The sequence below is a fragment of the Varanus komodoensis genome, unplaced genomic scaffold (genome assembly GCF_004798865.1).
Source record: "Varanus komodoensis strain SLA01 unplaced genomic scaffold, ASM479886v1 scaffold144, whole genome shotgun sequence".
Taxonomy (NCBI): domain Eukaryota; kingdom Metazoa; phylum Chordata; class Lepidosauria; order Squamata; family Varanidae; genus Varanus; species Varanus komodoensis.
Genome location: NW_025335418.1, coordinates 94194 through 145292, shown reverse-complemented (window position 1 = coordinate 145292; position 51099 = coordinate 94194). Strand labels below are relative to the sequence as shown.

Here is a 51099-nt window from a genome sequence, read left to right as displayed (position 1 = left end):
CAGTTTCTCTGAGATATGCCAGCTAAGCAAGGGTTATATAATGCATGGGACAAAAGAACAGCACCAAGAAACAGAAAAGCTCAATGATAGCCTTATGGGATTTGAGCTGGGAGTGTTGGAACAAGGAAGGGATCTGGAGGTACTGGTGGACAATTCAGTGCAGTGGTCAGGCCAGGGACCAGGCTTCTTTCCAAACCAGTGCTTCTGGAGGTGGCTGCCCCTCGTACGTCAGAGTCCCTCACATGGAAGAGCAAAGAAATCAAAGGCATGGATGGAGCTAGCAGGACAGGGAAAGAGAAAAGTATTTCACAAAACTTTGTCCTAACAAGAGACATTATGCTCTGGGAAGTCCTGGGCCTTCCGGACAATGAAGGAAAGAGATGGAGTTCCAAAAACTAAAAAAAATCATTCCTATTTAGACTGCACTGTACAAATTATGAAAATTCCTCTTGGTCTTCCGAGGGACCAAGAGCTCTAAATGTGTCCTAATCACTGCCCACCTCTTTATTCCTTCGGCCCCATCAACCTTTGGTATGGGCTCCTCCCCCAAAAGACTTCCCCCATGTCCAGAGAGTTTCTCTTCACCTGTTCTGAATGGCTTCTCCATCTTGGATAACATGAAGGTGCTTCCCTGTGACTCCTTGGCCCATTCAAGAGTTTGGGTTCCTCAGGTCTTTTAGATGCGTTTTTCCGCAACCTGACTTGAAATGGGAGAATGACTAGGAAGTTGCAAAAGTGATGTCACTTCTTCCATATAATTACCCAATTATAGTGACTTGCTCTTTCTTCAAAACTTCAGGGGATTTCCACAAACCTCAGCCAGAGCCACCTGACCTCACCATCAGAGTCAGGAACAAGACGAGGTGACATCTAGTCTGTACATGCCTCTTTTGAGCAGACCGCTTGGGAGAGGATGCAGAGGAAGTGAGGAGGGCTGTGTGGACATGGTTGACTTCCCTTCACATGTGAAACTGTGGCAGGATGAGATCCCTCTGTCTTGAGAAGCCCCAGAAGTCTCAACGGGGGCTCTGTCCTCTTCTCTGCATTCACTGAATGTCTGAGAGGAACAAGGCAGGTCCATCCAGACATGCCTGTGAAGGTTCTGCTCTTGCTGCTGCTGCTGCCTCAGGCTGCCTCAGGGATGCTGAAGGCCAAATGCCCCTTGAGCTTGGAAGAGGATGCAGGATTTTCCCCAAATCATTACAGTCCAGGAGACTTCCTCATTAGTGCAGTCACCTCTGCTGCCTATTCTATGCCTGTACTATGCACCTTCAATGAGCTTCCCTCTGAGAGACTTCACTGGTAAGTGTTACGAGCGTGTTGAATCGGCCATGTCTTCTCTCGCCAAAGTTGCAATGAGTTGTAATCATCGCAGATGAACTGTGTCACCTGCTACCTCTCATTTGCTGGGCCATTTTTTACTTGGGAGGGAGCCTTTGGGTGTGCTTCAGCACTGAATGGCAGATGATTCCCTTGAACTGAAAAATGTGCATCTATGTTATGCAGTACATAAGAAAAACATGCTGGATCAGATCAATGGTCTATCGAATCCAACACTCTGTTCACAAAGCGAACAGATGCCTCAAGCAGGATGGGCACAGGAGTAGCACTTGCCGAGCTCCAGTGCAGCTGGTGTATTCAGCCAAGGCACCTCTGCAAAAGCAAGGAACACATGGCCAGAAAGGCTGGTAGCCATTGATGACCTCCTCCCTCAGGCATGTGTCCAGCACCCAAACTGGCGGCCATCAGCTCCTCCCAGGGCAGCCGACTCCATCCTTTCACTCCACACTGCCTGAAAAAGGACTTCCTTCTCTCCATCCAAACCTCCCACCAAGAAGCTCCTTGTGCAGAAAAGATGTTCCCTTCTCTTATCCACCTTGTGAACAGAGGGAGGCAGTGGCTAACGCTTCAGTGCAACCCTCCCAACCTTCCTCCAAGGCGAATTTCTAGGTTGCCTGCATTACTCTAGAAAGCAAATCCTCTGTGGAATGCTTGCAAGAGCCATCGAAGCTGAGTCTGGGTAAGATGAGCTGAGAGGGGCAGTTACCAGAAGGGATGCCAGGGCAGAGATGCCACAGTGCTGTTCTCTGGTGATCCAGAGAGCACAATCAGGGCCACAAAGCACACAAGCCAGTACAGAAGAGCTTGGCGTTCCATTCAGCAGCATGCGTTAGAGAAAGCAGCATCAGAGAGTGGAGCCGGATTACTGGCAAGGTGCTGGGTTCCCTATCCTTGGAGGTATTCCAGAAATGGATCTGAGTGTCTCATGTTTCTTCACTGAGCATGGGGCAGGCGGTTCTTCAGTCCCTTTCCAGCCAGGCACAATGACTCAGAGGCAGAGACAACACATCAGACCACAACGTCTGCAAGGAAGAGATGGGCTGAGCACAGGAATCCTAGCCACACGGAACTTGCCCCGTCTTCTCCTTGGAAGCACCTGAATGTAATGAGAGAAAGGAAATAACTGTTAACACCAGTGCTTTTTTCACCATAGAATGCACCAGAACAAGTTGCAGCACCTTTTCTTGAGTGATTTTCCAAGTTTTAAAAGTAACTTTTGAAAATTTGATGTTTGGTTCATGTAGATTTTAATCGCCCTTTCGAGCATAGCAGGTCGGCAGCAAAATGCTTAAAATGGTGCATGCGGGCTGCTTGTGTGTCGAATCCAATGCTCGGCTGCTCGGCTTGTGGTGCTGAGTGCTTACTCTGGGCAGCAACTGTTATGTTTCGTTACACAACTGATGTGTGTGGGTGTGTGTACAGTGATTAACTACATTCAGAAGGTAAAAGAGTTCATGAATTTAGGCACCATTTTTCTTCCAAAAAAAGCACTGGTAACACTGAACTATTGATGAATCCCACCCTTCTCCAAGAATCCTGGAAATTTTTCCTCTAAACAAAATCACCAAAAAACATTTTCAGAAGGGATGGAAGAAAAGAGCAGCAGGGCTTGCGGAGCCTTACCTACTGCCATTATGTTTCAAGTGTATGAAAGCAGCTTTTAGATGGCCAAAAAACTGCTTCAGAGCACCATCTTTGCTTTTCTGGGCAAAAGGTGCCTCCCACTCCACCACCAAAATGCAGAGAGCATAATGAAGACAATGCCTGTTGTTGGGATCAGTACAGCATGAACAGAGTTGTAGAAACTGAACAAAGAGAAATTTGCTTCCCCAAAACGTGCATAAAGTGAAGGAACCCACAATTCAATATTCTCCTGTCAATGTTTCATTTATCACATTTTCAGGAAAGAGTTCACAAACTACTGGGCGTGCCTTTCCTTCTTGCTCACCATCCAGGAAATAAACCAGGATCCAGGGCTTTTGCCCAACCTCACCCTGGGCTACAACATCCACGAGAACTCGTTTGATGCAAGACTGACTTCGGATGTTCTTCTGGACCTGCTCTCTCCTGGGCAGGGAAATGTTCCCAATTACAACTGCGGAAAGCAGAATCACCCACTGGTCATTCTGGAAGGAGCTGGATCTGACTTCTCAATGCAGATTTCCACCATCATGGGCATCTACAAAGTCCCACAGGTAACCATGGAGAAGGTTACAGTTTGAACCTTACTCTATTTGGGGTCATCCTTAGAGGAAAAACCATAAAGGTGAGCTTTCTCCACTGAAGAACAAATAGGAGGGCTGCAATATATAATGGATTGGTTAAGAAAAGCTCCTGACCAGAAGTGGGGGCAACACTGGTCTGGGGAAAGTAAGATCCTTCTGCCATGTGGGAACAATACAATAGCTGGGAAAGCCAGGGGACCGCTGAGCGATAACAGCTATGGGGTAAAATATTCTTTTGCACTTCTTGGTCACTCCTAAGAATCATGTGTGACCTATTCTGAATTCTGTTTCTCCGCCACATCACATATCATCTGGAAAAGGAAATTAAGTGATGAAGTTGCAGGGAATGATTCATATTTTGTGGAATATTCATTATTCAGTATTTTCATACAGGCAAAGAATCATAGAGCTGGAAGGGGTCAGAGGGCCATCAGGTCCAACACCTGCTCAGTGCAGGACTCCCACTGAAACCATCCCTCTCGGATGGCTGTCCAGGTGCATCTTGCATGCCCTCAGAGGAGGAGAGCCAAACACCTCCCCAGGTTGTGCATTCCTTTGTCGTTCCACTATAACAGTCAGGAAATTTCCTCTGCTGTCTATCCTGCACCTGGCTGCCTGTTGCTTGAAGCCATTTTTCCATGTTCCACACTCTGGGATGATTGAGAAGTGATCCTGGCCCTCCTCTTTGTGACAGTCTTTTGAGCCCTTGGAGAATGTTCTCCTCTTCTCCAGGCTGCACATGCCCAGTTCCTTCAGTCTCTCCTCACATGGGTTTCTTTCCAGTTCCCAGATGCTCCATGTTTCCCTCCTCTGGCTCCTTTTCAGCTTGTCTGCATCCCTAACAGGACACCAGACTCTGGATGAGCTTCTGTCTATGTAGCCTGGAAATGCATTCCACCATGATATTCTACGCTTGTATTCTTGACATATTCCAGAATTCTCAATGAAGAATTTTAATTTTGTTCTGAAAAATGCCAAACTAACCATCTCTTCCTCCTTTGCCAGGTCACTTTTGCTTTTGCTTCTCAGGTTCTGAATGATAAAACTCAGTTCCCGTTTTTCTACCGGATGGTCCCAGAGGAAGGAGTCCAATACCCAGCGATTGTCAAGGTGCTGCTGCATTTCAGATGGACGATGGTTGGCCTCGTTGCTCCAGACAGCAACCATGGAGAATGGTTCTTGAGGACCTTGCCGCCTGAGCTCATGCGGAATGGCATTTGTGTCGCTTGGTCACAAAGCCTCGCAGGAATAAACGGGGAAAATCTGAAATGGAAATTTGTTTCCTTCACCGATTGTGCAAACATAAATGCATTTGTGTATTTTGCAGAGACTAAGTCCTTCATGACTGGAATCCATGTTATACATCTAGCATTTAAGTTGATAAAGAAGCCGGTTTCAGGAATCGTCTGGATCATAACAGCTTTGTGGGATGTCTTCAAGTCCTTGAGGTTCAGCTCACTGTCTTTTGAACACATCCATGGATTGTTTTCCTTCCTTCTGCAGACAACTAAGAGGGTTAATTATGATGAAGTTCCATCCATTGACTCGACTATGAAACGTCAGGGTTTCCGGCCATTTCACTGCTCGTATTTAAAGCACGCTCTGTCTGTGAAGGGTCGGACGAGATGCCGACAGAAGGAGAACATGCAGGCTCTGCCTCAGAAGACCACTGAGGGTATCCTGGCTCAGGACAGCTACTTCATGTACCACAGTATCCAGGCTGTGGCGCATGCTCTGGATGCGGCGCATTCGTCCGGCACACAGAGGAGGGCTGCATTGGGTAGAGGCAGGCTGGACCTTCAGCCATGGCAGGTATTTCCTTTCCCCTTTCAAATGTCCCTGCTGGACAGAAGTATCACAATTGCAGGCAATTGACAAGTGCAGCAGTGAGGGCTGGTCTTAGCTTTTCACAAGCCAACTACTCTGTTTGGTGCCTTTCTGTTGCCCTCTACATCCCAGCCTTTGAGGACCAAGCTCAACTCACTGTAGTCCATCACTGGTGCATCCCTACCTGCCCTCTCTGCAGTGTCCCTTCCTCCTGATCCTTCCCTGAATCAAGGCACCAAGCTCAAGACTGGTTGTTGAAATACAGGTTATCGTGTTGTCTGAATGTAGCCACACAACCAAAGCAAAGTTTGTGAGTCAGGAACAATGTGTTGATGTCAACTGCCAACATGCTCTGGGTGCTCTCCATAAATTAGCAGCTCGATTTCTTAGCATGGGTGAGTTCAGACAATGTCATCCCCATTTCAGCAACAGCCCTTCAGTAAGAACACACCCACAACTGATCCTTATCCTGAGAGTGTGTGATTCTCGCCAAACCAGGCATGCAAGTCACTGGAGTCCCTCCTGGGAGATGTTGTACGCAGGGTGAAACATCCCTTAATACCAGTGTCTTGAAATTTCTCAAGTGCTTGTGCCTATATCTGGAGGAGAATCTTTCAACTTCAGTGGAGAAAATACTTGTTCCAGGAGCACGTTTTTCTGGGAACTTACAGAATTTGTGGCTTTGGGCAGAAAAGTCTAATTCTCTCACAGTTATTTTTCTTATCACCTTTTTAATTCATACATTTAACTATTAATTGAAAAAAAATATTCATTTCTTCTTTCTAGAGCATCCAGTTCCCATACATTGCCAGCAACAAGGAATTGTTGCTGTCATAGTAATATTTCATGTGTGCACTAAATGGAATATTTCCATTTAGTCTTTTCCTTGTCTTTTCCCTCTCGTAAGTCAGTCCAAGTCACGCAGCCCCATTTTATCCTCGCAGTCACATCCCTGTGAGATAGATGGGTTCAGAGTGAGTGAAAGGAGCAGAAGTCACCCCGTGAGCCTCATGGCCAAGTGGGGAACGCGAGCTCCACTCTCCCATGACTCACCACGTGAAGCGACGTTGATAACATGCACATTTCATGATCCGCTGTCCTGGAGAGCAGGTCCATCTTTGCCCAGATTCTGCGGGTTGGTCTTGCCATCATGCAGCTGCTCAGCTCACTCTACTGTAGAACAATTAACACTGAAAAGTGTCAAGCAGCCCAAATTGTGGACAGCAAAACACCAGGACCCACAAGATCAGTGCATGCAAACTTAGAAGTTGCTGCTGCAAGCCACCAAATCCCTGGGTGCCAAGAAGCCACCCTTTCAACCTCCTTTAGAGGTGGTACATGAAGGAATATCTGAGATGCCAAGAGCTGTCTTGCCCCAGGGATGGCAGTCCCAAGCCATGAGCAGCAGCAGCAGTTGTTCTAGATGGGAGGCACGTGGTCAAGACACGGGGTTCTGTGTGCCGCCTGCAGCTTCTCGTCTGGCCCCCTGGTTTTGAAAAGTTGCAGCTTCCAACCCATTTTCAAAGGCAGTCACTAATGAATGTTCAACCAGGTGCCAAGGGATAATGAAAGGCTTCCTTGCTTCCCACTCTTCTGTTTGCTTTCCCATTGCAGTTCCACCCTTTCCTGAGGAACCCCCAATTTTACAACACCTCCCTCATCAATGGAGTATATTTGGATGAGAATGGAAACTTGTCAGCCAACTTCGACCTCCTCAACTGGGTGAAGTTTCCCAATGAGTCCATCATCACTGTGAAGTTTGGGAGTTGCAAGAGACAGGGGTCTGCAGACTTCAGGCTGACCATCGACCACAATGCCCTCGAGTGGCCAAACAGGAGGAACAAGGTGGGGAAAGCAACGCCTTCCTTTCTGCAGTGTGGTTATCACCTTCACATAATCTCTAAGAAGTGGAAGTGGCACTAAGTCAGCCTTCTTGGACGTGGTTCTCCAGGAGGGCTGGACAGCACCCTTGGACTTCATGGCTGGGAAGGGTCCACACGATGGCCTGAGGGCAACCAATGTGAAAACTTGTAAAAGGACCAGACAAATTCTCAGAGCAGGAAGCTATCAAAGGGTACTAGACCGTATAGTTTGTGAGGAAGTTCTGCTGAACCCATCCCTCTCCCGCCTGAGGATTTCAGTTCATGGCTAGTGTTGCCTTTGAAAGCTGGCCTAGCTGACCTGAAATGAAGCCCATGAGCATGCGCTGAACCCCAGCTGTGTGCTTTGCAACTTCTTCCAAATCACATGCAGTACATACATGGACTGTGAGTCGTGTGCAAGGAAGAAGGGTTCCTCTGGTGCCACAACAGTGTGAGGCAGAATTTCTGGCAAGTGTTGGGTGGAAACGCAGCACACTCGCTGAGCCGTAGGAAGCTGATGGGTTCCCACCACTAAACCCATGTGCCCCACATTCCCACCACCAAAATCATGTGTCCCAGATCGATGACATCAGATTTGACACTCGATGGGCTGCCCACCCTAACTGCTTCCAGGTTAAATTCAGCACAAAGGAAGCAGTGGAGAAAGAAAAGAAGCAGAGAGACAGACTAGGGAAAAAAGCAAGCGAGAAACACAACTCACATTTCACCCTCATAATCCTCTTGAGTGCAGGTCAACGCTATGTGGCATTTCCATTGGTGAATTTATTTTCCAGACGGTTTACAAAAAACAACCAAAGCAATCATATACAGCAAACAACACACAACACACTGCATCCAATAAACGATGGCACAATCAAGGATAAAACCAATTAACTGTTAAAGTATTGGGAAAGTAAAAAGGTCTTTGCATGACTCCGAAAAGAATAAAGGGATGGCGCCAGGTGAATCTCCCTGGGGAGCATGGTGCATAGTTGGGGTGCCCCCACTGAAAAGGCCCTTCTCCAAGGAGCTATCCTCCAACTTTCCTTCAAAGAGGGCTCCAAGAGAAGGACCTCTGAATTACTCTGGCAGATTTCCTTTGCGTACCTTCAGTCCCCATGTTCCCCATTGACCAAGATCCCATTGAGTGGCCCTGATGGTAAAATCAGGTGAAGAAAACCACTCCTTTCCTGTCACTGAATTCACTACCCGTCTCTTCACTATCATTAGATGGAAGAGGCGTAGTGAATAAGAGCAATGCACCAGATTTGAGGGAATATCAACCTGCTAAAGCTTCATAGGATGAGGTTCACTTACAGGCACCATGGAAATCCTGGAGGCCCTCTCCTCTCTTTCATGCCAGCTTGTCTCCCTGGTCTGCAGCTTCAACAGCCCTAACCATCCCCCTTGATGCTCCTTCTCTCTATACTCAGCCTCTCCCCCAGTCCAGGTGCGTGGAGAGCTGTCATCCAGGATTCTTCAAGGTGCCCCAGGAAGGAAAGCCCATTTGTTGCTATGACTGTGCTTCCTGTGCGGAAGGGACCATCTCCATTCAGGAAGGTCAGTGAGTGTGGAGGAGTAGGCAGTCCTGGGAAAGAGAAACAAGAACTCACTCAGACATGTTCTGGGGAAGGATTCTTTTTAATGCTTCGGTAAATGTGTTGCCTTCCTTGGAATATCCATAATTTTACTAGTAGGTCACAATCTATAACCTTGGAAGACAGACAGCTGTTTGTGAGGGGACAGACACTTGGCCAGATCCAGTGGGCCTTTCTTCTATTTATTTGGAAGCAAGGATGAGCATCTAACACTGCTTTAACACTCTCTGAAAATGATGGTCTTCATCTTGGTACTCCTGAGGCCTTGGAGGAGGGCTTGAGAAAGGGGCTGCAGAGGTTGCAGAAGGAATAATTCCATGACCAAATGCAGGATGGGAACGAGTGGGGGTATCAAACCAGTTTCTCCTGCAAACTAGCTTTTGAAACCACATGCGCAAGATTCAGGGGACAAAATTTGCAGATCCTTGGTCAGATCCAAGTCATATCTTTCCCAGGCTTGGTATTATAATTGGTCACGTACAGGTGCTCCAAATGTCCAAACGTTAGTCCTCCAAAGGCATTTGGGATTCAGAAGGGAACATGTTTACAGGGTTCATGGCAGTTAGCATCCTTCCATCCCCTGGCATGACTGTCAAATTTAAGGTCTCTGCTGTGTGGTGAAGCTCCTCTTACTCTGACGCTGGCTGAACACAGACTGAGGAACAGCTGGAAGCATCCTGGATGTGGGTGAGGAGAGGGAGATCCATCTGGGGGAATCAGCATGGGAAGTCTGGCTCAAACATCAGACAGGCAAAGTGCACTGTTCCCATATCAGTAATCCAGGTTGGGGGAAAGCAGAGAGGGAGCACATTAGTGTTCCAATCAGCAGTTTTTTTCTTCCTCTCTGTCTGTGGAATCATGGCCTATGCTTTCTCCTCTGCATCTATGGAGCACTCTACAAATTCTTACTGGCTGTGAATCATTGACTTGCTATTTCCCTTAGAAAGAAGGAGCTACAGTACTTGGCAACTTTCTAAGAATGCAAATGCGCCAAGTTCTCCTCCCCTGTCCAACATTTCACTTAGTGACATAATTAAAAGGAAAATGTGGGCTGTTGGTCTGGAAGAATGCCCAAGCCCAGCAGGCCTGACTATGCACAGTGCTTGATGCTTATTTCCTTGCAATCACACTGGCTCCGTGTATGTGATGGGATGATTGCCAAGGAAGTAGGAGAGACATCATTCTTGTTTCTTTCAGATGCAGCCCATTGCACCAAGTGTCTGGAAGATCTGCATCCAAACAAGGGTCAGAATCGATGCATCCCAAAGCCCATAACATTCCTCACCTATGAAGAACCATTGGCAATTGTCCTTGCATCCATTGCCCTGTTTTTGTCATTCATCACAAGCTGTGTGTTGGTGCTCTTCACCAAATTCCTAGAAACTCCCATTGTCAAAGCCAACAACCAGGACCTCTCCTACATTCTCCTTGTCTCCCTCCTGTTTTCATTCATGTCCTCTTTCCTGTTTATTGGCCGGCCAAGCGAGGTGACTTGCTTTCTCCAGCAAACGGTCTTTGGCATCATCTTCTCAGTTGCTGTCTCAGCTTTGCTGGCCAAAACAATCATGGTGGTGCTGGCCTTCCTGGCCACCAAGCCAGGAAACAGGGTCAGGGCATGGCTGGGGAAGAGCCTGGCCAACTCCATTGTCACCTCCTGTTCTGGTGTCCAGGTTCTCCTCTGCACCGCATGGCTGGCCACCTCTCCCCCATTCCCTGATGCAGACAAGCACACCCAGCCTGGGCAGATCGTCTTGCAGTGCAACGAAGGCTCTGTGGCCATGTTCTACACTACCCTTGGCTACATGGGCTTCCTGGCAGCCATCTGTTTCACGGTGGCCTTCCTGGCCAGGAAGCTGCCTGGGTCCTTCAATGAGGCCAAGCTAATCACCTTCAGCATGCTGGTCTTCTGCAGCGTCTGGGTCTCTTTTGTGCCCACCTACCTGAGCACAAGGGGCAAGTACATGGTGGCTGTGCAGATCTTCTCTATCATGGCCTCCAGTGCTGGGCTGCTGGCCTGCATCTTCCTCCCCAAATGCTACATTATTCTTCTAAGGCCTGATCTGAACACAAAGGAGCATCTCATGGTGAAAACTACAGACTAATTCCATGTTGAACTGTACCTAAGACAAGAATATTCTTTTCTTACTCATTAGTCTGTGTAAACTCAACACATTCTATCTCTTGAATTACAGTCCAGAGGACTTTTCCCCACCTGCTTCTTCCTCATTCTGAGTTGGTGATCCAGAGTATTGTTGGGAAACTTTGGATAAATCCTGTCTGAAAAGCATTACTTCGGGTGCATTGTGGGATCAAATCCTGTGTTTCTCCTCAAAACCAAGCTGTCACTGTTTAAAATGGCATTCAGCCGCTTATTTCTCTCACCTTTAGCTGTAAGATACAGAACACAGGCCATTTAGTCCAAATTTACGCTGTATATCTTCACAATGGTTAAATAATCATTTTTGGAATTCATAACTTCCTAGCCCAGAGGGCTTCATGTGCCCTGGTCACTCAGACTGTCTGGAGTCTATAAAAACATGAGTTGATGCATAGTTTCCCAGTAGCTTGAATTTACATGTTTAAGCAGACCTGGAGATGGGTTCAAGTTACTGAACTAAAGGGTCAATACACTGCAATTAGAAATATTGTAATCTCATTGTTACTGTGTGATTGACTGACATTCCTTTATCTATTCTGTATGTGATGACCTCAAAATCTTATTGTAATCTCTGCCTTCTGTCATCAATTGCCCTGTACCTGTGTACGTATAAATGCCCTGTAATGGTATTGAAGCTTTGCAGCACAGTTTACCTCTGCCTGCCTGGTAATGCATTCATTATCGTGAGTATGGACCCATGGGGAACCTGGGTAATTCAACACAACCTCAGATGGTGTGGACGCTTGATCTTTCCCACAACCCGAGTTTTATTTCCTCTTCTCAATTTGAGAGTCCGGGATTCTGACAAATTGGCGATGAAGGTGGGATCGTGGGTATTTGGCCCTTTATCCCGGGCAGGAGAGACGGTTCATTTGGCAGAAAATTCTCTCCACTAAGAGAGCACAGATACTCGCCATCTCTTCCATTTGGCAGGTGGGTCAATGTAATCAGAACTGGTTTTGAACCTCATTGCATGTTGGCTTTGATTGTGGACACCCATGAAGCATGGGGGTTTCAGAATCTCGGCTTCCTACCCCATGGACACCACTGCAGCAAAATGCAGGGTGGTGTGGATGGCCATGGGCGGCACCTGCAGGGTTGTTGTGGAAGGAAGAGCTTGCTATTTTGATTTAAAACAGCATGGTCAAACCTAACTCAGAGATTCCAATCTAAATTGGCCCCAGACGGCTCATTTGATTGGAATTGGCTACACCTCTTGAAAAAGCATTTGGTAGAAATACATCCTTAGGAGATGGAATCAGGGTTGTTTGGTCCAAGCTGGTGGAGGAGAAAAAAAAGCTAGCTAATGTGGTATTGGTGCACCAGGAAAGATCTACACGTGTGAGTATATGTTTGCCCTGGAGTTTGTGTAGAGTTTTATGTTCACTGTTTATGAAAGTATTGTGTTCATTGTTGCTGTCTGTGTTATCTGTCTTGTCTGTTTGTATTTTAAAGTGTTCCCCTTTCTGGGAGGTAAGCATAGCCCAGAGTGGGTTTGGGGGTTCTTCAGGAAATAGACGTTCCCCACGGAGCCGCACCAATCTGTCCTCTTCAGGTCACAGTTGAAAGCAAGGGCGTGGATGGGTGTTTTTGCCCCTCAGATGAGAATGTGTGAACCTGGCTTTGATTGAGGAAGGTTCATGAGATCATTTGCCTAAGCCCAAGCATGGCTGAGTCAGGCTGGGAAAAAGGTGGTGATCAGGGAATGTGTGTGTGAGATTTTCCCTTGCCCATTCATTCTATATGAGCTAGAACTGGGAAGTAAGGAGCTGTGTGTCCTTTGAATGGGGCTTACAAACACAGGTCCTACCCAGTTGTCTGGACATCCTCAATAAGCTTATCTTGTGTGAAAGTACTGTAAGAAAGAGGGGTTATATAGAAACATATTTATGCAGGTCCTTTCCTTGTCAGAAACTGGGAACACTGTTTCAATGTCTTGCAAGTATTCCAGCCTCTTCCATCTGCCTTACAGCCCTCCTAGGTAGGAAGATTTTCGTGTTAGATTAAATAATGGCATTTGAAATTCCAGGAGGGGATGCTGATGGGCTGATGAAAGATGAAAAAACAAAAAAAGTATACACTGTTGAGAATACTCAGTAGGAATCCTGAAAAGGATTCCTAGAGAGATAAAGAAAAGGGTTTTATATTGCGGACATTGTGCTGGTAAATCTTGGAAATTTGAATTGTTGTGTTTAGCAATTGTTCAACGGGGCAGAGTGTAAAATCAGGGAAAGACAGATTACAGTTAACCATTGATAAATATTTCTGCCCAAATTGGCTGGTTTTTCTCCCCCTCTTGAACTTGCAACTGTTTGGAATGTGAACTTTGAAAAAGGAAAAATGTTTTTTTTCTGGATGTTGTGTGTATGCCATGTGAGAATGAGAGTTACAGGAATTCCTTCATTCAAGGGGTGCATGGTGCTTGGTGTGAGAGAATTTTAAGAGTTTTTGGTAAATGGTGCTTTGGTACTTTTTCTACTGGAAAAAAATGGAAAGAAATGTGTAACTTTTGGAGTAAAGACAAGAATAAGAAATGAAAAAAAGGAGGAATGGTCTACCTTGCTAAGAGCACTCCCATTATTGAAAGAGACAGTAACTGCAGCCTCTTCTCTGGGTTTGGTCTGGCCAACTGAATTCAGGGGGAATTTCTGCAGGAAAATTAGGATTTCTTGACTCTGTGGGCTTGGCTATTCCACAGGGCCAAGAGAAGGGGGGATGCTCTGGCAGGAAGATACCACCACAATGTGAGTGCTGCAGAAGCAGCACATACAAAGCCTCTGAGCATGTGCAGAGTTCAAAGTACTTTGGGAAGCAGCTCCGCTTGCAGCCACAGATTGGAGGAGGGCTTGCACTAGTTCTCAAAAGAAGTCTTGATCCAGAAAACTCTCAAAAGAAATCTTGGTGTCTTAAAAAGAAGAAGAAGAAGAAGAAGAAGAAGAAGAAGAAGAAGAAGAAGAAAATGTTGTGTAACTGAGGCAAGGCATTTGAGGTTCTTTGAGTGTTCAAAGCTTGTATTGCCTCATGAAAAATTCTGCCTGGGAAAGTTTGGGTTAAAACAAAGACCCTTAAGCACTCTCAATGAGGAACTAGGGGATTTTTTTTTAAAGGAAGGGAATCCTTCCAAAAAGCAATGTTGTGAGCAATGATTTGGGTCAGCCATTGTCAGAATCCCGGAATCTCAATTTGAGAAGAGGAAATAAAACTCGGGGTCGTAGGAAAGATCAATCGTTATGAACCTCCGCATCTTTATTGTCTATCCCAGGTTCCCACAGTTGACTCACAATAATGCAATTACTGGGCTAGCAGAGATGAACTCACTGCAAAGCTTTAATTCATCTAACAGCAGTTTTTATACTCTCTGTCACGTACACCAATACAGAGTCATTAAGGACAGAATACATGTATTACAATAAAGTTCGGTGATCAGCATGTGGAGAAAAGATACAGGAATGTCAGTCAACCATACAGACAGTAAGATTACACTATCTCCCAAGCCGATTTTGACGTATCAGTGGAGTAATTTCCAGAGGCGTGGATCCATCTCCGGGTCGACCCAGAGCTTTCTTTGGAAGCTCAGGTGACATCACTGGCGAGGAGCGCTTTCCTTCAGCTTCGGCAGATTCATCAGCTGTGCCCCTACCTGGAATACGACTGCCTAGTGACAGTGACACACGTGCTGGTGACTTCCTGCCTTGACGTCTGTAACGCGCTCTACATGGGGCTACCCTTGAAGACGGTCCGGGTACTTCAATTGGTTCAAAATAGAGCTGCCAGGCTGCTGACGGGGACTGGGCATTATATTCGCATGACTCCAGTCTTCCGTCAGCTTCACTGGCTTCCCATTGAAGTCCGGGCCCAATTCAAGGTGTTGGTTATGACCTATAAAGCCCTAATCAGCTTGGGTCCTGGTTACCTGAAAGAGCGCTTACATCCATATACACCCACATGCCCCTTGAGATCTGCGGGACAGGCCCTTCTCCAGGAACCCTCCATGAAAGAAATTAGGAGGGTAGGTACTTGGAGGAGGGCTTTCTCTGCGGTGGCGCCCAATCTATGGAATATGCTCCCCAGGGAAGTCCGCCTGGCGCCGTCGTTATTTGTTTTTCGGTGCCAGGCGAAGACCTTTTTATTTAAGCATCATTTTAATTTTTAACATTATTTGCTTATTTTATCTGGCCAGGACAACTTATTTCATATTGTTATTTCTAGTATTTTAATTTTATGTTGCGAGCCGCCATGAGGCTTCGGCGAATGGGGAGGCATAGAATTGTTTTAATAAATAAATAAATAAATAAAATACTTAGATATATATTTTTGGGCTATCCTAAGTTCTTGTATTGCATTCAGGAAGTCTGAGACCCTGAGTAAAGTATAACAAATAGCTACTTCTTGTCAAGCGGTAAATTTCAAAAGAGATTAGCTAGCTACAATGTGAATGAATTTGACTAAATGAGGACCTCCAATTCTTTCTGTCTGCTTTTACCCCATAGCCAGGGGCGAGGGAAAGAAACATCCATAGTTTGACATTTTCAAATGGATCCCTGAGTTACACTTTGTTTTTCTTTTTGTTTTGTTTTTTTATCCTGAGGTTTAAACAAGGCTTATACGGGCCTCTCTTCCAACACCATCAAGAGTTTTCCCTCTCCAATAACTTCCATTTTCCTATGCAACATGGATCTGGGTCTTAAAAAGTTCTGAATTCCGAGTATACCATTTTGTTGTTGCTATGTTGCAACTTAATGAATGGGAGGGAATGGATGAAACTCTGGGGCTGTGTATGTGTTTGGGCACACGCATGCAGTGGGAAGAATTTCTTTTCAAATCTATGAGGCTGCTTTTCCCTTTTGAGTTCAACAAAAAGGTTGTTTCCTTTTTCCTTTTGCAATGTTCCCAAATATTTCTGATCAGTCCCAGATATTCACAAGCTAAAGAATTTTTGGGATGTGTTAACATTACCAGCATTAAAACAGAAAATGATAATGATAGTGATATTGTTGCTGTTGTTGCTGCTGTTATTGATGGTGCTAAAAGAAAATTTTTTTTACACTAGCCTAATGTTTGTTGGGGACTGAGCCCATTTGCCCGCCCAACGATGTGGGCAGCTAAAATGGCAAGTTCTCAATACTTCTTTCCATGAACATAAGCACTCATATGATCATCTAAATGTGCAAGCATTGATTGTTAGATGAAATGTGTGTTAGTTCAAGTTTGTTTGTGTTAACAATGGGTTGGTGCATTTTGTATCTATGTGGAAGAGTACAATCTGTGTAATAAGAAATTGTGTAAAACTGTTCTCATTGTCCAAAGTCCAGCAGAAAGCACATTTCTCTTTAGCCAAGGCAAGCAACAGGTTTGTGCAACACCAGTTCAACAAAGGGTTTCTTTTGTGTGCATTTTGGCATTGGTTGGATTGATTTCAGCAACCCAGGCATTTTCGTCCTGAGACTGTGCTAAAGACACTTAAAAAGGACACAGAATTTGCATCTTGAGGTTTCTCTCCAAACTCATTTGGATCTCTCTGCCACTGCCTATAAACAGCTTCTGTGAAGAAATGTAACGCCTTTTTCCTCTTAATTTTTTTTTTTTTTTTTTTTTTTTGAGCTGCAAATTTCTAGGAACCAAACAGCCATGCTGGCACCCCAGATGGGACCAAACAGCCATGCTGGCACCCCAGAAAAGGAAAGGAAAGGAAAAAAGACTCCTTTTCTCCACAGCCCTGGAAGGAAAAGACCTCCATGTCCCATGCTACGCCCTGGCTCCAGAAACTGCAGTGCTGATGGGAATGCATTTCTGTGTTCTTTCTTGCTCTATTGCATCATCCACAAAGAAAGAACTAACCAGGACAACCATGAGATGCAACGTTTACAGCTAAGAAGCTTGAGTGAAGCCTAGACAATGAAATCTCAAAGAATTGCCTAAAAGGGCAAGACAAATGACTGAACTGGACATCAGGCCATTGCTATACCTCACACTGCTCCCACCTTGCAAAGCACCAAGTTTGCTGACCAGAAGGGATGGTGGCAACAGACAGGATATTCATCACCGTGAGGGCCTCAGCCCAGACGAGGATGAAATTCTTAAGGCTGCAATGGGTCAGAGGTGGCCTAGGGAGCAAAGGAACCAGGCCTCAAAATTGAGCAGCAAAACTGGAAAGAGGTGCGGGAGCAGATGAGGATGAGAGCTGGCTGGCACTGAGTTCTTTGAAGCCAAAGGGGGCCAAAATCAGCATGGAGTTTCCCAGGAGGACTACTAGCAATGGGGTTGCATATCATGTGTTTTGGACTTTCTTCCTTCTTTTTGCTGCTTTTCCAATTGTTTCCCATTTTTTCTACCATTTGAATTGAACTCTCAGCAAATACACAAGTCCCCATTGTATGCAATAACATTCTTCTCACGCTAGATTAGTTTTGAGATGGAAGCTGTTTTCTGGAAAAAAACCTTGGAACAAGGTTTGTCCAAACTGACTCGCTTGTTTGTGTCACATAGTGAAGCTAGTGACAAAGGGAGGATTGTTGGGAAAATTTTTATAAATCCTGTCTGAAAAGCATTACTTCTGTATGCTTTTGCATTGTGGGATCAAATCCTGTCTTCCTTCTCAAAACCAAGCTGTCACCGTTTAAAATGGCACACAAGCCATTAAGTCCAGATTTACGCTGTACATCTTCACAATTGTAAAATAATCATTGTTGGAATTTGTATCTTCATAGCCCAGAGGGCTTCATGTACCCTGGTCACTCAGAATGTCTAAAGTCTAGATAAGCGGGAGTTCATGCATAATCTCCCAGTAGCTTGAATTTCCATGTCTAAGCAGACCTGGAGATGGGTTCAAGTTACTGAACTAAAGGGTCAATACACTGCAATTAGAAATATTGTAATCTCATTGTTACTGTATGATTGATGGACATTCCTTTATCTGTTCTGTATGTGATGACCTCAGCCACTTATTGTAATCTCTGCATTCTGTCATGAATTGCCCTGTACCTTCGTACCTATAAATGCCATGTAATGGTATTGAAGCTTTGCAGCAGAGTTTGCTCTGCCTGCCCAGTAATGAAGGAATTATTGTGAGTATGGATCCGCAGGGAACATTGGGGAATACAATAAAGCCTCAGATGGTCTGGACACTTGATCTTTTCCATGAACACGAGTTTTATTTCCTCTTCTCAAATAGAGATTTTGGGATTCTGACTGTATCCAGCCACCTGCAGAGCTGTGCCACTGGGGTGTCTGAACTGTCTCAGCACTGGCAGTTGCTGGGATCTGTGTGAAAGCATATGAAAGAGACTCTAGTGAATAGAGGGTTCATATTCATCTCTTTCCCAGAGGCACTGTGGGAAGGAGACCCTGAAGTCTTTGTGGCTGTGAGCCTAAGACCCCCAGCTTTATCCACGGTGCTCCCATTTTTGCGCTGTGATGAATAGTCTGGATAGGTATTCATTAATGCAGTTGGCTGAGAGACAGAAGGCAGGGGACAGAGGGGAGAAAGGAAGCCCACTTAGATGCAAGCTCTTTTCAGAGTACTTCCATGACACCAGACTCTGGGCTAGGACGTGGCAACTACTGCTGCTGCAAGCTGTCATACCAGGCCAGCCATTTCCATGCAGCCAGGCTGACCATCTGGTCTCCTAGATTTTACTGAAGAATGCTCTGATTAAATTTCTCAGTAGAGCACATCACCACCACCACCACCACACAGCATCCTTCTCCCAAATATTTTCCATGAATTAAGAAAGCAGGGCAGTTGGCCTGCTTCTCCATGTCCCTTTACCCTGACAAGAAGAACCCTGTGAGGTAGGTTAGGCTAAGAGTGACCGGCTGGCTGAAAGTGCCCAGGAGATTTCATGAATGTGTTGGGACTAGAAACTGGGTCTCCCTGGTCCCAGTCCACATTTTAATCCCTGTGCCACACTGGATCCAAGAGATGGACCCCCTCCACCAACCTTCTTCTGCTTAATCTCCTCTGTCAAGGAAGCTTCAGGCTGTGCTTTTAGCTACGCACATTCTGAACTTGGCTTTATCTCCTTAATCCAATAGCTGGACCCACAATGTCGCAGCACACACTGGCCATGGGGGTATGGGATGCCATCCTTGGACAATGGGCACTGATGGTAGAGAAGGAGAAAGATTTTCAGAAGGGAAAATTGGAGGGGAGGTGGGAAAGAGGAACGAATGCCTTCCAGTCTTTCACACCTAACCTGTTTTGACTGATGGGGACAACTCCTGTATCAATGACTTTCTCTCTTTCTGACCTTGTGAGCTGGCTCCAATCGAGCAACATTTTGACAGGACACAGCCTGCCCTACCCTGAATCTCAAACTGGGTGACACTTACTATGCCCTCAGAAAATGTGAGATGTCTGACTTGGAGATTCACCTAGCGGAACATCCTGGGGATCCAGCAAGCTCAGTAGAAATGGGGCATCACTAAATTGGAAGCAAAAGTTTGCTCTGCGGCAAATTCCCTCCCTACCGAAAAGATTCCCCCTTTGTCAGTCCACCCTTTCAGGCTCATTCCAGAGCTGGCATGAGCCCAGTTCCTGTGGAGCAGCAGCATCAGGGAGCTCCCAGGAGCAGGTTTCTCTCCAGTTGTTTCCGTGTGTATCCTAAAGAGCAAACCATCCTCAAAGTCACAGAAGGCACCTTATCATTACGGAAATCATAAGGCTTTCTTGGTAGACTTGCTCTAACTCAAGGGGTCCCCTCATAAATGAGCATCACCAAGTCCAGAAACATCTGATTCAGGAGGAACATGACGTGTTCACTTGTATTCGGGCTCAAACGGGAAGGCACATAAATGCCACGGAGAGCTTGGGAGGGGTTTACAGCAGGGGAAGAATCTTGGTACATGTGATTTCTTTCTGTCCCCCTCTGGGGAAGCCTGGTGTATAGGCTCCATCGCAATTAGGAAAGCCAGTGAAGCCTTATTCTGGAAGGAGCATTGGTTTCTTTTTCTCATAAGTCCACCAGTTCATTAGGAAGAAAGATGGCAGCTACAACCGGGAGAGCCAGAATGATGCTGCTGCAGCTGCTGCTGCATCTCCCAGAGGCCTCCTGTGGCAGGCTGAGGGACAAAAGTCCCTGGAGCTGGGAAAGGGATGAACTTCACCCCCTGGATCACTACCAACCAGGAGACTACATCATTAATGCAGCCATCACTGCAACACTTTGTTCTTTTCTGCCGTCCTCCAAGAACCCTGCTTCTAAGGGACTGCTGTGGTAAGTCACTGGCATGGTCCACAGGATACAACTACACACCATAGACAGAAAGAGTTTTTCATTTGTGCTTCATGCAAAGTCAGTGTTGGTTCGTGGTGATGGTTCCTTTGGCAGCTGTAGATCTGCTCTCCACCGCTCAGGTCAATGTTCCAAACTACAAATGTGGCAGGCGAAATCATCTGCTGGCCATCCTTGAAGCACTGGACTCCGACAATTCCATGGAGCTTGCCAACATGTTGGGAACCCATAAAGTCCCACAGGTGAGGGCTTGGGAGGAAGTATTGTCAGGTGCAATCTATCTTTCCTTCGTGGTCTCTGTTGACAAACTGAAATGTTTTCCAAAGCATTTCAATGCTTCTTTTCCTTCCCATGACCCAGTTGAGGGGATCAAGGATTGGGAATTTTGCTCCTGGATGGAAACACAGAAAATGCACAAGAGTTCAGGCTATTTATGGCATTCATTGACAGGGCTGTATTCATAGATTATTTAAACAGTTGTTTTTTGGAAGGATGTTCACACAGATAATTAACTGTGAGAATTTACAAAGATGAATGACACAGATTCAAATTTGAACTGAAAAAAACAATCAATATGTTCCTCCTTCCCTCCCTCCCTCCCTCCCTCCCTCCCTTTCGCAGAGTAATTATGCTTTGGCTTCTCAGGTCCTGAGTAGTAAAGTTCAGTTTCCATTTTTCTACCGGATGATCCCTGAAGAAAGGATCCAGTATGCAGGCATTGTCAAGTTCCTGCTGCATTTCAGATGGATGATCGTTAGTCTCTTTTCCATGGACACGGAGAATGGAGATAACTTCGTGAGAACCTTGACACCAGAGCTCCTCAAGAATGGCATTTGTGTGATTTTTTTCACAGAGCTTCCCAGAAATGAAATCAATTACATTTCAACTCAAGGATGAGTCAGCGATGCAGTTGGTAGAAAGCATTGTCTTTGTGTATTTTGCAGATCTCCATTGCTTGTTCTATGGAATGCAGAGTGTAGAATTCTCATTTGTGTCGGAGTGCCTGCTCTGACAATCGGCGCGAGAGAGTTCAGAGAGAGAAATAAAACACTGCAGACGAGAGATAAAGTTTCAAAGCATGCTCGGTTGAGTACTCCGGAGAACAAAGAAGTTCTTCTTTAGGAATTCTTCCTAAAATGTCCTCTTAAAGATGTCCTCTTAAAAATGTCCTCCTTCCTCAACACCGGCAGCCCCTTTTTATTAATTCACAGATTGTTACATTTGTATTTGCCTACACCAATCGCCATCGAGTTAATCAGCCAACTCCCTAATCATCGTGCGCAAGCGCAGGATTCAAAATGCTTACTGATTGCTTATGCGCAGGCGCAGGAAACAGGAAGTGTGCTTATTGCTATATATGGTCACAAGCCTTATATGGTTACACAGGTGAAGCACAATGCTATTAGCTGGGTAAGTTGCAATACTATTGGCTGGTAAATTACAATACTATTGGCTGAGCGTAGCATGCCTAGCTACAGCATGAATGCGGCGAGGCAGGGATGAATTCCTACACATTTGGGTTCTGGTTCACCACAGCCTTCAGGGAGATTTCCTTGGAGTTGGCAGATGTTCAAGTGCATTTCCAGCATATCTAGGCAAATTTTTCTTTCATTCACCAAACACTAAAAAGGACAAATTATGATTATTTTACTCTATTTTACATCAATATAGAAAATATAATGAATACTGCATTCATGTGTTCCTATTCAGAGCACGTGCTATCAGTGAAGGAGTGGGAAAGATGCAGAGCGAAGGCAAAACTGGAGGCCCTTCCCCTACGGACATGGAGAGGACCCGGTCCCTAGACAGTTTCTTTCCTCACAACCCTCTCCAGGCTGTAGCCCATGCCTTGGACACAGCTTTCTGCTCCAGATTCAAGAGGATTCCAAGACAAAGTGGAGGCAGGTTGGATCTACACAGCCTTCAGCTGCGGCAGGTACTCCTTCTCCTTCGCAGTATCTCTGCTAAAAAGCATGATTACCTCCTTGATTCTGAAATTTGCCTTTGAATTTAGAATGTGAGAAGTTGAGATGAGAAGGTCAATATAAATGGGGGCTGCTGGAATATTCTTTCTAATGCCTTCTCCTGGCTCCCCATGACAAAGTTCATCTGGTCATGTCCCCCAGGGTTGTTTCAAGACATCCTGAACAGAACATAGAAGGCACGTGCGGATGTTCTAGGTGCTCACTAAAACCTCTTTTGCTCTTCCACTGATTGAGTTCAGTCACTAGAATCGCATGATCTCTGGCTGTTTTCAGTTCAAATCATGGCTTCTCTTCTCTTCTCTTCTCTTCTCTTCTCTTCTCTTCTTTGGTTTCAATTCATTACAAGGTGAATTCCTCCATTCCCTCATCGGAAGACTTGTAGCCCAAGACATGGATCATCTATGTTTCCTTCTCTGAACCCTCCCCAGTCATTCAGCCTTCTTTCCAAACTTGTGTGCCCAAAGGTGCACACTGCATTCCAGGTTGGACTCAACAAAGCTGAGTGGAGGGGAATGAGCACTTCCCCAATTCTGGAAGTGAAACCTCTCATTCTTCTTCTATTTCAAGAAAGTGCCTCAGTCACAAAGCCTTTGGTCGATATTCCCTGATCAATCAGCCTCCATCAATGTCCAGGTGAAACCCTCTCTACCTGCAGAATGGTTATGACTCACTCAAGGGTCAGATGATGCTTAGCAGTTTTAGCCATAAAGTGCTTTCAATTTAGAGTGTACATTTGTTTGGACATAACACTATTTCTCACATAATAGACTGCAGTAGAGTGGAAACTTTTATATGCACTGGAAAATCCATAAATTTTATACACACTGGAAAACCAAAGGTCTTACTGTATTGTAAGAAACTGCCGGAGCCAACAATCCTTCAGCCACAAACATGAATGAGATAGAAGAAGGGGTGAAGAGTATGCTGATCAAATTCGCAGACGATACTAAAAGTGGAGCAGTGGCCACAAATGAGGAGCAGGTACTCCATATCCAAAAGGATCAGGACAGACTATGGAAATGGGCAGGAGAAAACAGGATGGCGCTCAATGTGGATAAGTGCAAGGTCTTGCACTTGGAGAATAGGAATAGGTGTCATAAGTACAGGTTAGGTGACAAGTGGCTGGAGAGCAGCACTTGCGAAAGGGACCGCAAGGTACTGATTGACTGCAGGCTAAATATGAGTCAGCAGTGTGATGCAGTGGTCAAGAGGGTGAACGACATCCTTGGTGGCATACCCAGAAGTGTGGCTGCTAGATCGAGAGAGGTATCACTACCACTCTATATGACTCTGGTGCTTCCACAACTGGAGTATTGTACTCAGTTTTGGGCCCTCATTACAGAAATATATAGCCAGTTTAGAGTCAGTGCAGCGTAGGGCCACAAGGTTGGTAGCCGGTTTGCAGGGGATTGGGTATGAGGACAGACTGAGGGAACTGGGTCTCTTCAGCCTGGAGAAGAGGAGACTCAGAGGGGATATGTTGGCAACATACAGGTATGTGAGGGGATGTCACATGGAGATGTGTAGAGATCTGTTCTCCCGTGCAGAGGAAGGCAGGACAAGCTGCAACAGAGCAAAGCTCAGGGAACCAAGGTTCCATTCAGATGTCAGGAAGCACTTCCTTACTGTTAGGACCCCGAGGGTCTGGCATGGGCTTCCACGAGAGGTCGTTGAGGCCCCATCAGTGAGGGTGTTCAAAGATAGGCTGAACATGCACAGGTTGGCATGTCATGAGCAGAGCCGACTGGGGGTCACACTAGATGGCCCAGGATGCCACTTCTGACTCACTCTGTTTGTATGTTTCTATGTTTCTAACCATCCCAATCAGCCAGCCACCATCAACATCCTGGGAAGACTCTACAGTTTCTCTGAGATATGCCAGCTAAGCAAGGGTTATATAATGCATGGGACAAAAGAACAGCACCAAGAAACAGAAAAGTTCAAATTCAACGATAGCCTTATGGGATTTGTGCTGGGAGTGTTGGAACAAGGAAGGGATCTGGAGGTACTGGTGGACAATTCAGTGCAGGAATCAGGCCAGGGACCAAGCTTCTTCTTTATCCAGGGCTTCGGGAGGTGGCTGCCCCTCGTACGTCTGAGTCCCTCACATGGAAGAGCAAAGAAATCAAAGGCATGGATGGAGCTAGCAGGACAGGGGAAGAAGAAAAGAATTTCACAAAACTTTGTCCTAACAAAAGACACTCTGCTCTGGGAAGTCCTGGGCCTTCAGGACAATAAAGGAAAGAGATGGAGTTCCAAAAACTAAAAAAAAAATTCATTGCTATTTAGACTACACTGTACAACTTATGAAAATTCCTCTTGGTCTTCCGAGGGACCAACAGCTCTAAATGTGTCCTAATCACTGCCCACCTCTTTATTCCTTCGGCCCCATCAACCTTTGGTATGGTTTCCTCCCCCAAAGGCTTCCCCATTTCCAGAGAGGTTCCCTTCACCTGTTCGGAATGGCTTCTCCATCTTGGATAAAATAAAGGTGCTTTCCTGTGACTCCTCGGCCCATGTCAAGAGTTTGAGTTCCTCAGGTCTTCCAGATGCGTTTTTCCGCAACCGGAAATGAAATGGGAGAATGACTAGGGAGTTGCCAAAGTGATGTTGCTTCTTCCATATAATTACCCAATTATAGTGATTTGTTCTTTCTTCGAATCTTCAGGGGATTTCCACAAAGCTCAACTAGAGCCACCTGACCTCACCATCAGAGTCAGGAACAAGACGTGGTGACATCTAGTCTGTACATGCCTCCTCTGAGCAGACCGCTTGGGAGAGGATGCAGAGGAAGTGAGGAGGGCTGTGTGGACACGGTTGACTTCCCTTCCCCTTCACATGTGAAACTGCAGCTGGCTGAGATCCCTCTGTCTTGGGAAGCCCCAAAAGTCTCAACGGGGGCTCTGCCCTCTTCTCTGCATTCACTGAATGTCTGAGAGAAACAAGGCAGGTCCATCCAGACATGCCTGTGAAGATTCTGCTCTTGCTGCTGCTGCTGCCCCAGGCTGCCTCAGGGATGCTGAAGGCCAAATGCCCCTTGAGCTTGGAAGAGGATGCAGGATTTTCCCCAAATCATTACAGTCCAGGAGACTTCCTCATTAGTGCAGTCACCTCTGCTGCCTATTCTATGCCTGTACTATGCACCTTCAATGAGCTTCCCTCTGAGAGACTTCACTGGTAAGTGTTACGAGCGTGTTGAATCGGCCATGTCTTCTCTCGCCAAAGTTGCAATGAGTTGTAATCATCGCAGATGAACTGTGTCACCTGCTACCTCTCATTTGCTGGGCCATTTTTTACTTGGGAGGGAGCCTTTGGGTGTGCTTCAGCACTGAATGGCAGATGATTCCCTTGAACTGAAAAATGTGCATCTATGTTATGCAGTACATAAGAAAAACATGCTGGATCAGATCAATGGTCTATCGAATCCAACACTCTGTTCACAAAGCGAACAGATGCCTCAAGCAGGATGGGCACAGGAGTAGCACTTGCCGAGCTCCAGTGCAGCTGGTGTATTCAGCCAAGGCACCTCTGCAAAAGCAAGGAACACATGGCCAGAAAGGCTGGTAGCCATTGATGACCTCCTCCCTCAGGCATGTGTCCAGCACCCAAACTGGCGGCCATCAGCTCCTCCCAGGGCAGCCGACTCCATCCTTTCACTCCACACTGCCTGAAAAAGGACTTCCTTCTCTCCATCCAAACCTCCCACCAAGAAGCTCCTTGTGCAGAAAAGATGTTCCCTTCTCTTATCCACCTTGTGAACAGAGGGAGGCAGTGGCTAACGCTTCAGTGCAACCCTCCCAACCTTCCTCCAAGGCGAATTTCTAGGTTGCCTGCATTACTCTAGAAAGCAAATCCTCTGTGGAATGCTTGCAAGAGCCATCGAAGCTGAGTCTGGGTAAGATGAGCTGAGAGGGGCAGTTACCAGAAGGGATGCCAGGGCAGAGATGCCACAGTGCTGTTCTCTGGTGATCCAGAGAGCACAATCAGGGCCACAAAGCACACAAGCCAGTACAGAAGAGCTTGGCGTTCCATTCAGCAGCATGCGTTAGAGAAAGCAGCATCAGAGAGTGGAGCCGGATTACTGGCAAGGTGCTGGGTTCCCTATCCTTGGAGGTATTCCAGAAATGGATCTGAGTGTCTCATGTTTCTTCACTGAGCATGGGGCAGGCGGTTCTTCAGTCCCTTTCCAGCCAGGCACAATGACTCAGAGGCAGAGACAACACATCAGACCACAACGTCTGCAAGGAAGAGATGGGCTGAGCACAGGAATCCTAGCCACACGGAACTTGCCCCGTCTTCTCCTTGGAAGCACCTGAATGTAATGAGAGAAAGGAAATAACTGTTAACACCAGTGCTTTTTTCACCATAGAATGCACCAGAACAAGTTGCAGCACCTTTTCTTGAGTGATTTTCCAAGTTTTAAAAGTAACTTTTGAAAATTTGATGTTTGGTTCATGTAGATTTTAATCGCCCTTTCGAGCATAGCAGGTCGGCAGCAAAATGCTTAAAATGGTGCATGCGGGCTGCTTGTGTGTCGAATCCAATGCTCGGCTGCTCGGCTTGTGGTGCTGAGTGCTTACTCTGGGCAGCAACTGTTATGTTTCGTTACACAACTGATGTGTGTGGGTGTGTGTACAGTGATTAACTACATTCAGAAGGTAAAAGAGTTCATGAATTTAGGCACCATTTTTCTTCCAAAAAAAGCACTGGTAACACTGAACTATTGATGAATCCCACCCTTCTCCAAGAATCCTGGAAATTTTTCCTCTAAACAAAATCACCAAAAAACATTTTCAGAAGGGATGGAAGAAAAGAGCAGCAGGGCTTGCGGAGCCTTACCTACTGCCATTATGTTTCAAGTGTATGAAAGCAGCTTTTAGATGGCCAAAAAACTGCTTCAGAGCACCATCTTTGCTTTTCTGGGCAAAAGGTGCCTCCCACTCCACCACCAAAATGCAGAGAGCATAATGAAGACAATGCCTGTTGTTGGGATCAGTACAGCATGAACAGAGTTGTAGAAACTGAACAAAGAGAAATTTGCTTCCCCAAAACGTGCATAAAGTGAAGGAACCCACAATTCAATATTCTCCTGTCAATGTTTCATTTATCACATTTTCAGGAAAGAGTTCACAAACTACTGGGCGTGCCTTTCCTTCTTGCTCACCATCCAGGAAATAAACCAGGATCCAGGGCTTTTGCCCAACCTCACCCTGGGCTACAACATCCACGAGAACTCGTTTGATGCAAGACTGACTTCGGATGTTCTTCTGGACCTGCTCTCTCCTGGGCAGGGAAATGTTCCCAATTACAACTGCGGAAAGCAGAATCACCCACTGGTCATTCTGGAAGGAGCTGGATCTGACTTCTCAATGCAGATTTCCACCATCATGGGCATCTACAAAGTCCCACAGGTAACCATGGAGAAGGTTACAGTTTGAACCTTACTCTATTTGGGGTCATCCTTAGAGGAAAAACCATAAAGGTGAGCTTTCTCCACTGAAGAACAAATAGGAGGGCTGCAATATATAATGGATTGGTTAAGAAAAGCTCCTGACCAGAAGTGGGGGCAACACTGGTCTGGGGAAAGTAAGATCCTTCTGCCATGTGGGAACAATACAATAGCTGGGAAAGCCAGGGGACCGCTGAGCGATAACAGCTATGGGGTAAAATATTCTTTTGCACTTCTTGGTCACTCCTAAGAATCATGTGTGACCTATTCTGAATTCTGTTTCTCCGCCACATCACATATCATCTGGAAAAGGAAATTAAGTGATGAAGTTGCAGGGAATGATTCATATTTTGTGGAATATTCATTATTCAGTATTTTCATACAGGCAAAGAATCATAGAGCTGGAAGGGGTCAGAGGGCCATCAGGTCCAACACCTGCTCAGTGCAGGACTCCCACTGAAACCATCCCTCTCGGATGGCTGTCCAGGTGCATCTTGCATGCCCTCAGAGGAGGAGAGCCAAACACCTCCCCAGGTTGTGCATTCCTTTGTCGTTCCACTATAACAGTCAGGAAATTTCCTCTGCTGTCTATCCTGCACCTGGCTGCCTGTTGCTTGAAGCCATTTTTCCATGTTCCACACTCTGGGATGATTGAGAAGTGATCCTGGCCCTCCTCTTTGTGACAGTCTTTTGAGCCCTTGGAGAATGTTCTCCTCTTCTCCAGGCTGCACATGCCCAGTTCCTTCAGTCTCTCCTCACATGGGTTTCTTTCCAGTTCCCAGATGCTCCATGTTTCCCTCCTCTGGCTCCTTTTCAGCTTGTCTGCATCCCTAACAGGACACCAGACTCTGGATGAGCTTCTGTCTATGTAGCCTGGAAATGCATTCCACCATGATATTCTACGCTTGTATTCTTGACATATTCCAGAATTCTCAATGAAGAATTTTAATTTTGTTCTGAAAAATGCCAAACTAACCATCTCTTCCTCCTTTGCCAGGTCACTTTTGCTTTTGCTTCTCAGGTTCTGAATGATAAAACTCAGTTCCCGTTTTTCTACCGGATGGTCCCAGAGGAAGGAGTCCAATACCCAGCGATTGTCAAGGTGCTGCTGCATTTCAGATGGACGATGGTTGGCCTCGTTGCTCCAGACAGCAACCATGGAGAATGGTTCTTGAGGACCTTGCCGCCTGAGCTCATGCGGAATGGCATTTGTGTCGCTTGGTCACAAAGCCTCGCAGGAATAAACGGGGAAAATCTGAAATGGAAATTTGTTTCCTTCACCGATTGTGCAAACATAAATGCATTTGTGTATTTTGCAGAGACTAAGTCCTTCATGACTGGAATCCATGTTATACATCTAGCATTTAAGTTGATAAAGAAGCCGGTTTCAGGAATCGTCTGGATCATAACAGCTTTGTGGGATGTCTTCAAGTCCTTGAGGTTCAGCTCACTGTCTTTTGAACACATCCATGGATTGTTTTCCTTCCTTCTGCAGACAACTAAGAGGGTTAATTATGATGAAGTTCCATCCATTGACTCGACTATGAAACGTCAGGGTTTCCGGCCATTTCACTGCTCGTATTTAAAGCACGCTCTGTCTGTGAAGGGTCGGACGAGATGCCGACAGAAGGAGAACATGCAGGCTCTGCCTCAGAAGACCACTGAGGGTATCCTGGCTCAGGACAGCTACTTCATGTACCACAGTATCCAGGCTGTGGCGCATGCTCTGGATGCGGCGCATTCGTCCGGCACACAGAGGAGGGCTGCATTGGGTAGAGGCAGGCTGGACCTTCAGCCATGGCAGGTATTTCCTTTCCCCTTTCAAATGTCCCTGCTGGACAGAAGTATCACAATTGCAGGCAATTGACAAGTGCAGCAGTGAGGGCTGGTCTTAGCTTTTCACAAGCCAACTACTCTGTTTGGTGCCTTTCTGTTGCCCTCTACATCCCAGCCTTTGAGGACCAAGCTCAACTCACTGTAGTCCATCACTGGTGCATCCCTACCTGCCCTCTCTGCAGTGTCCCTTCCTCCTGATCCTTCCCTGAATCAAGGCACCAAGCTCAAGACTGGTTGTTGAAATACAGGTTATCGTGTTGTCTGAATGTAGCCACACAACCAAAGCAAAGTTTGTGAGTCAGGAACAATGTGTTGATGTCAACTGCCAACATGCTCTGGGTGCTCTCCATAAATTAGCAGCTCGATTTCTTAGCATGGGTGAGTTCAGACAATGTCATCCCCATTTCAGCAACAGCCCTTCAGTAAGAACACACCCACAACTGATCCTTATCCTGAGAGTGTGTGATTCTCGCCAAACCAGGCATGCAAGTCACTGGAGTCCCTCCTGGGAGATGTTGTACGCAGGGTGAAACATCCCTTAATACCAGTGTCTTGAAATTTCTCAAGTGCTTGTGCCTATATCTGGAGGAGAATCTTTCAACTTCAGTGGAGAAAATACTTGTTCCAGGAGCACGTTTTTCTGGGAACTTACAGAATTTGTGGCTTTGGGCAGAAAAGTCTAATTCTCTCACAGTTATTTTTCTTATCACCTTTTTAATTCATACATTTAACTATTAATTGAAAAAAAATATTCATTTCTTCTTTCTAGAGCATCCAGTTCCCATACATTGCCAGCAACAAGGAATTGTTGCTGTCATAGTAATATTTCATGTGTGCACTAAATGGAATATTTCCATTTAGTCTTTTCCTTGTCTTTTCCCTCTCGTAAGTCAGTCCAAGTCACGCAGCCCCATTTTATCCTCGCAGTCACATCCCTGTGAGATAGATGGGTTCAGAGTGAGTGAAAGGAGCAGAAGTCACCCCGTGAGCCTCATGGCCAAGTGGGGAACGCGAGCTCCACTCTCCCATGACTCACCACGTGAAGCGACGTTGATAACATGCACATTTCATGATCCGCTGTCCTGGAGAGCAGGTCCATCTTTGCCCAGATTCTGCGGGTTGGTCTTGCCATCATGCAGCTGCTCAGCTCACTCTACTGTAGAACAATTAACACTGAAAAGTGTCAAGCAGCCCAAATTGTGGACAGCAAAACACCAGGACCCACAAGATCAGTGCATGCAAACTTAGAAGTTGCTGCTGCAAGCCACCAAATCCCTGGGTGCCAAGAAGCCACCCTTTCAACCTCCTTTAGAGGTGGTACATGAAGGAATATCTGAGATGCCAAGAGCTGTCTTGCCCCAGGGATGGCAGTCCCAAGCCATGAGCAGCAGCAGCAGTTGTTCTAGATGGGAGGCACGTGGTCAAGACACGGGGTTCTGTGTGCCGCCTGCAGCTTCTCGTCTGGCCCCCTGGTTTTGAAAAGTTGCAGCTTCCAACCCATTTTCAAAGGCAGTCACTAATGAATGTTCAACCAGGTGCCAAGGGATAATGAAAGGCTTCCTTGCTTCCCACTCTTCTGTTTGCTTTCCCATTGCAGTTCCACCCTTTCCTGAGGAACCCCCAATTTTACAACACCTCCCTCATCAATGGAGTATATTTGGATGAGAATGGAAACTTGTCAGCCAACTTCGACCTCCTCAACTGGGTGAAGTTTCCCAATGAGTCCATCATCACTGTGAAGTTTGGGAGTTGCAAGAGACAGGGGTCTGCAGACTTCAGGCTGACCATCGACCACAATGCCCTCGAGTGGCCAAACAGGAGGAACAAGGTGGGGAAAGCAACGCCTTCCTTTCTGCAGTGTGGTTATCACCTTCACATAATCTCTAAGAAGTGGAAGTGGCACTAAGTCAGCCTTCTTGGACGTGGTTCTCCAGGAGGGCTGGACAGCACCCTTGGACTTCATGGCTGGGAAGGGTCCACACGATGGCCTAAGGGCAACCAATGTGAAAACTTGTAAAAGGACCAGACAAATTCTCAGAGCAGGAAGCTATCAAAGGGTACTAGTCAGTATAGTTTGTGGTGAAGTTCTGCTGAACCCATCCCTCTCCCGCCTGTGGATTTCAGCTCATGGCTAGTGCTGCCTTTGAAAGCTGGCCTAGCCGACCTGAAATGAAGCCCATGAGCGTGCGCAGAACCCCAGCTGTGTGCTTTGCAACTTCTTCCAAATCACATGCAGTACATACATGGACTGTGAGTCGTGTGCAAGGAAGAAGGTTTCCTCTGGTGCCACAACTGTGTGGGGCGTAATTTCTGGCAAGTGTTGGGTGGAAACGCAGCACACTCGCTGAGCCGTAGGAAGCTGATGGGTTCCCACCACTAAACCCATGTGTCCCACATTCCCACCACCAAAATCATGTGTCCCAGATCGATGACACCAGATTTGACACTCGATGGGCTGCCCACCCCAACTGCTTCCAGGTTAAATTCAGCACAAAGGAAGCAGTGGAGAAAGAAAAGAAGCAGAGAGACAGACTAGGGCAAAAAGCAAGTGAGAAGGCCCTGAAAAGGCCCTTCTCCAAGGAGCTATCCTCCAACTTTCCTTCAAAGAGGGCTCCAAGAGAAGGTCCTCTGAATTACTCTGGCAGATTTCCTTTGCGTAGCTTCTGACCCCATATTCCCCATTGACCAACATCCCTTTGAGTGGCCCTGATGGTTAAATCAGGTGAAGAAATCCATTCCTTTCCTGTCACTGAATTCACTACCCATCTCTTCACTATCATTAGATGGAAGAGGCGTAGTGAATAAAAGCAATGCACCAAATTTGAGGGAATATCAACCTGCTAAAGCTTCACAGGATGGGGTTCACTTACAGGGACCATGGAAATCCTGGAGGCCCTCTCCCCTCCTTCATGCCAGCTTGTCTCCCTGGTTTGCAGCTTCAACAGCCCTAACCATCCCCCTTGATGCTCCTTCTCTCTTTACTCAGCCTCTCCCCCAGTCCAGGTGTGTGGAGAGCTGTCACCCAGGATTTTTCAAAGTGCCCCAGGAAGGAAAGCCCATTTGCTGCTATGACTGTGCTCCCTGTGCAGAAGGGACCATCTCCATTCTGGAAGGTCAGTGAGTGTGGAGGAGAACGCAGTCCTGGGAAAGAGAAGCAAGAACTCACTCAGACATGTTCTGGGGAAGGATTCTTTTTAATGCTTCTGTAAAAGTGTTGCCTTCCTTGGAATATCCATGATTTTACAAGTAGGTCACAATCCATAACCTTGGAAGACAGACAGCTGTCTGTGAGTGGACAGAAACTTGGCCAGATCCAGTGCGCCTTCTATTTATTTGGAAGCAAACATAGGCATCCAACAATGCTTTAACACTCTCTGAAAATGATGGTCTTCCTCTTGGTCTCCCCTGAGGCCTTGGTAGGAGGGCTTGAGAAAGGGGCTGCAGAGGTTGCAGAAGGAATAATTCCATGACCAAATGCAGGATGGGAACGAGTTGGGGGTATCAAACCAGTTTCTCATGCAAACTAGCTTTTGAAAGCACATGCGCAAGATTCAGGGGACAAAATTTGCAGATCCTTGGTCAGATCCAAGTCATATCTTTCTCAGGCTTGGTATTTTAATTGGTCACTTACAGGTGCTCCAAATGTCCCAATGTTAGTCCTCCAAAGGCCTTTGGGATTCAGAAGGGAACATGTTTACAGGGTTAATGGCAGTTAGCATCCTTCCATCCCCTATCCTGACCGCCAAATTTAAGATCTCTGCTGTGTGGTGAAGGTCGTCTTACTCTGACGCTGGCTGAACACGGACTGAGGAACAGCTGGAAGCATTCTGGATGTGGGTTAGGAGAGAGGAATCCATCTGGGGGAATCAGCTTGGGAAGTCTGGCTCAAACTTCAGACAGGCAAAGTGCACTGTTCCCATATCAGTTATCCAGGGTGGGGGAAAGCAGAGAGGGAGCACCTTAGTGTTCCAATCAGCAGTTTATTTCTTCTTTTATGTCTTTGGAATCATGGCCTGTGCTTTCTCCTATGCATCTTTGGAGCACTCAACAAATTCTTACTGGCTGTGAATCATTGACTTGCTATTTCCCTTAGAAAGAAGGAGCTACAGTACTTGGCAACTTTCTAAGAATGCAAATGCGCCAAGTTCTCCTCCCCTGTCCAACATTTCACTTAGTGACATAATTAAAAGGAAAATGTGGGCTGTTGATCTGGAAGAATGCCCAAGCCCAGCAGGCCTGACTATGAACAGTGCTTGATGCTTATTTCCTTCCAATCACACTGGCTCCATATACGTGATGGGATGATTGCCAAGGAAGTAGAAGACACATCATTCTTGTTTCTTTCAGATGTAGCCCATTGCACCAAGTGTCCGGAAGATCTGTATCCAAACGAGGGTCAGGACCGATGCATCCCAAAGGCCATAACATTCCTCTCCTATGAAGAACCATTGGCAATTGTCCTTGCATCCATTGCCCTGTTTTTGTCTTTCATCACAAGCTGTGTGTTGGTGCTCTTCACCAAATTCCTAGAAACTCCCATTGTCAAAGCCAACAACCAGGACCTCTCCTACATTCTCCTTGTCTCCCTCCTGTTTTCATTCATGTCCTCTTTCCTGTTTATCGGCCGGCCAAGCGAGGTGACTTGCTTTCTCCAGCAAACGGTCTTTGGCATCATCTTCTCAGTTGCTGTCTCTGCTTTGCTGGCCAAAACCATCATGGTGGTGCTGGCCTTCCTGGCCACCAAGCCAGGAAACAGGGTCAGGGCATGGCTGGGGAAGAGCCTGGCCAACTCCATTGTCACCTCCTGTTCTGGTGTCCAGGTTCTCCTCTGCACCGCATGGCTGGCCACCTCTCCCCCATTCCCTGACGCAGACAAGCACACCCTGCCTGGGCAGATCGTCTTGCAGTGCAACGAAGGCTCTGTGGCCATGTTCTACACTGCCCTTGGCTACATGGGCTTCCTGGCAGCCATCTGTTTCACGGTGGCCTTCCTGGCCAGGAAGCTGCCTGGGTCCTTCAATGAGGCCAAGCTAATCACCTTCAGCATGCTGGTCTTCTGCAGCGTCTGGGTCTCTTTTGTGCCCACCTACCTGAGCACAAGGGGCAAGTACATGGTGGCTGTGCAGATCTTCTCTATCATGGCCTCCAGTGCTGGGCTGCTCGCCTGCATCTTCCTCCCCAAATGCTACATTATTCTTCTAAGGCCTGATCTGAACACAAAGGAGCATCTCATGGTGAAAACTACAGATTAATTCCATGTTGTACTGTACCTAAGACAAGAATTTTCTTTTCTTACTCATTAGCCTGTATAAACTCAACACATTCTAACTTTTGAATTACAGTGCAGAAGACATTTCCCCACCTGCATCTTCCTCATTGTGTGTTGGTGATCCAGAGTATTTTTGGGAAACTTTGGATAAATCCTGTCTGAAAAGCATTGCTTCTGGTGCATTGTGGGATCCAATCCTGTCTTCCTTCTCAAAACCAAGGTGTCACTGTTTAAAATGGCATTCGGCCGCTTATTTCTCTCATCTTTAGCTGTAAGATACAGAACACAGGCCATTTAGTCCAAATTTACGCTGTACATCTTCACAATGGTTAAATAATCATTTTTGGAATTCATAACTTCCTAGCCCAGAGGGCTTCATGTGCCCTGGTCACTCAGACTGTCTGGAGTCTAGAAAAACATGAGTTCATGCATAGTTTCCCAGTAGCTTGAATTTACATGTCTAAGCAGACCTGGAGATGGGTTCAAGTTACTGAACTAAAGGGTCAATACACTGCAATTAGAAATATTGTAATCTCATTGTTACTGTGTGATTGACTGACATTCCTTTATCTATTCTGTATGTGATGACCTCAGAATCTTATTGTAATCTCTGCCTTCTGTCATCAATTGCCCTGTACCTGTGTACGTATAAATGCCCTGTAATGGTATTGAAGCTTTGCAGCACAGTTTACCTCTGCCTGCCTGGTAATGCATTCATTATCGTGAGTATGGACCCACGGGGAACCTGGGTAATTCAACACAACCTCAGATGGTGTGGACGCTTGATCTTTCCCACAACCCGAGTTTTATTTCCTCTTCTCAATTTGAGAGTCCGGGATTCTGACAAATTGGCGATGAAGGTGGGATCGTGGGTATTTGGCCCTTTATCCCGGGCAGGAGAGATGGTTCATTCGGCCGAAAATTCTCTCCACTAAGAGAGCACAGATACTCGCCACCTCTTCCATTTGGCAGGTGGGTCAATGTAATCAGAACTGGTTTTGAACCTCATTGTATGTTGGCTTTGATTGTGGACACCCATGAAGCATGGGGGTTTCAGAATCTCGGCTTCCTACCCCATGGACACCTCATGGACAAAATGCAGGGTGGTGTGGATGGCCATGGGCGGCACCTGCAGGGTTGTTGTGGAAGGAAGAGCTTGCTATTTTGATTTAAAACAGCATGGTCAAACCTAACTCAGAGATTCCAATCTAAATTGGCCCCAGACGGCTCATTTGATTGGAATTCGCTACACCTCTTGAAAAAGCATTTGGTAGAAATACATCCTTAGGAGATGGAATCAGGGTTGTTTGGTCCAAGCTGGTGGAGGAGAAAAAAAAGCTAGCTATTGTGGTATTGGTGCACCAGGAAAGATCTACACGTGTGAGTATATGTTTGCCCTGGAGTTTGTGTAGAGTTTTATGTTCACTGTTTATGAAAGTATTGTGTTCATTGTTGCTGTCTGTGTTATCTGTCTTGTCTGTTTGCATTTTAAAGTGTTCCCCTTTCTGGGAGGTAAGCATAGGCCAGAGTGGGTTTTGGGGGTTCTTCAGGAAATAGACGCTCCCCACGGAGCCGCACCAATCTGTCCTCTTCAGGTCACAGTTGAAAGCAAGGGCATGGATGGGTGTTCTTGCCCCTCAGATGAGAATGTGTGAACCTGGCTTTGATTGAGGAAGATTCATGAGATCATTTGCCTAAGCCCAAGCATGGCTGAGTCAGGCTGGGAAAAAGGTGGTGATCAGGGAATGTGTGTGTGAGATTTTTCCTTGCCCATTCGTTCTATATGAGCTAGAACTGGGAAGTAAGGAGATGCGTGTCCTTTGAATGGGGCTTACAAACACAGGTCCTACCCAGTTGTCTGCACATCCTCAATAAGCTTATCTTGTGTGAAAGTCCTGTAAGAAAGAGGGGTTATATAGAAACATTTTTATGCAGGTCCTTTCCTTGTCAGAAACTGGGAACACTGTTTTAATGTCTTGCAAGTATTCCAGCCTCTTCCATCTGCCTTACAGCCCTCCTAGGTAGGAAGATTTTCTTGTTAGGTTAAATAATGGCATTTGAAATTCCAGGAGTGGATGCTGATGGGCTGATGAAAGATGAAAAAACAAAAAAAGGATATACTGTTTAGAATACTCAGTAGGAATCCTGAAAAGGGAGCAGATAAGGATGAGAGCTGGCTGGAACTGAGTTCTTTGAAGCCAAAGGGGGCCAAAATCAGCATGGAGTTTCCCAGGAGGACTACCAGCACTGGGGTTGCATATCATGTCTTTTGGACTTTCTTTTTTCTTTTTGCTGCTTTTCCAATTGTTTCCCATTTTTCCTACCCTTTGAATTGAACTCTCAGCAAATACACAAGTCCCCATTGTATACAATAACTATCTGCTCATGCTAGTTTAGTTTTGAGATGGAAGCTGTTTTCTGGAAAAAATGCTTGGGACAGGATTTTTCCAAACTGACTCACTTGTTTGTGTCACATAGCGAAGCTAGTGACAAAGGGGAGATTGTTGGGAAAATTTGGATAAATCCTGCCTGAAAAGCATTACTTCTGTGTGCTTTTGCATTGTGGGATCAAATCCTGTCTTCCTTCTCAAAACCAAACTGTCACTGTTTAAAATGGCATTCCCCCGCTCCTTTTTCTCACCTTTAGCTGTAAGATACAGTACACAGGCCATTTAGTCCAAATTTACACTGTATATCATCACAATTGTTAAATAATCATTGCTGGAATTCGTATCTTCCTAGCCCAGAGGACTTCATATGCCCAGGTCACTCAGAATGTCTAGAGTCTAGATAAGCGGGAGTTCATGCATAGTTTCTCAGTAGCTTGAATTTCCATGTCTAAGCAGACCAGGAGATGGGTTCATGTTACTGAACTAAAGGGTCAATACACTGCAATTAGAAATATTGTAATCTCATTGTTACTGCACGATTCATTGGCATTCCTTTATCTGTTCTGCATGTGATGACCTCAAAATCTTATTGTAATCTCTGCATTCTGTCATCAATTGCCCTGTACCTGTGTACCTCTAAATGCCCTGTAATGGTATTGAAGCTTTGCAACAGAGTTTACCTCTGCCAGTCCGGTAATGCATGCATTATCGTGAGCACCGTGGGAACCTTGGGGAATACAATAAAGCCTCAGATGGTCTGGACGCTTGATCTTTTATGCAAACCCGAGTTTTATTTTCTCTTCTCAAATTGAGATTCTGGGATTCTGACAGTATCCAGCCACCTACAGAGCTGTGCCCCTGGGGTGTCTGTACTGTCTCAGCACTGGCACTTGCTGGGATCTGTGCGAAAGCATATGAAAGAGACTCTGGTGAATGGAGGGTTCATATTCATCTCTTTCCCTGAGGCACTGTGGGAAGGAGACCCTGAAATCTTTGTGGTTGTGAGCTTAAGACCCCCAGCTTTATCCACGGTGCTCCTATTTCTGAGCTGAGATGAATATTCTGGATAGGTATACATTAATGCAGTTGGCTGAGAGACAGAAGGCAGGAGACAGAGGGGAGAAAGGAAGCCCACTTAGATGCAAGCTGTTTTCAGAGTAAGTCCCATGACACCAGACTCTGGACTAGGAAGTGGCAACTACAGCTGCTGCAAGCTGTCATACCAGGCCAGCCATTTCCATGCAGCCAGGATGACCATCTGGTCTCCTAGTTTTTACTGAAGAAAGCTCTGATTCAATTTCTCAGTAGAGCACATCACCACCACAACCAGCAACACCACCACACAGCGTCTTTCTCCCAAATATTTTCTATGAATGACAAGAGCAGGGCAGTTGGCATGCTTCCCCGTGCCCCTTTACCCTGACAAGAAGAACCCTGTGAGGTAGGTTAGGCTAAGACTGACCGGCTGGCTGAAAGTGCCCAGGAGATTTCATGAATGTGTTGGGACTAGAAACTGGGTCTCCCTGGTCCCAGTCCACATTTTAATCCCTGTGCCACACTGGATCCAAGAGATGGACCCCCTCCACCAACCTTCTTCTGCTTAATCTTCTCTGTCCAGGAAGCTTCAGGCTATGCTTTTTGCTACACCTATTCTGAACTTGGCTTCATCTCCTTTATCCAATTGCTGGACCCACACAGTTGCACCACACACCGGCCATGGGGGTATGGGATGCCTTCCTTGGACAATGTTTTTTTCCATCTAGTCCTATTTTTGCTAATTTGCTGATTAGAATGTTATGTGGCACTATTCCGAAAGCTTTGCTAACATCTAGGTAGATTATGTCCACAGTGTTCCCTTTGTCCAACTGGGAGGTTACTCAGTCAAAAAAAGAAATTAAATTAGCCTGACAGGATTTGTTTTTGATAAATCCAAGCTGGCTTGTATTAATCACTGCATTTTCTTCCAGCAGCTTGCAGGTGCTTTTTTTAAATAATTTGCTCCAGAATTTATCCAGGGATTGATGTTAGATTAACTGGTCTATAGGTCTCAGATTCATCTTTTTCCACTTTTTGTAGATAGGGTCAACATTAGTCCTTTTCCAGTCATCTGGCATCCATGAATGACTTTCTCATTCATTTCACCCATGAATGAAAGTCCGTGAATACCTCTCGCTCTTTCTGACCTTCTGAGCTTGCCCCCCCCCCCCCCCGAGCACCATTTTGGCGGAATCACAGCCTGCCCTAACCTGGATCTCAAGCCGATTCACAGGAGACACTTTCTCTGTGCATGATGATGGCAGATGTATGATTTGGAGTTGCTCTAGCAGAACTTCTGGGGGACTCCAGTGAGCTCAGAAAAATGCAGAGTAGGAAAATTGGGAGCAAAAGTTTGCTGTGAGCCAAATTCCCTTCCTAAAGAGGAGATTCCCCCACATAGCAGAGGCAATGCTGGATAGAGAACAGCAGCTGCATGGCTGGCCAGGCCACCCTTTGAGGCTCATTGCAGAGCAGGCATGCAAAAGACTCCCTCGAGCCCAGTTCCTGTGGAGAAGCAGCATCAGGGAGCTGCCAGGAGCAGGTTTCTCTCCAGGTGTGTCCAGAGCATCACCAAGTCCAGAAACATCTGATTCAGGAGGAAAATGAGGTGCTCACTTGTATCCAGGCACAAATGGGAAGGCGCATATATGCCTCCTGTGCCACAGAGTGCTTGCGAGGGGTTTAGAGCAGGGGAAGAAGTCTTGGTGCATGTGATTGCTTTCTGTCCCCCTCTGAGGAAGTCTGGTGTATAGGCTCCATCGCAATTTGGAAAGACAGAGAACAATTATTCTGGAAGAGCCATTGACTTCTTCTTTTCATCAGTCCACCAGTTCATTAGGAAGAAAGATGGCAGCTGCAACTGGAAGAGCCAGAATGATGCTGCTGCTGCAACTCCCAGAGGTCTCCTGGGGCAGGCTGAGGAACAAATGTCCCTGGAGCTGGGAAAGGGATGAACTTCACCCCCTGAATCACTACCAACCAGGAGACTGCATCATTAATGCAGCCATCGCTGCAACACTTCGCTCTTTTCTGCCATACTCCTTCAATAACCCTGCCTCTAATAGACTGCCGTGGTAAGTCCCTGCCATGGTACACAGGATACAAGTATATACCATAGACAGACAGACTTTTTCATTTTTGCTTCATGCAAAGTCAGTGTAGTTTTGTGCTGGCGACTCATTTGGCATGACTAGGAGAGCCAGAGAATGCCTGGTCAGCAATGCTTCGGGTGGGAGTCCAAGGTGTACTTTTCATGCACTTGCCATCTTCTGATATCAATTTCCATCCCTGCTTGAATGGTTCCAAATATTGAGTTCCGGCATTGGAAGGTGCATCTATGCTGTGTTTGATTTGCAAGGGAGAATAAATATTGGCGCTTAAACAAAGCAGTCCATTGCCAGCCCAAAGAGTTCCCTGCAGCAATGAAGTGGGATCTCCAGTTGCGCATCTGGGGAATCGCTGGGAAGCTCTGGAACCAAAATAAGGGCACAAATTGATATGCCCTCAACAGATAGCAGCAGAAGGATCCATGAAGGGAGATGAGCCAGGCATATTTAAGTGAGGCAATGAGTGTATCTGGGAGGCAAAGTGCAGATGCTTTGACTTGAGAGAACTTGGCTTAGTAGTGGAATCAAGGAAGATCTTCTCTCTATCCTGTCCAGCCCTTTCTCCCCAGCCCAGAGCTTCAGCAGCCCTAACCATCTCCCTTGATGCTTCCTCTCTCTTGCTCAGCCCCTGCCCCAGGACAGGTGTGTGCAGAGCTGCCATCTGGGATTCATCAAGGTGGCTTGGGAAGGAGAGCCCGTTTGCTGCTATGACTGCGCTCTCTGTGCGGAAGGGACTATCTCCACTCAGGAAGGTAGGTGAATATAGAGGAAAAGGCACTGCCTGGGAGGAGGTCCATTGGGGTGTATTTTCACATCCAGCTCTGCCATCCTGCAAGGAATCCATGGGGGCTTCATTCTTTCCAGAGCCAAAGAATCCTGCCCTGCAGCCAGCAGGAAATCAAACCCATTTGGGTCCCTTTGCTCTCCCCAGTCCCATGGCTGTCGGCAGCACATTCCCCAAACTTGGTTCTGGCACTTTCTGCCTCCCATGATTCCTTTCTGCCACTGTTCATCAGCAGGTTCTTTTCCTTATCAGTCCTTTGTGCACTGCAGGCATATTCTCTCCTCGCTGGCTCCCTTCCCCATCCTCCCAACACGTTCCATGCTGAAAATCTACTTCTTGTTCATATATCCAAAACTTCCACGTTCCCTTCTCTCACATCCACCTTGCAATCCCCAGGACACTCCAGTTCCAAGTTCTGGGGCAGTCATTCCCATGGGCCCTCCTTCCCCTTTTCACTTTTCCCACAAATCCAACCTCACATCCATTTGGTTCCTTGGGTGCTCTGTACACATAGCACCCCTAGGAACATCACATTGTTATGCAAAGAAAGAAGAGGAGAGGAGCAGAGGAGCAGATGAGTTCAGGAAGTTAGTCTCCCTCATTCAGAAGTGTTGGGAAAGGACTTTTCCTCTTCATGGCACTGCAGGTCTTCCCATCAGGAAACCTGTGGGCTGGGTTGCCGGAGCCAAAGAGGAGTGCAAGAGACTGTGCCTCTCATATGTGGAGGGTGGAGGATTCAGGTATATCAAGGAAGGTTGTGCATGGGTGCATAGGGTGGCAAGGCAGCATCACCAACAGATTGTGAAATGGAAGGACTGCTTATGTCCTTTAAGGGATCCAACATGCTCTGGGCATTCTCTGGTATTCAACAAGGAATAATCCATGAAACGCCACATGCCGTGCCATGTTGTGAAGGGGTTGCCAGGTGTAGAGCTCTTTTCCCCATCCTAGAGGAATACAAGAGCCCACAGGAGGAATCGAGGGCTGCACACACCTGGGAATCCCAACCCTCACATTCTCTACCTCTGTCCTCACACCATGGTGATCACTGAAGTGGAGTCAGTCCAGGAAACCCCAAATTCCCTTAGCTGTGGCACACACATGGTTCCCCATCTGGAAGGTCTAGCCAGGCAGAAGGTGCCCACTCTAGCAAGCAAGGCTGCCGGGCCTCAATGGAAAGCAACTCTGCCCAGACGTGGTTGTAGGCACTGCTGTGGGAGAAGGGCAGGTCCTGTGGCAGCCTCTGCAGCCAGCTAGCCCATCTTGGCAGCTCTCCAGTCCACCCTCGTCCCAGGCAGAAACCAGGCCCACGTGGCCTCAGTGTATGGGGTGCCAATCTGTCTACCTATCTGAGAGTCATGTTCTTGTGTCTCATGTTCATTGGAGGGATGCATTCCAATGGAGGAAGCTTCAGGAAACCAAGGCTCAAGTTAGCTTCCAGGAAGTTCTTCCTGACAAATAGGACCCTTAGGGCATGGAATGGGCTTCCACAGGAGGTAGTTGAACCCCCATCAGTGAGGGTGTTCATAGGGGGAGCTGGGAATGCTTGGCAAAGTGGATTCTGAGAGAGCTTATCGCAACCCTCTTGATCATGATGTCTACACAGACCAACCCTCTCCAGGGGAAAGCTGTACACAAGCAAGTCTCAGGGACGTTCTGAAATGTGGGTGGCCTGTGAGAAAGGATTTGGCCAATTCCGTTCTACAGGAGGACTGTAGCATCTTGACTCTAAAACTGTTCACCAATCACAATACAGACAGTGCTAACAGAGGAGAAAGGGTCTTCCGTTTCACATTCTTCCTCATTCATACCCCTGAAAGGGATCAAGTTCTTGCATGCAGGATAATGCAGATTCCTATTCCTATTTAATTATGGCAGGTCATTTAGAACCTCCCAGCTGAAACGAGATTCAGCCTCTCCAAGGACTATTTTCTGAGTACAGCAACACTGTGATGTCGATCATATTAATTAAAAGAGATGGATGAAGAGAACAGTGAGGAATGCCTCCTTGTTTTGCTTTGTCCAGATGCAGAACTTTGCCTCAAGTGTTCAGATGATCAGCGTCCAAACCAGGACCAGGATCAGTGCATCCTCAAGATCATCACCTTCCTATCCTATGAAGAATATTTGGGGACCTTCCCCTCTTGCTTGGCCCTACTTTTCTCCATAACCGCAGGAAACATACTGGCAATCTTCAGAAAATTCCAAGAAACTCCAGTAGTCAAGGCCAACAACCGAGACCTCTCCCACACTCTTCTTGTCTCCCTCCTGTTTTGCTTTACATGCTCTTTCCTCTTCATTGGCCAGCCAAGAAGCATAACCTGCTTCATCCGGCAAGCGGCCTTCAGCATCATCTTCTCAGTGGCCGTCTCTTCCCTCCTGGACAAAACAGTTACTGTGCCGTTGGCCTTCCTGGCCACCAAGCCAGGAAACAGGGTCAGGACATGGCTGGGGAAGAGTTTGGCCAACACGATTGCCATCTCCTGTTCTGGTGTCCAACTTCTCCTCTGCACCATCTGGCTGGCCACCTCTCCTCCATTTCCTGACTCAGACAAGAACTCCCAGCCAGGGCAGATCATCCTGCAGTGCAATGAAAGTTCTGTGGCCATGTTCTACACTGCCCTCGGCTACATGGGCTTCCTGGCTGCCGTCTGCTTCACAATCGCCTTCCTGGCCAGGAAGCTGCCGGGGTATTCAACAAGGCCAAGCTGATCACCTTCAGCATGCTGGTCTTCTGCAGCGTCTGGGTGTCCTTTGTGCCCATGTACCTGAGCACCAAGGGCAAGTACATGGTGGCCGTGCAGGTTTTCTCCATCTTGGCCTCAAGTGCTGGGCTGTTGGGCTGCATCTTCCTGCCCAAATGCTTCATTATTCTAATGAGGCCTGACCTGAATACCAAGGAGCATCTCATGATGAAAGTCAAGGAATGATTCCAAGTTGCACTGTACCTAATTCAGCTATATTCTTTTCTTAGTCATCAGTCCATGAACACTAAATAAATTCTAAATCTTGAAATACAGAGTACAAGAATTTTTTTCTTATGTAATTTAACTGCTTGTGAAATGTGCTCCTCCTTGCATGGTGATGCACTGAGCAGCAGCTTGCTGAACACTTCCCAAAGACAAAATAGTATCCTGCTATGAACACACTATATAATTTATGAGGGCTGTAAGAGCAGATCTTAATAACTATATTCATTGCATTTCTGTACCACCCCATAGTCAAAGTTTTTGGCAATTTTCCGTAACAACAACAGTCTAAAATACCATTAAAAAGAGATGGAAGGGGGTGACCTGATCAGCAGCATTTGTTTGCAGTGCCTGTCTTTCCTTCTTATTTTTTCTTATCTCCACTTTTTGGACAAAGTGCAGCTCCACCTTTGGGAGGTGAATAGCTGGGGGTTAAGTTATATTTGTCTCTTGGTTTGGCCTTTTCACCAATGCCACCCTGCCTTACCCAAACACACACTGTTAGTCCCAGTCTCCCAATTTGGGATAAAAACAAGCTTTGTTTGAATACTTTTTGAGAGTTTGCTTGACTGCCACAACTCTTCTTCTTCTTCTTCTTCTTCTTCTTCTTCTTCTTCTTCTTCTTCTTCTACTTCTTGTTAGTTGCGAAGTCATGTCCAACCCATCATGATATCATGGACAACATTCCTCCAGGTCTTCCCGTCTGCCACCATCCTCCGGAGTCCACTTAAGCTCATGTCGACTGCCACAGTGACTCCATCCTGCCACCTCATCCTCTGCCATCCACTTCTTCTTTTGCCATCTATTGTTCCCAGCATTAGGCTCTTCTCCAGGGAGTCCTTCCTTCTCATTAGGTGACCAAAGTATTTGAATTTCATCTTCAGTATCTGGCCTTCTAAACTCCTAAGGTCCATTTGACGTCACATTCCAGGATGTCTGACTCGAGGTCAGTGACCATCCCATTGTGGTTATCAGGGACATTAAACTCTTTCTTGTATAGTTCTTCTGTGTAATCTTGCCACCACTTCTCAATCTCTTCTGCCTCTTTTAGGTCCCTGCCATTTTGGTCCTTTATCATTCCCATCTTTGCATGAAATGTTCCCTTCATATCTCCAATTTTCTTGGACAGATCTCTTGTGCTCCCCATTCTACTGTTTTCCTTTATTTCTTTGCACTGTTCATTTAAGAAGGCATTCTTATCTCTTCTAGCTATTCTCTGGAATTCTGCATTCAATTTGGTGCATCTTTCTCTTTCTCCCTTGCCTTTCCCTTCCCTCTTTTCCTCAGCTATTTGTAAAGCTTCCTCAGACAGCCATTTTGCTTTCTTGCATTTTCCCCCCCTTTGGCATGGTTTTTGTTGCTACCTCTTGTACAATGTTATGAACTTCCGTCCATAGTTCTTCAAGCACTCTGTCTATCAGATCTAATTCCTTAAATCTATTTGTCACCTCTTCTGTATATTCATCAGGGATATGATTTAGGTCATACCTGAATGGCCTAGTGCTTTTCCCTACTTTCTTCAATTTAAGCCTAAATTTTGCAACAAGAAGCTCATGATCTGAGCCACAGTCAGTTCCTGGTCTAGTTTTTACTGACTGTATAGAGCTTCTCCATCTTTGGCTGCAGAGCACATAGTCAATCTGGTTTCTGTGTTGACCGTCTGGTGATGTCCATGTGTAGAGTCATCTCTTGGATTGTTGGAAAAGAGTGTTTGCTATGACCATCGTATTCTCTCGACAAACTTCTACCAGCCTGTGCCCTGCTTCATTTTGTACTCCAAGGCCAAACTTGCCTGTTATTCCGGTTATCTTTTGGCTTCCTACTTTAGCATTCCAATCCCCTATGATAATAAGGACATCATTTTTTGGTGTTAAGTCTACAAGGTGTTGTAGGTCTTCATTGAACCGGTCAACTTGAGCCTCTTCAGCACCAGCGTTTGGGGCATAGACTTGGACAACTGTGATGTATCAAATTCTAAAGCTTGTTAGAATGGATGGGGAGGGAACTGCAGGCTTGCCGTTATTCTGGTGACATGTGTGCAAGATGTATAACTTTAAGACTTTTTCAAGCCTATTCGTACTACTCTTAGTTTTATATTTGGTGCTTCAGGGTACAAGCATGTAACGGTGGAGACCACTTAAGGTTTTTTTTAACATGCTGATAAAAATGTTGTTCCATTATTTTCCTTCCTAAGTTCACCTGGTGAGCTAGAGGTATAGTTTGAGATATCTGAATTATACATTGGCATGGTATTATTGCTGCTGTTCTTATTTAACTTGTTTGTGCCAGCTGAATAAACACTTCAGGTCAGGTAGATCGCATTCTGGATACTGGATAAGCATACGTGAGCAGAAAGGTTGCATATAGCAGAGAACGTGAGGAGGATGAATTTAGGAATTGGAACAATAGTTCAAATTTTTTTGAGAAATGACATTATACAACATGGGAAAAACTAGCCAAGCTATTTAGGAAAACCTCTGAACCCTGAGGAAAGATTTAAAAAATAGAGGTTAAGCAGAAAGGTTTAAATGATAAATTGAGAAAAGCAGATGCACCTAAGAAGTATATTGAGGAGAATGAAAAGAGGTTTTGTTCTAATCTTTTCTGAAATTTATTTGGAAGTGCAGTCTGGGGAAGCAAATTAGGAATGATGGACTTAGAAAGACGTTTGGAAGAACTAGATGATAAACATTGGTGTTCCAATATTAGAATTAGAAGGGTTAAAGAGAAGCCTGGAGGCTCTGAGATTTCAGCATTTCTTGGAGGCCTTTCCAATATTTCATTTGCAGAGGAATGGAAAAATATTTCTTGCATTGATGCTGCCTTCTGCTATCTAATCAATTTGATGTCTTTTGATGATGCAGGAGCAGTTATATAAATTTGTGTTCCATTATCAAACAGTCTTTGTTCAAAGATGTGGCTGTAAGATTTTCACCTTGGATTTAGTACCTGACCAGAACATCTGAAATTTGGGAGATGTTCTAATTGCTTTTGCAAGCAAAACTTTAAGTGCAAAGAGAGTCTCTGTTCCCCAGAGCAGGTTTCAGGTCATCTTTCCTCTGTAAGGTGTCTTATTTCACCATCCTTAACCACATCAATCCTGAATTTTTTTCAAAACCAAATTCAGCTGAAATTAAACATAGAAACAGAGAAACAGAGAGAGTCAGAAGGGGCCTCCTGGACCATCTAGTCTGACCCCCAGCTCCAGCTGGCTCCGCTCACAACATGCCTGCCATGTGCATGTCCAGCTGTCCTTAAACACCCTAAACGGTGGGGCCTCAACCATCTCCCGGGGAAGCCCATCCCATGCCCTCAGGGTCTTAACCGTCAGGAAGTCCTTCCTGGTATCTAAATGGATCCTTGGTTTCGTGAGCTTTGCTCCCTTGGAGAGTGCTTGCCAGGAATCAGGTCCCACACATAGAAGCATAGAAACAGAGCGAGTCAGAAGGGACCCCCCCGGGGCCATCTAGTCTGACCCCCAGCTCCAGCCTGCTCCACTCACAATATGCCCACCATGTGCATGTCTAGCGTATCCTTGAACAGCCTCAACAACGGGTCCTCAACCACCTCCCGTGGAAGCCCATTCCATACCCTCAGGGTCCTAACCGTCAGGAAGTGCTTGCTGGTATCTAAATGGAACCTTGTTTCCCTGAGCTTTGCTCTGTTGAAACACGTCCTGCCCTCCTTTGCAGGGTAGAACAGGTCTCTACCCATCTCCATGTGACATCCCCTCACGTACCTGTATGTCACCAATAGATTCCCTCTGAGTCTCCTCTTCTCCAGGCTGAAGAGACCCAGTTCCCTGAGTCTCACCTCAGGGACTTTTCTGCAGTAGGCCCCACCCCAAATGGTTGCCATGGAGCTCCATCAGGCCCCATTGCTGCAGGCTTTAAGAAGCTCCTGGGGACCTAATTCGGCAACCTGGCATTCCCCAGAATAGATTCTACCAAGAATGCCAGCCAGTCTCTGCAGAAGCACCTCCAGCAAGGGAGAACTGCCCAGAGGTGAGGCCGGACAGCTCCTACTGATCGGGGACAGCTCCCAATGGCTAGCGAGAACCTGCTCCCTGCCACGTCCAGCTGGGGACTCTTGTCCTACCTGGAATGCGCGTCTCCTGCAGGACATGCTTTTCCCAGGGCCATGAGTCCCCTGGTGGGACTCTAACATGGTTGGGCATATTTAGAAATCCCCAAAATCAGGTGCAAGAAGCAACTTTGGACTTTTTGAATTTTCTTAAGATCAGCAAACACCCCTATCTTTGTACCATAAATTAGCATGGGTATTCCCAGTTCTTTCAGGAGTTTCAGGATTGGGTTAAATGTACCTGGGTAACTGTCATTTATCAGTCCATTTAAGGATTGTAATCTAGTGACTGTTTCCAATGCATTTTCCAGATTTGTGATAATCTGATGCTGAAGAATTAATACTGAGATAACACTAGTATTTTACTTGCTACATCTTTAGATTGAAAAATCCCAATCTAAAACTTGCTGGGAATTTTCTTTTCTTCTTGCTGACTTTACATCCGAAAAAGGGAAAAAGATTAAAGTTACTACTGATAAGTTGATTAAAGGAAATAGATAATTGATTAAATGGTTGATGGTGGATTAAATAGTTGATTAAATGGAAATAGCTGGTTACAGATGGCATATTCCCTCGAAATTAAGTTAGGTTTCAAGGGAAATGGAATACCACAGGGACAAAACAGAAGCAGTTTTACTCCTAAATGAAGTGGAAAATGAGCAGGTCCAAGCAGAACCCTCAAAAGATGGAACTTCTCTAGAAGGAACAGAAAGGAAACACCACCTGTTGCCCTTTCAATTTAGGGAAGCTGGTGATGGGCTTGAACAGGAGTGTTTGTTTCAGACTTCTAAAAAATTCTAATGTGGTGGCCATTATTTGACATTCATAAGAACTATTTATGCAAAGCCAAGAGCCAAAATCACTGTTAAATGACAAAATTCCAATTTTTAACTTGAAAACATGGCACAAGACATGGTACAGCCCATTATCAGCTGCATTGCTTGCTACATGCACAGAATCATTGGCAACATCAGCTCGATTAGATGAGATGTATGGAATTGAGAGAAGGTATATATATAAAATCAGACTGCAAGCAGACGATGTTCTAGAACAAACCGAAAACATCTATGGAAAAGTTGTTGCAGGGCAGAGCTGTGTAAAGTGAGATACCAGGCTATAAAACAAGAAATCATAAAATGAGAAATGGTGACATCTTAGAGAAACTGAAACACGAGATGATTGCTGTATAATGAACAAATGCATTTTTTAGATAGCTGGGTGGATTTGCTCCCCCCCCACTCAACCTCTCCACCCCCCGCTTAACTGCCCCTGTGCTGGGCACAGCAGTGCCATGTCTCTGAGTGCCAGGTTTGTTGCAGGATGATGGGACCAAAGCCATGGCTGAAGGGCATTGTGAGCCAGGCGGCTTCCCTCCCTGCGGCCATCCTCAGCTCTCCGTCTCCTTTTCTTCACAAAATTGGGAGGGGGCAAGCAGGAAAGGCCCGTAACCAGAGCCAAAACTACTGCTTGAGGAGGAAAATGAGAGAGCATTTGTGTGTGTGTATGGAGGTCAGTGGGTTTGTATCCCTTTTCAAAACGAAACTGCAACCTGGTCTTCCAAGTGCTTGCTCAGGGAAAGTGCAGGAAGAATGCCGAGGGGGACAAGCCTGGCCTTTTGCTACCCCCTCTCCCACCCCGGCCACCAGCCCGAGACAATTCCTCTCGAATTGCTGTTGTTAGTCACAAAGTCAAATCCGACCCATTGCAACCCCATGGACAACACTCCTCCAGGCATTCCTGTCCTCCACCATCCCCTGGAGTCCACTCAAGCTCAAGCCGACTGCTTCAGTGACGCCATCCTGCCACCTCACCCTCTGCCATCCCCTTCTTCTTTTGCCAGCTACTGTTCTCAGCATTACGCTCTTCTCCAGGGAGTCTTACCTTCTCATTAGGTGGACAAAGTATTTGCGTTTCATCTTCAAGATCTGGCCTTCTAAAGAGCAGTCAGGGTTGATCTCCTCTAGGAATGAGCGGTTTGATCGCCTTGCAGTCCAAGGGACTCACAGGAGTCTCCCCCAGCACCACAATTCAAAGGCCTCAATCCTTTGGTGCTCAGCCTTCCCTATGGTCCAACTTTCACATCCATACATTGCAACTGGGAAAATCGTAGCCTTGACTACACACACTATTAGGAACAAAATGAAGTTCCAAGTAGTGATGACACGGGAGGCAAAGTAGCAAGCAGTACTAGTTTAATACGTTCTTGCGAGAGTGGGCACCCCCCTCACAGGTAGCGCGCTGCTTTGACAAAAGATACTGCCTTTTATTCCCTTTCCCTGATGCACAGACCCTGCCTCTTTCCCCCCACTGGCTGGGTTACTAAGAGCTCACAATCTGCTCCCTCCGCCTTTATCTTGCTACTCCTTGGTATGTTCCCCCTCCCGCTCATGCATCCCATGTTCATGCTAATAAGCCCATTACCTATGCGAGTGTGTCAGCTATTATTCATAAACCTATTAAGCGTTCGCACTACTCACTATAAGTTCACTAGGTCGTCTTAACTTTACATCAGTCTTGCCTGGTGACCACTTATCTCCTAAAACTCCTGAGAGGATGAAATGGGAAGAACAAACCTTCTTCCAAGCTAATGATCTCCCTCGCCCTTGCACAGAATGGCCAGCTGTAAAAGACAATCAATTACCTACTATCTTCTGGCTGGGGCTGGGGGTCAGACTAGATGGCCCAGGAGACGTCTTCTAACTCACTCTGTTTCTATGTTTCTGCAGGAGTAACGGTTTAACCAATGCCCTCAACCCCACTCCTCTTGTGTTCAAAGTCAGCCACACCATATACTATTAGCCCACCTTTATTTGTTTACATCAGTAACCAATTTAAACCTGCCTATTTTTTTCTATTTCCTATTTATAGTCTTTACACAGTTCTGTACTCTGGCCTTTGGCCTTTAAGGGTCCCAGCTCTTACCCCAGCTCTTTCCTTTATATAGTTC

General features: G+C 46.2%; 2 protein-coding genes and 1 long non-coding RNA gene across 3 annotated transcripts; 2 read left to right on the top strand and 1 right to left on the bottom strand.

The window, feature by feature from the left end:
• The first annotated feature begins 9869 nt into the window (after positions 1-9869).
• LOC123020208 (vomeronasal type-2 receptor 26-like) lies at positions 9870-10955 on the top strand. The gene has a single exon (XM_044423645.1). The coding sequence runs from the start codon at positions 9921-9923 to the stop codon at positions 10953-10955; it is 1035 nt and encodes a 344-aa protein (XP_044279580.1). The 5' UTR covers positions 9870-9920.
• A 3535-nt stretch (positions 10956-14490) lies between these two features.
• On the bottom strand, positions 14491-18928 carry LOC123020206. Its single transcript, XR_006414032.1, has 3 exons — positions 18919-18928; positions 14980-14984; positions 14491-14552 (listed from the first exon to the last, which is right to left on the bottom strand). It is a non-coding gene; the product is annotated as an uncharacterized LOC123020206 (long non-coding RNA).
• A 1396-nt stretch (positions 18929-20324) lies between these two features.
• Positions 20325-34766, top strand: LOC123020207 (vomeronasal type-2 receptor 26-like). Its single transcript, XM_044423644.1, has 8 exons — positions 20325-20486; positions 20866-21039; positions 25234-25406; positions 27349-27640; positions 28700-28780; positions 31112-31342; positions 32501-32627; positions 33862-34766. Exons 1-8 carry the CDS (start codon positions 20325-20327, stop codon positions 34764-34766), a joined length of 2145 nt encoding a protein of 714 aa, XP_044279579.1.
• The last annotated feature ends 16333 nt before the right edge of the window (positions 34767-51099 follow it).

Excerpts from the sequence above, each read along its gene's own strand:
- LOC123020208 (XM_044423645.1), top strand. The coding sequence starts at position 9,921 with ATGCCCAAGCCCAGCAGGCCTGACTATGCACAGTGCTTGATGCTTATT.
- LOC123020207 (XM_044423644.1), top strand. The coding sequence starts at position 20,325 with ATGGTTCCTTTGGCAGCTGTAGATCTGCTCTCCACCGCTCAGGTCAAT. Across the intron at positions 25,407-27,348 it reads CCCTCTGAGAGACTTCACTG|GAAAGAGTTCACAAACTACT; the intron begins GTAAGTGTTACG and ends TCACATTTTCAG. Across the intron at positions 27,641-28,699 it reads GCATCTACAAAGTCCCACAG|GTTCTGAATGATAAAACTCA; the intron begins GTAACCATGGAG and ends TTTGCTTCTCAG.